Source organism: Humulus lupulus, chromosome 9 (assembly GCF_963169125.1).
Source record: "Humulus lupulus chromosome 9, drHumLupu1.1, whole genome shotgun sequence".
In the NCBI taxonomy this organism is placed as follows: domain Eukaryota; kingdom Viridiplantae; phylum Streptophyta; class Magnoliopsida; order Rosales; family Cannabaceae; genus Humulus; species Humulus lupulus.
Genome location: NC_084801.1, coordinates 155,073,624 through 155,145,712, shown reverse-complemented (window position 1 = coordinate 155,145,712; position 72,089 = coordinate 155,073,624). Strand labels below are relative to the sequence as shown.

Below are 72,089 nucleotides of genomic sequence, written 5' to 3'. Positions count from 1 at the left end.
TATACGTGGATAGGATGGGACTAAGTGTTCCCTATATTTTAATGTATTGTTATGTGATTGTAAAACACCATGTGCGTATGTTGGGACTAAGAGTTCCCTATAATGGTATGAATGTCATAAGGTGGTATTATGCCACGGGGACATGTGGTAACGACCTAAGGGTACCGAAATCCACACTTGCGCATATGGCGCGGCTCGGACACTGGTATCCGAGGACAACTTATTATGCACTGAGCTCGGTTTAAGTGGGCCGGAGTCAGTGGGTTAAACAGAGGGTGCGGCCTAAGTCATCGGCCCTGAATATTATGTAATAAGAGTGCAATATGTGATTGATTGTATCTTGAATCTGAATGTATGTACTGAATATCTGTTGTGGATTATTGTCTATGACTTAATGAGTATCTGGATCTGGATTATTGGTTATTGACCAGTGTGTTGTCTTGAATGGACTGAGTAATGCTTTGTGGTTATTAGATTATGCTCTGTGAACTGTTTAGCTGTGAATACTGTTATGTTATGATATTATGTTTTCTTGCTGGGCTTCAGCTCACGGGTGCTACATGGTGCAGGTAAGGCAAGGTTGCCATGGGTTGGAGAGCTCTGGGGGCAAGGTGTACATTGTCAGCTGCTCGGCCACCACGGTCAAGGATTTGTATAGGAACGGGAACCTAAAACGTATATTTTGCCATTAGAGTGGCTTGGTCATTTATTTGTAATTAAGAGTTTTGTATTTACGTTATTTAAACCCTAATTTGGGATCCCATGTAACAAACATCCGTTTTAGTAAAGTTTAACCATTTATAAATCAAAATTCTTTTTAACCTAATCTTTTGTGTCATTAGATACACAATTCCAACTAAATGACTTGATTAGCAAGTCTTGCACTATTTCAAACACACAGTGTAACGGTCTTGGTTATCCAGGGCGTTACATCTGGTCTAACATGGCACATCTCTGGTCTAGCATGACACTTCTCTGGTCTAACATGACACATCTCTGGTCTAACATGGCACATCTTTAGTCTAGCAAAACACTTCTCTAGTCTAACATGACACATCTCTGGTCTAACATGGCACAACTCTGGTCTAGCAAAACACTTCTCTGTTCTAACATGACACATCTCTGGTCTAACATGGCACATCTCTGGTCTAGCAAAACACTTGACTGGTCAGTCAAAAATCTTCACCGGTCGGACATAAATTCTATCAGATCGGTCAGATCACTTTATCACAACTCTGAAGAGCCAACACATTTATTGACTATTAATGTGCCATTTACTGACCATGCATTGCCACTTGTCACTTCTGATTGCCACGTCATCGAACTGAAATTTTGGGGATAACATTTGCCCCCCAAGTTTATTATATGATTTACTCGTATGATAAACTTTTTTTCTAGAAAAATGTTTTTGAGGTCATCCAAAAGCTTCCATTTGGTCAGTAACTTTCACTTTTGTAGTAAACCCACGATCAAACGTTTCCTTTAGCCCATCAAACTTGTTTCTTTTACCATTCCTAATCGATCAAATTTCTTTTGTCCCTTGGAAGCCTTGTGCCTCGGAAACCAAAAAGCTTCTTCGCAATGCTACTCCTCGAACATACCCCAGTCGCTTGAACACTTGCCACTATCTACTTGGACGCATGCCACCATCCACTCGGACGTAGCCCCAGCTGCTCGGACATGCAGCCAACATCCGCTCAGACGCAGCCCCAGCTGTTCGGACACGCAGCCACTTTCCGCTCGGACGCAGCTTCTCGGATGCCCAGCCAGCAACTCCTCGGACATGCACCCCAACACTCGGACGCACGCAGGCCTGCTCGGACACACTCAGCATCTGCTCGACCACCACCGAACCGATTGGACACGCACCAAATCCGCACCAGCCTTCGGATGCCCAACCATCTGCTCGGACATGCCAACCTCTCGGATGCGCACCTGCAGTAGCTCATCGAGCACCTCTTATTACCTAGCTCCTCGTATGCAGCACCATCTCCTAGCCGATCGACCACGCACCAAATCCGCTCGAACACCTCTTATTGCCTGGCTCCTCGGATGCATGCCATCTACTCGGATACCACAACCTAACCGCTCGGATGCATGCCCTTATGTCCTCGAGTTTGCACAAAATCTTTATGGTTCATGCAATTATACTTTACTTTTCTTTATTAACTTGAAACATTCTAAGTATTTTTAGACTTAAAAAGTTATAAGTTTTTTGCGAATAGTAAAGTCACTCTGATGTATGCCTTATATTTTCGCATGAGTACTTAGTTTTCTAACTTAGAAATTCTAGACATTTCATAAGTCCATACTAAGTATACTTTCTCATACTCTTATTGCTCTAACATTTTATGAGCATAACATTTATTGTGACACAAATATTTGCTTCTAACTTAAAATTTTGAAAAATTCCAAGTTACTTAAGCTTTGTCAAACAAGTTAGCTTAATGGCCTTTTTTGACTTCAAAATTTTACAATTCAGCCTAAAAAAAAATATGTTTACTCGTACTCTTATTGTCTGTGTTAAATTATATTCCAGCATACCCCATGTGCCCCCCAATCGATCGAGGGTTGAAAGATCCTGGGTCACTTGCTACTTGACTGAATCTGTTCGAGCAGTTTATTGCTCGTGAAACACATAGAATATATTGAAAATATTTGAGCAGTTGAACACTGCCTGAACGTATCAACCAATTGAACACTGTTTGATTTTACTGACCAGTTGAACACTATTCGAATAATTAACACACATGCACATTTGTAGCAAGAATCGACCACGCTGCGCGTAGTCTCTTTTATTACTCGTAAATTAAAAAGGACAAAACGTGTCTAATAACGAGTCTTAAACAACAAAAATTGTTCAAAAATAGATGACCGGTCAGCAAATAACCAGCTCATAAACCAAATTTAAATAACAAGTTAAACAACTTGAAATTAAACTACCACTCTGAAAGCGATATTTAGAAATAATATATTCACAGACGCTCGCCGTTCCAGTGGCTCCTGATCCTAACACTCCCGCTCATGTTGAAGTGTCTCGGCATACCTCTCCCTTGCTTTGTTGCTATCCTCAGCCAAGTGTGGACCTCCACATATAGTGTCTAAGGTAAAGTCCACAGGCCCGGGCTGCAAGGGTGGAGATCTTTGTCGTTTGAACCCAGGATTGTTGCTGCCTCCTTCTCCTTGGGGTGTCTCTGCCCGGTACTTCCTCAACTTGCCCGACCGGAGAAGAAATTCTATCTCGTCCTTGAGGTGATTGCATTCATTCGTGTCGTGACCATAATCTCCATGGAAACGACAAAACTTATTCATATCTCTCTTCCTCATCTAATGGGATCTGCCTTTTTCTGTATATACTGGCAGAACCGGTGCTTTATATTTTGCCGGTGGCTGAGCTGCTCTAATCCAGGCACAAAATGGGCTGCCACTTCGGTGGTCTATCGCATCCATCCCAGAAGGTCGTTTTGACAAACCTTGCACTGCAGCCATTAGCACGTCAATCTGGGCTTGGATGGCTGGTGCAACTGATGAAGTTCCAAGGTCTTGACCGCCTGGTCGGGCTTTACCATCTGGTGCACTGTCGTCAAGTATTTCTACTTGACTGGCAGGGCGGTTCAGATTTTTCCCTTCGACCGGGACGGTCTTCCTCTTGTCGGTGATAATGTCCCTTAGATCCTTCCGGGAAGCATGCTCTCCTGCCCGATCGAACACCGTACTCTTCAATTTTTTAGAGGGCTTACTACTCGGGACTTGCTCTCTCCCGCTACGCTGCTGGTCGGGGTGTAGTGGAGGCTTTTCGGTATGTACCGGGCAGTATTTTCCTCCTTGTGGGTTGTTGTCTTATTTATCCTTTAACTGGTTGGTGTGATGACTATCAACCTCATCACGACCATGCCCATCTCTGAATTGTGAAGTCCTCTTATCTTGAGGAGTCCTGTTCTGATCCTGCCTGGATGGAGTCCTTTTACTGCCCAATCGGTGACTCCCTGATCTAGACGTTTATGATCAGTGGCTCCTGGAGGGGGTTCTAGAGTTCTCCCTTTGCATCGAGGCAGTTTCGGATCGGTCCCCATCATCTTCTCGACCGGGGGGTTACTCCTGCTTCTGTCCAGTCCCCGAGAATTGGCTCTGTCAGTGGTCCTTCGACCAGCATTATTATTTCTAGCTCCTTGGGTGGCTGCTTGTGCCGCGTCTTGAGCATTGGCTTGGGCCAATTGGGTAGTCGCTTCTAGAGCGAGTGCTGCTTCACGATGTCTCCGGTCGACTTCCTCCTGTCGCTGTCTGAGCTCTTCGCTTCTGGCCTCCATATCGCGCCTTTGCTGCTCTAACGCAGCTCTCTGCTTGGCCATCTCTTCAGTGAAAGACTCCTGTCGAGCATTGAATTGCACCATCTCCTCTTGGAAAGCACCTATTGCTTCCTGGAGTTGTTCAATTTCTGGAGTGGTCTCCTCGAGAAAGACACTGGGCTCAGTCTCTGGGTTCTGCGGTCTAGGACCTTCTGATCTAGCAGGCTCTTTTGACGTGTTTGACTTTTTGGATGCCACACTGGTATTCTTGGGCGCCATCTTGATACGATAGTCGTGTGTTTCTTCTCTTTAGGCTCTCAATGAAAGCACCAAAATGTTGACCACGATTTTGGCCAACACCAAGTAGACGTCAAAACTACAATGAACCTTCAATAGAAAAAAACGACACAGATAATTTTATAGTGGTTCAGCCCCAATTTATTGGTAATAGCCTAATCCACTTGGAGTTGTGATAAATAATATACACTTAAGATCAGATGAACTTGAGCCAACTGAGTTTCTTAAGTGTAAGTAGAAAAATACATAGTTTCTCTCTCTAAACTCTCTTAGAAAATGCCCTAAGAATACCCCAAGTAATAGTCCTAAAGTCTCCAAAATAGAGAGTTTTTCTTAGTCTAAAAGATCATATCCCTAAAATGATGCCATGAGCCATTTATTTATTGGCTCATGGATCGTACATCAGATATTCCCTTTGACCGGGTCCTTTATGTTACTCTCACAATATTTAATTAATAATAACATTTAAAATACAACAATAAGCGACTTCTTTTGGGATAAACTGAGAGATTCCCGCGTAGGTACGACTAATTCCAGCCGAAGCCGTTACTGGAACTTCGCTTGCATAATGATGATCTGTCTAGTCAGCCAACTTCACTCCTTGAAGAAAGACCGGTCAGCCAAATACTTCACTGGTCGGTCATGCACTCCACCGGTCTGCCAAATACTTCACTGGTCGGCCATGCACTCCACCGGTTGGCCAAACACCTCACTGGTCGGCCATGCACTCCACCGGTCGGCCAAACACCTCACCGTTCGGCCATGCACTTCACTGGTCGGCCATGCACTCCACCGGTCGGCCAAACACCTCACTGGTCGGCCATGCACTCCACTAGTCGGCCAAACACCTCACTAGTCGGCCATGCACTCCACCGATCGGTCAAACTCCTCACCGGTCAGCCATGCACTCCACCGGTGGGCCAAACACCTCGCTGGTCTAACATGACACATCTCTGGTCTAACATGGCACATCTCTGGTCTATCATGACACTTCTCTGGTCTAACATGACACATCTCCGGTCTAACATGGCACATCTCTGGTCTAGCAAAACACTTCTCTGGTCTAACATGACACATCTCTGGTCTAACATGGCACATCTTTAGTCTAGGATAACACTTCTCTGGTCTAACATGACACATCTCTGGTCTAACATGACACATCTCTGGTCTAGCAAAACACTTGACTGGTCAGTCAAAAATCTTCACCGGTCGGACAGAAATTCTATCAGATCGGTCAGATTACTTTATCACAACTCCAAAGAGCCAACACATTTATTGACTATTAATGTGCCATTTACTGACCATGAATTGCCACTTGTCACTTCTGATTGCCACGTCATCGAACTGAAATTTTGGGGATAACATAGAATATACTGGCTTTTGGACTCAGTCCTCCTCCCGAACCAACACGGCGCTGGCCGCACTTTCCGTCACGGCTAAATAAAGAAAAAGGGGCTCTCCTGCCGTTGGTTTAGATAACACTGGTGGCTCGGCCAAATGTGTCTTCAGGTCGAGGAAAGCCTGCTCACACTCCTCCGTCCATTCAAACTTTTTGTTCCCCCGGAGCAGATTGTAGAATGGCAAACACTTGTTGGTGGATTTAGAAATAAACCGATTGAGGGCTGCCACTCTTCCTGTCAGACTCTGGAAATCTTTATGCGACCTGGGTGAAGGCATTTCTAGCAGCGTTCAGATTTTGTCGGGGTTCGTCTCTATCCCACTGGTGTTGACTATGAATCCCATAAATTTTCCCGACGCCACTCCCAAAGTAAATTTATGGGGGTTTAGCCTCATATATACTTCCTTAGAATCCCAAAACATTCCTTTAGATCGGAGATATGGGTATCGGCAGTCTTTAACTTGACCAGCATATCATCAACATACACTTCCATGTTTTTCCTGATCTGATCAGTGAACATTCTGTTGACCAATCTCTGGTAGGTTGCCCCATCGTTCTTCAGCCCGAAGGGCATGACTTTATAATAGTACACGTTGGTTGGAGTCATGAAGCTAGTGTGAACCTGGTCCGTGGGGTTCATAGCGATCTGGTTATATTCAGAGTATGCATCCATGAAGGACATGAGCTCGTGCCCCGCGGTGGCATCCACCAATCGGTCAATCCTTGGCAAGGGGAAACAATCCTTGGGATAGGCTTTGTTCAGATCGGAGAAATCGATGCAGGTCCACCATTTCCCATTTGGCTTTGGGACCAGGATAGGATTGGCGACCTAGATCGGATATTTAGCCTCGCAGATAAAACCGCACTTCAAAAGTCGAGCTACTTCTTCTTCCAGGGCTTCAGCTCGGGTCGTACCTAGATGCCTCTGTTTCTGGGATTTCGCAAGCATGCTTTTGTCCAAATTTAGTGTATGTATGATGACACTCGGGCTGATTCCTATCATGTCTTCGTGGGACCAAGCAAAAACATCTAGATTTTCTTGAAAAATGTTACCAGCTCCGCCTTTCTTTCGGCATCAAGATTTTTCCCAAGCTTAACGACCCTTGAAGCATCTTTAGGATCAATGTTTACTTCTTTGAGTTCTTCAATAGCCTGGAGCTCGGACCTATCTTCACCTATTCGGGGATCAATATCCTCACTCGGGATGGTTTCCCTGCAACTGACTTGCTGAGGTTCTTCCATCCCAGGATCAGCTCTGACTTCCTGGGATTCCTCGCCTCGATCCTGCACTGCCATCGTCTGCTGCCTAGGTTGTCATTTTCCCTTCATGGAAATGCTATAGCATTCCCTAGCAGTGAGCTGGTCGCCTCAGACAGTACATATTCTCATGGTTGAGGGGAATTTTATCACGAGGTGGTGGACGGAAGTTATGGCTTCGAATTCTATCAGTATGGGCCTACCCAAGATTGCATTGTATACGGTCGGAAAATATACGACCACAAACTCGAGCAGCTTAAAAACAGTTCGTGGTCCCTCACCCAGGGTTATCACCAACTCGATCGTTCCGATAGCTGCCGAACCTTTGCCGGAAAACCCATACAACATCATGGAAGTTGTCTTCAGCTTGGTCACAGACAATCCCATTTTCTCCAGTGTGGACCTGAATAACAGGTTCACAAAACTCCCATTATCAACCAGTGTCCGTCTAACTCTCCGATTGGCGAGCTGGACGGTTATGACCAGAGGGTCGTTATGCGGGAACTAGACATGACTAGCGTCTTCTTCAGTAAAACTGATTGGTTGTTTCTCCAATCATTGTTGTTTAGACAAACGCTGCTCTGGGACGAACTCAACTCCATTGTGAGACCTCAGCTCATTGACATACCTCTTCTGGGCATTTTTGCTCGTGCCTGCCAGATGAGGGCCTCCAGAGATGGTGGTTATCTCTCCTCCTATTATCGGAGGAGGGGTGTCCTGATTCACCTGGGCTCTGGTCTAATTTGCGGGGGCTTCCGGAGCTGATTGAATGCTTTGCCCAACGAGCTGATTAGGAGTGATTTGACGCCATGCATATTGAGCCAGGGGCCTGGCCCTGATGAGCGTCTCGATCTCATCCTTCAAATGCCTGCAGTCGTCGGTGTTGTGACCAATGTCATTGTGGAATCGACAAAATTTTGAAGGGTCTCTCTTCGCCCTTTGATTTTTTAGAGGCTCCGGCTTTCTCCATAGAAGGTGGGCAAAATTTTCCAAGAAGATGCGCTCTCTGGTATCCGTGAGGTCGGCGTAAGTCGCGTATATTGGTTTGAACTTCTCCACGGGCTTATTTTTCTTTGAACCATTCTGGCCGCCTTCGCCATTTCCTTCCTCTTACTTCCTCCCCCTTGGTTATTCTGGGTAATGATTTGAGCCGTAGCTGCGACGTCCGTTACCTCTCCAACGGGCTGGGCAGAGACTTGGCTGGTTCCTGCGACCGAAGCTCGCGCCTCTTCCAGGTTGATCCACCTTTGAGCCCTGTTCAGGAACTTGTCCACTGTGTTGACGCCCTTTCTCTGGATCTCTTTCCACAGGTCACCTCCGACAAGGATTCCTGTTCTCATCGCCATAAGCCTAGAGCTTTCATCCGCGTCTCTAGCTCGCGCAGCGATGTTGGCGAACCTACTCAAGTAAGCTTTCAGAGGCTCTCTGGGCTTCTGCTTTATGTTTTCCAGGGAGTTTGCCTTTATTCGAGCTACTTAAGAAGCCTAGAACGCCCTCTTGAATTCAGCGGAGAAGCTCTTCCATGAGCTGATAGAATGCTTTTTGTATTGCTTGAACCATTGCCTAGTCGATCTGACCAGAGTCGAAGGGAATACTAAGCACCTTAACTCGGGTCTAATGTTATGGGCCATCATTAGGGTATTGAACATCCCCAAGTGGTCGGACGGGTCTCCATCTCCGTTGAATTTTGATAAATGGGGCATCCTGAAACCCGGCGGGCATGGTGTTGCTGCGATGTTGAGGGAGAAAAGCTCGAGCTCGTCCCCTAAGTCATACTCGTCTTTTTCCTTTTCTGATAGGAGTCTTTTCATCAGTTCCTCCATCTGGGCCAGCCTCTCGAGGGTTGGGTCCTTGGTTCCCTGGGGCTATTCAACAGTTCCCACTCGACCGTACGCATTTGATGGGTTATTGTCCCTCCAAGTTCGAGCTTGGTTTGGTGGGGCATTCCCGTCATCACGTACTTCAGAAGGACTCCCCTCGTGGCGAGTGTCGCTGACTCCATCACGAGCCGGATTGGTTCTTTGTGAGTTTAGACGATCTCGTAGATCGGTATGTGGATCAACCCGAGGGTTTGAGCTGAACTCAGTTGATTCCTCAAATCTGTGTTGGTCCTACCACTTCGACGATCCGCCGTCCAATAGCTTCCATTAGAGAATCTCAAAGCTTGCGGTCGAGGATGAGGATTTGGGGCATTCCTGCGTGCTCGCCGGACATGAGCAGGGGCAGTGGGAGGAGGATTCCTCCTGCTGTTTCCGTAGGCAGGAACGTCTCGAGCAGAACGAGGCGGGGACGGGTGCCTTATCGGCGACGGAGGATACTTGATTGGTGAGGCGATCCTCGTCCCATCAAGCTGGACCAAGTTAGCTTGCGGTCGCTCTGCTCCATCATTTATGTTTCTCTGTGCCTGGCGATCTGATCGCGGTATAGGGAAGTCGGTTGGGACATGTCATCTTTACGAGTTCGTCCTTGACCGTCTGTGTGGGTTGCCATGGGCATTTAATGGTGGCGCTGAACTCGGAGTTGAGGTTCTGACCAACCTGCTGGCTCGTTGATGATCCCTGAGAAAGCCACCAAATGGGGTTTCTTGGTGATTGGGCGACGCGGGAGTAGAACTTGGAGTTGAGGTTCTAACCGATCGACTTGGCCTGGGTCGACTATCCTGGCGAGACTTACGAGTCCCGCCTTGCCTCTTTCTGACGTTAACGTCAGTTGTAAGAGGGGATAGCAGAACCATCCCAGGATTGGTGTTGGGGTCATCACGTGAATATACATCCTTTTTTGTGACCTGTCTTCTACAAATGATGAATGTTATAGTATATTAAGGTAAGGTCTAATCATTAGGTAAAAATGATCATGGACCGCCGACATAATTGGACATGTGATGTCTGATCACACACGTTAATATTATGTGTCCGAATTGATGATCATCATTATCATCATCTTTTAAAATTCAATAAATCAAAAACTATTTTTGACATACTAATTTTATTTTCTCACTCAAATAAAATAATTAATTTAATTTATATATATAAATTTTGAAAATTATATATTTAACTAATAAATATATTTTCAAAAATTAATAATTAATTCTAAATTAATTATTTAACCTCAATTATCATATAATTGTATACTTGACCCATTGAATAAATTTTTTCTCAAATTCCCAAATTACAGTTATGTATCAACTCTTACAATGATATGGTAATGATAGAGCCACCCTGGGGACTTATGGACCTACAATATCAAGCTCCAATAAATATTAGATTATTAATCAAAAGCTCTTTGATTAAATAATCATATTTATTAATCTCGTGATTACTCCACTATAAATATAAGATTGAACAATTGATAATTATAGACATATATTTACTGAATACTTTATTAAAGAATAGAGTGTTCATTGATATAATCATTACATACAACATTAATCCTCTATTAATGGTTCATAATTAAAAGGGAATAAAATTATCGTTTTACCCTTTTAGTTATATCTTATTCCTAGAGTACCATTGACTTTACTAGTGAAGGTTGTGTCACAACAAGTTTGCAATGTGAGTGCTCATAACCTTTTTAGTTCCAAAAGTTAACCCAATAGGGAACCATTATTCAATATATAAGAAGGTATAGACTCCATATCTGTTAAAATATGTCCATAGCCATATACATCATTGAGTCCCCAAAACAATTGTTCTTAGCTTGATCATTCTGACAAACCTTAACGTATGAATCAAATGATCAAAGGACATATATAGGAGTTAATAGCAACCTCGGGATTAAGATCATCGTGTATATGATCATCATTTGATGTGCTTGATTAATACTACGCAATGGTGTTTAATCAAGTATTAACAAATCACATCTGGTCCAATTCTATATATCACTATATATAAAGCACATTCACTAAAGTGTCCTACTACATTGGTGACCCAGATCTAGGTCACTTGTATTCACAATACTAGCGAACCGTACTAGCAGTAATTAATCTAAAGATTCCATAACTTTTTTTTACTGCGAATTGTTTTAAGTTTATTATCTTAATCTTGACCATCTCATACCAATATGAGATTAAGACCACATAAATAAACTTTGAAATTTTTTGATATTCACTTAATATTATCAATATAATATCGGACATAGTCTATATATATAATAATAATTCAATTCAATTATTTATTTATTTAAAATTTTTGTCAATTACAATTGCTTTAAGGACACTATTCCCAACAAGAAATAGATGGAGTTCTCCAGCATATATTGTTGAAGATATATCATGCCCCTCTTATGTTATCCTCACGTTATCTGGAGTGAGTTGTGGAGTAATAGAAGTTGGGAAGGTTTTTGAGAACAAGTTAGAGTTGAAGACGAAGGCCCACTTGTATGCAATGAAGCAGAACTTCGAGTTTGTGGTGAAGAAGTTAGGTACTAAAGTTTGCTTTATCACTTGCAAGGATCCTGATTGTGGGTAGAGATTTAGGGGGAAGAGAATGCCTAAATCTGATACATTCGAGATAACTCATTTCACCAATAAACACACTCACACACTTGAACTTCGACATAAAGGCCACCACCAAGTTGCACCTTGGGTAATTGGTCATTGCATAAAGACAAAATATCAGACTGGATCGAATGCATACATGGAAAACAACATAAGAGAAGACATTAAGAATGATTATGTGTAACGCTCTGGTTAGCCAAGACTGTTACACTGTGTGTTTAAAATGGTGCATAACTTTCTAAGAGAGTCACTTGGACTTAAATGTGTAATTAAATACTAAACCAATGTTAGGTATTAAAAATTTTGGTCAACAAAGTAATCTTTTTTCATTAAAAGTTTTTAGTTTATACATGAGATCCCAAAAAGTGGTTAAAAAGGCATAAAAGAAAAATAAAATACACAATAGCCGTCCTAGGCGGCAAAAAAAAGTTCAACCCTAGTTCCTCCCAAGCTATCCCGTCTGTGTCGATCGAGTAGGCTGCATATGTACACACCGCCCCTGAAGCTCTCCAACTCATGGCTGGTCCAGCTTACCCTTGCCCTTACCTGCACCACAAAGCACATGTGGGCCAAGGCTCAACAAGAAAACTTAAATCAACAGATTCAACAAGTAACAGAATATAAACAACAAGCTTAGCAGCAACAGTCTGCTCAAACAAACACATAATCCAATTTAGCAATCAATGAGTTAGACAAGTGCAATCGATACTTCTGAATATTTAGGTGATGTTCAAACCCGACTCTCTTAGGCCGAGTTTTCAGATCATATTTCCAACTCTGACTCTCTTAGGTCAAGCTGCGTTTTGCATGCATGATGTCAGCCCTAACGCCCTTAGGCCAGGCTCCTAGATTAGATATAATCAAATATATAGATTGCATAATACACAATCAAATGCATCATATACAAGCATGCATAATCGAATAATCACATTTATAACCATAGTCATATCAATTAATAGGGGTCTAAGCCCCGATTACAACCCGAGTGTAGTTTTCTTACCTCGAGTTCTGTGCGATAGACGATACGGCCTCAAGTATGATCCTGGTCCTGAGCGTTGCGGTAATCCAGTCACAACATAAACACACTCTTATTAGGGATTGAATCCAAATTCCGAGCCTCACCCTAGACCTAAATTCTTAAGATTAATATTCCCTCGAGCCCCCAAGTGGGCCACCAAATTAATTCCCAAACTCCCCGAGCTCTAATCCTAAAAATTACCAAAACCACATTTCGGGACACCTGGTGCTGTCCCGCTTGCAGAAAGTTTGGGCTTTCCTAGGTACTGGCGCGGTCGCGCCCCTAGAATCGATACCCCAATCCCAATCAAATCTCTGGTTTCTAGGGCATTAGCGCGGTCGTGCCACAACCTAGTGCGGTCACGCCACAACCTAGCGTAGTCCGCTAGGTTGCCATAAACCCAAAAATGCCCAGAAACTCAAAGTGTTCTTCCCCAATTAATCCCTGCGATTTCTACAACTTCCCAGCTCAAAGACCAAACTTAAAATCGATTCAACCAGAGTTCCAACACAATTTCGACCATAATTCTACCCCAAATCACTAGCAAAACCTATCCCACATTTCAGAATACTCAAAACTAAAACAATTAACAATTCATAATTCAAAAACATTCAACACTCCAAGAACATCATTGAAATTCTAAGAACATGGGTCTTACCTCTGAATTCCTTTAGAAAATTTGAATCCCTTAGCTTATACAATCATAGCAGCCTCCAATTCCCAGCCACAAGCATCCAAATCCCACCAAATATGACTTCTAGGCTTAGAATTCAAGAACCTCTTTTCAAAACCATCAAAAGAGAAAACCTTCTTTTTTTTATATAAATGAGATAACGTACAAAACAAAGCTAAGCCCCTCAACACTTAGCTTAATCAATCCAAAGGCCCCAAAAAACCAAAACGCCCTTGCCTTAAATGTCTCCTTTGAAGCCCTTTAAGGGCACATAGGTCATTTGACACCACTTTCTTGCTAAACCTCAATTGATACCCTAAGTTCTCAATTAATCCACTAATCTTCTAAATACAAGTATTTTCCTAAAAAATATCCCAAATAATTCCCAACATACGCAAAATTACCAAAATACCACTTGGCTCACCCCGAGCCGGATATAAATCTCTGTTGTTACTTTTCCGCTAAACTGCTCACTAGGATCGGCTCGGGCCACACATCTCAAATAAATCTACATAATACTATGGTCTTACTCATAAAGCATACATAATACAAATATACCCTCAACGACTCAAAAATGACGAAAATGCCATTTTAACATAATCGGGCCTATAAGCACATTTAATATACCTAACACATGGATAAGCTGTCATATCATGATATAACTCATATAATTTATCTAATCACACAAGTATAATCACAATTAACACATAAAAATCCGATTATCACTACAAGAAAAAACAGTATTCATAACACTTAAAGACTGCTAACCGGGAGTATTGATAACGCTTCTAAAAACGCTAACATAGCCCCTGTTATTAAAAGTCCTGTCTTTTCTATAACAGTATTCGAATGTTATATTCAATGTTATCTTAAACTATTCAATAACACATTTTTAGTTGCTATAATATTCAAATAATAACATTTAGTTAGAGTATTTAGTTATAAATTTGATGCTTAATCTTATATTTTTTGCATAACACTTTTCCACTGTTACATTTGATTATTTTGATAACGTTTTTAGTTTGTTATATTATATAAATCATAACGATCTGTTATGCTTATAATATATTTCTAAATCATAACATATTAAAAGTCTAGTAATAAAATTTTCTTACTTTAGTGTGGATAATATATTTTAAATTTTATTTTGATAAGTATACTAAAAGTATTTTTTTTAATTAAAAGATTTTCATTATTGTATTTTGATAAAAAAAAATCAAAATTAATCATAAAATGTGTTGACTGCGTTTTTAGCCAACGACGTGAGCACGTCAATAACGACAAGCCTTCAAGAGAAATCAAAACGACAACAAACGGTATAAACAAGAAAAGTAAAGAACACAGGAGATTTTTATAGTGGTTCAGCCCCGATTGTCGGTAATAGCCTAATCCACTTAGAGTTGTGATTTATAAATCTATACTCAAGATCAGATGGACTATGCCAACTGAGTTTCTTCAGTATAAATTGTGAAAATATAAGAATTCTCTCTAATTTCAGCACTTTCTCTCTCTAGAATAGACAGACCCAATTTTATCTCTCTAGAAAGAAGAAGTAGAAGAAGAATCCCTTCTCTCATCCCATAAGCTCTCTATTTATAGGCCTGGGATCCTCCACTGATATCCCCTTATAATAAGGATATTTTATTATATTTATTACATTTATATTACAAATAAACATTCAAAATTCAAAATGTAACAAACTCCCCACTTGTGGGAAGAATGAGAGATTCCCGCGTATGTTGTTGAAGTTGTGTCTGACTTAGTCTCCTCTAGCTAGTTGGTCCACCTCCTACTCACTACCCATGCAAGTGCTGGTTGAACATGCATGGTGGTAGGATATGCATGGTGGTAGGACATGTTTTTGGTGGGTTGAACGTGCATGGTGGTAGGAGATGCACTTCTCTCCTCTAACATGCACTCTCCTCTAGCATGCCATGTTCCTCCTTGAACCAATCTCCTTGGCTTCTCCTCGGACCAAGGTGGTCCGAGGCAGCCTCCTTGGCACCTCACCTTGGACAACATTGAGGCAACCTCACCTTGAACAACATTGAGGCAACCTCACCTTGGACAACATTGAGGCAACCTCACCTTGGACAACATTGAGGCAACCTCACCTTTAGCATCCCCCAAACATGTCCGATCGAACATTGTATAGGCTCTCCTTATCAAAATCTAAGTCTCATTCCTCTTGCATGAGACTCCTCCTCCTTAGCTACTTACCTTGGACACGTTCGAGCCAACACTTAGGAAACTTTGGGAGGCTTGCCTGCTACACACCTTTGGGGTCTCTTAGGACCACATCCTCCTTGGGGTCTCCTAAGACCATTTTCTCCTTGGGGTCTCCTAAGACCACTCCCTTGGGGTCTCCTAGGACCACATCCTCCTTGAGGTCTCCTAGGACCACTCCCCTTAACTCTCCTAGAATGCATTCTCCTTAGCCTCCTAGGATGCATTCTCCAATTTTTGGGTATAACAAAATGTAATTCTCAATAGATTGATAAACTATAAGTATTACATTAAACAATAACTAATTCAAACCATGAATGTGTCTACTTCATGAGATCTTAGTTCTAACTTACGTTTGAAAGCATAACATAATAAAGTTTTATAATCTTGAACATTTTTTACTTCAAAAATGAAAAACAGAAACATTACAAGATACACAAAAGTAAATCATGCATGAAACTTGCTCCATGGCATTACCATATAGAGGTAAACTAAGAGCCTCTCAGAGGCCGTCATACAAAACCCAAAAAGCTGAAGAAGGTTCATGTGAACTGCCAGCCTGATCATCTCAACTTCAGTTTGGAATTGAATCTCACCACCAATGGCATTACCATCTTTAAGCCTTTTAACTGCTACTATTGTACCATCTCTGAGACAGCCTTTGTAGACAGTTCCAAAACCACCTTTTCCAACAAAGTACTTGCTGCTGAAGTTGTTTTTTGCCATCTGAAGCTCTCTAAATTGAAATCTCCTCGGATTTCCAAGGCAAACCTCCTCATGATGTTGCTCTGAAATTTTTTAAAGCCTACAACTATTAATCTCTTCTTCTTCTGTTTCTTTTTTAATGATATTGCTTAAAAAATGAGTTAGGTTTACTAACCGTTGACGTCAAAGAAAATTTGTTGGTTGTGTCTGTACCTCCACCAAAGAAGGAAACCAAACCCAAGAATTAGTAGACAAATGCAGCCCAGGCTTGAAGCAAATTAGAGCAGTTGTAACATGTTATTTAATGATACTCTCTCATATAATCTATCTTAATAACAACAACAACAATTACAATATAGAAAATGACTTACTTGAAGGTCTTGGCAGGCAACCTTGGTACTAGACCACTTAGATTGTTGTATGACAGGTCCCTAGACCATTAAAAAAAATCCCAAAAAACCTTTTTATAAACTATTCAACTTGTGATGGAGCCTTGATAACAAGTAGTATTAAAATGCTAAAAGTTGAAAAGAATTACAGGAAGGAAAGTTGTGTCATGTTAGCCAAAGATGTAGGAATTGCTCCACTCAAAGTGTTATTGTCCAGTCACCTGATACAATTGGTAGACACAAATCCATTAGAAAGAAAATTTATATAAGCCTTTGTAGTGGAAACTGCAACCTATCACAAAATCTTAGAATGCATCTATGAAAGATTTTGACTTTACAGGTTGCATAGCCAAGAAAATATACTACTGAACCAAATAATATTGTGTAGGAACTAGAATTAAATACACAAGGTACTATAAGAGAAAAGACAAACATATGAAAATTCAGGAAAAGGATAGATAGACAATTGCAGAATGGAAAATCTCTTTACCAAGAGTAATAACCAAAGAGTGAGACTTTTTTTTCTTTCCCTTATTAATATGTTATTCTAGAACTGAGTATCTAAACTTATAAAGTATGTGTCTACCAATTGTAGGATATTTAAAAGCACTATGTATTATATTTAAATACAAAAAGTATCAAAATATTTAGTGTTATGCCCTGAATTCAGATAATCAAGAACAGACATAAATTGCATCTAACAAGATATGAAATTTAATCTTTCTCAAATTAAGAAACTGATCTCACTCAATCCCCGAGCAGTTCCAGAACGCTCAACATTACTATTTTCAGATTTATGATACCTAAAGAACTTTATCGATACATAAAGATTATAGGCATAAGATTAGACTCCTAAAGTAAATGCAATTCAAAACAGATTCACATGCATGAGTGAAAGTCCAGTTGCTGATCATGCACTTTGTCAAGATGAGAAGCCTGGGGAATTTTGGATCTTGTCCTATTCCATGTTAGCATTAGTTTGCCTCTACAAAGTGCTTAGGTTAAGAGTCAGTATGGCATTTCTTTTTAATAATTGAAAATTAAAATATTTAGATTAACACTAATCTATTCATAACACAAAATAAGAGACAAAGAAATTCCACCTAACCAAATACTTGTGTCTACTACACTACAAAAAACATGTCAACAATAGAGGTACACTAGATAAAGAAAGAACTCTTTACAACATAAAATCCATATCGTCAACAAAGCCAAGTAAACCTAGTTTGTTATATATAGATTCTATTCACTCCAAATAAATTTTTTTTTCTGATTTGAAGCCATACTCTTTATAAATCAAATAAATTTAAAGGAAAAAAAACAGAGAAAAAAGATTGGAAAGGAAAAATCAGAGAAAGAAAATAATACTTTTTCCAGCTCAACCTCAGTCACTAAATCTATCTGCTGAAATAGTTGGAATCCAATTAGCTTCAAAGCTCATAATCACCTCACATTTTAAAAACAAATGTCAGATTCAATGAATACACTCTAACTTGTTTTCTGATTTAAAAAAAAAAAAAAAAACTCTACCTTGTTCAAAAATAATACAATCAGCATAAGCAATTTGTTCTACAGCCTCGTTAACCACAAATCTTGGTTTTATTTCATTAAGGTGTTGCATTGCGTGCTTGGAATCAACCAAAGTAACAACTCCATCAAGTTTCACATGCTGTAAAACTAATTCATCGGTACAAAAAGTTTCTATAACAGGAGCAGGTTTAGCAAGTCCTACAAAGCAAATATCACAATGATAATCAAGCACCAAAACCAGTTTGAGATAAAGTTTGAATAAAGAATTATGAGTCATTTGACATTCCCAAATGGTAGAACCATTTGTGAAATTAAATGTAAAATTTACTAAACAAATCAATTTTCTCTTGTATGGCAAATACTTGGCGGGTGTTTTTACTGTGCAAATTTATTGGTTTCTTCTCAATACAATAAAATAATAAATGCAGTTTTCTAGAAATGCCAAACTGTTTGGTTTGTTTTGTGGTGAAACAGCTGACGCAAACAAACAACTCAATCACTATGATTTGAGCCTTAGATTTGCGATAAAAATCTTTCTAGAGACATCACCCAAATCACTTCAAGATACAAAAAAGGGATCATAAGAATATAGTATCATGAGTTATCTAATTAGCTATCATAAAATCATATTTAATTTCATTTATCTTATCTATATATAATATTCACATTTTGACAAACAGAGAATATAACCCACTTTCTTAACATTTCTTTATGTACATAGACAAAAAAAAAAGATGGCAAGCACCTATTATTTATCTTTGTATAATATGTACTATATATATACAAAAATTTGGTTATTCATCAATAATATGTAAATGGAAGTTTGACTTACCTGATTGTGAAATAGGGGATCGAAGAACCAGATCAGCAACAAGGGGAGAAACCAAGACTTATACCCACTGATAATACCCCAACACCAAAACAAAAATCAATACAAGTTTTACTTAACAAACTAAAACACTAAATATCAAAATCAAAGTTAAAAAAAATCAAAATGCCTTACCTCTTGAGCTACTCCGAGAGAGGCTTCAGTGAGGTGAGAATTTGAGAGAGGCGAGGGAAAAAGGAGAGCGTGAGAAAGAGAGGCCCTGTGAGTGTTTGAATTAGCTATCATACAACCTCTCATTTATCTACACTAGCGGCAATTTATTGTTTCAACAATTTACTAGTTGCTTCATTAACATAGATATGAATATAGTAGACAATTTTATAGAGAGAGCTATACAAAGAAAATGCCAAGTTTGAAGAATTTCTACCAAACTTAGCAACGAGCAGCTTCCATTTCATTTATCTAACTATCTATTTCGCTTGAATTAATTCACAAATGAGTGAGAAATACATATTTTTCCTGCTATGATAACCATTGACAACCATAAAATATGATTTATTGAAAATAATTAGCTTGGAAACAAGAAAATGAAGAAATACTCAAAGAAACAAAGAAGCGAAATATATAATTTCAAGACTAAATTAAAAGCATATACATATTTACAAATAACAAGTCAGCTTATTTGAGAAATATACTATTCTACAAACAACACAAGCTTTTAATTCCAAATGAAGACAATGATATATCATATCATCTATCATTTATCTAAACAATAGTTTTCTTAGTGTCAAAATCACCTTAGCATAAGAACTAATAAAATGATAACTTGGTCGTAATTCCTAGATGATAACTTATCATCTTATATAACCTTTTACTCTCATTTCATCTCACTATATTAATCATTGTTTCTCATAATGAAATAATTAAAAATCTAATAAAAAACAATATGTTTGAAATATATATATATATAAACATTCATATCCCCAACTCAAATTAATTAACCTTTTAGTTCTAAATTTCTTAGCATACTGCACCATCCAATTCTTTTCTCCAACTTCCACATGTTCAACTGCATCAACATTTTCTTCTTTTTCTGCATCTTTAATAATCTCTATACTGTTCTATTTCTCCACATATTCAAAATGTTAAAAATGAATCCAGAAACTAAAATAATTTTTTCAAACTGAGTCGTAAAAGCAAATTGATACCTGGGATCCTTTGCGCCATTTCTTCATTGGTATTTTTGGTGCCATTTTCGAATTGTATCATCAAGATTTTGACCACCTAAAAGTATATTATGAGAGCAGAGTTGTCTTCAGCAAACTTGAAGATAAAAGAGGATTAATCCAAGATGTCTTCCTAATTCCAAATTATAAAAGAGGAAGTACTACATTTGGATATAATCCAATAAAATGCAGGTGCACTAAACATAAAAATAACAGAAAGATTCAAACCAAAAAAAGCAAAATAAAATATGAAAGATATATAAAATTAATCTACAATTATAAAAATGTATATATGGTTTATTATTATTATCAAAACAGAAGTTTCAATACATAGTACAGAATATGCAAGGAAATTAATCAATCTCAGTGATCATGGTTTTTAAAGGAAATAGTGCAATGAATTAACCTTTGTATCTTCAACACAATATCATTTTCTGTATCTTTACAATTATGAAACGCCTCCTTCAGCTTCACTAAAGATTCAATCTCACTTCCAATAACATGGCAAAAAGCTATCAGGAACCACCTCCAATTTGAAATAGCATAAACTGTTGCAAAGAACAAAAAAAAAACAATGGTAGTATACTTTCTTTTATGTTTTCAAATGCTGATCTAGCTGGCGAAGTGCATCAGGATGATGATCACCTAAATAAAGTGAATCACCCCTGCAACAAAACAACCTAGAAAATATCATTGAATTTTATTATGCAGGGACAGACCTAATAAATAGTGTGGGACTGAAACTCCCCCTTTCCCTAAACTTTTATGTAGAACTGGAAATGAATATACGAAATTAAGCCATGATTAAAATATGTAAAGAACTGTCTTCCCTCACCAACATAATTGAATGTAGCTAGATTCACAGAATAACAACAAAATCTAAATAATAATTAAGATACAAAAAGAAGATAAAAGTACTTACCAGTTTCAGAATCCAGGTATGAACCAAATAAAGACATTGCTCCATCTCAAGTCCCCAAAATTCATAAATACCTTAATAACAGAGGCATTCCTGTATTGATAACAAATCTCAAGGAGAATACATACAGTACAGAGAACCAAACAGAAAATCAATTAAATAGTCACCTGAGCTATTCCCTAGTTGTCGACCAAGAAATAAATGCAACTTTGTCATCGACTCATCAAGTAGATATACCTTAAAATCAAACTGATTTTTTCTTCATAGCTAATCAGAGAGAGAGAACAAAGTTAATAAACAGAAACAAAATTAATAAAATAAAAAAAACATTTAAACATTTATATATAAATGTTGAGATGATAGTGTACCGACATTGGCGTCGTAGAGGCGTAGTTCGCGGGTACCGGCGTTCGCGTCGACATCATAGAGGTGGCAGCGTCATTTGGAGGGTGGATCGGTGAGAGAGGAGAGGAGAGAGAGCGAACCAGAAAACCCACCGCCGTTGTGTCCTTTGGAAGCTCGCACCGACGTCATGTGCTCTAGCGACTCGCGTGAGGCAGAGACAGACGAGACGAAACCAAAAAAGTGTAGAAATGTGGTTATGTAGACGAGAGTGAGTGGAGGAGAATAACGTGGTTGTGTAGAAGCTGAGTGTAAGAAAGAGAGGCAGAGGCTGAGAGAAATTTCATGTCTCTGTTATTTTCATTTGGCGCATAATTATATTTCATATGGTGCCAAGTAATTTTCATCCGTGTAATACGGTGGGATTCGTGTTTTTTTTTTTTAATTTTCTATTAACAACACTTCTAAATATGTGTTATTTTTTTAATGTAATATATACTAAAAATTGTTGTAGTGTATGCTCTCTTGGCACAGTAATCAAGGCACTAAGCCTTACAACTAACGAATATGGGACGTTACACTATGGCATTGAGTTGTCATATGGAAAAGCTTGGAGATGTCGAGAGGTGGCTCTGGAGTATGTCAGAGGGACACTGGAAGAATCCTACTAGAAGTTACCATCGTACATGTTCATGCTTCAACAGAAAAATCCCGAGACGTTGACAAATTTTGTCACTGAGAATGATCGGTTCAAATATTGTTTTTTCTCACTCGGAGTAAGTAGAAGAGGGTTTCGTACATGTCGTCTTGTGTTATGTATGGACATCACTTTTTTAAAGACAAAATACGGTGGGTAGTATGTGCAGTCGCTTTGGATGCAAATAATCATCTGTATCCAATTGCATTTGCTTTTGTGCATAGTGAGAATCATGATTCTTGGAAGTATTTCATGTCAAAGCTAAAGGAAGCGATTGGAGAAGTTAAGGACCTGGCGTTTGTATTTGACTGGCATGCATGTATTACACATGCCTTAGAAACTATTTTCCCCGATGCCTATCATTGTCCTCGTACCTCACTGGTCGATGTTTAGTGCGCTTACCTGTAACGAGAGAAATTAGTATACTATCTACTTCATTTAAAAGAAAATGTAATAACTCATGGATTAGTAGTGCCGGAGGTCATCTGCACTGACTGAGGAGGTGTGGCTTTTCCAACAGGAGGCTCGTAACATATGGGGAGGATGTCGTACTCTACGTCCTCTGCTGGAGTAGGTGCAGGAGTAGGTATACCACCAAGTGTTTCCAACTTCTCCAAAATAACTTCTTGATTCTTAAGGACGATACCTAGAGTGGCCTTAACCTCGCCCACTGAACTGGATAGTCTGGCCATTTCATCCAACACAACCTCATAAGCCCCAAGAGTAGGAGTGGGAGCGGGAGAAAAATTAGGTTATGCACTAGTATCAAGAGCAGTCTCCATCGGGGCATCCTCAGCAAAAATATGCCAGCCTCCATAGCTATCTCAGCCACTACAGCAGCCTCTGCCTCAGGATTGAAGGGTCTTCCTTCCTCAGGTGCAGGCTGGATCATATCTCATAGCATCACATACCTAGGAGCATCGCCCTCTGTCCTCTGATAAATAGTGCCAAAGAAGTGTCACTCGTCTGGCCGAGGCCTGTGGATAGAAATGCATGATAGCTGTAATGGAAACAAAACTAGAAAGTTAGAAACTCCTAAAGTTGATTGGTATAAGGAAAAACTTTTTGGATTTTTTAAATTTGAAATAACTTACACGTTTCCTCGCAAGTATATCGTTCACATATGAATGCTTCGAATGGCCTAAGCTCTCCCACTGTAGCATTCTAGGGAACTTGAATCACATGGCTTGGAATATTGCTTTTGTAAATCAAGAATAGTCTCGTATGCCCAATATTGCAAGGTTGTTGGATACCCCTTGAAGGTGTACTTTGCCTCCACCTGAACACCCTTAGAAGATTCCACCTCAGTGGTCTTCTTCGCCTTCTTACTAGGTATTGTAGCACCAATCGCTTTCATATCTCTAATGAATTGTTTCACAGTTGTATCGAATGAAAGAGATCCCCATGGATACTTTTCAAAATACTCTAAATCCTCGACCATCGACAATGAATCTCACCAAATAGCATTGTCGTTCTCAGCAGCCAATAGTATCCCCTCCACAGAATAAACCAAACCGAGCTTGTACAAATCATCATGTACATCGCGCATACCAAGAGCTCGTTCCAACATAATGAACCTAATGTTTTTCTCGGGTTCCACATTGAAATATGTATCGAGGCGGGAGGACGTTAGGTGAGGTTGAATGTCAGCGACAATTGGTGGACATGAGCAGCTCAGGCCAGTCATAATGGAAAACTCGTGCACCCCAACTTACATAAGTTTGGGCCCATCAAGAAGAGCATCTCATCGTCACGCGGAGACTTCACCTTCCGCAAAATCAGTGTGTGCATCAATGCCCCAGAGAACGAAAGGCAGGGGTGTGAAGAATGGTCCAAAAACAGACTCATTCACCCTCCCCAACAATCCATGCTCCTCAAACCTTTTCTTCAATTCAATTAACCTTTCAGAACCCCTATAGGTCATACGACCGACATAATGATCCTCTATGAGGATCTCAAGTGGTGGGATATGTTTGGGTGGCATCTGCAAAATATCCAAAAGAAGAGAAATAATTAGTTAAATTTATTAAAAAAAAAAAAAAAAACTCAGTCTGCTGTTGTCATTGAAATGTCATTGAATTACCATCGATTTGGCATCGAAGCAAAAAGAAAAAATCAACATATACAAGTATGCATCGAAACAACATTGAAATACCATCGATATGCTGTCGAAACTAATTTTACAAATCAACAAACAAACTATCGACATGGCATCAAAATTGCATCGATATACATTTAACAAATAACAACTAAACTAAGCCACCTTCAAATCAGCATCGAAAGAACATCGAAATTGCATCGATTATATACAAAATAAAATCAACAAACATTGTATCGATATGTCATCGAAATAGCATCGATTATGCATCGAATATCTTTCAAACATATAACATATAAAAGCCATCGACATCGCATCAACATAGCATCGAATTAGCATCGATGCATCACCATTTAAATGAATGGGATTGAACAACCATCGAAATGACATCGAAATAGCATCAAAATTATTAGATTTATCAAAAGAGCACTAAAACAAAGAAAGCATCGAAATACCATCGAACTAGAATTGAAATTGCATCGATGGAAATTTAATAAATAACAACTAATACTAAAAAAACTGTCAAAATATTATCGATATACAAAATGAAAACTGAAAACTATGCAAGCATCGAACTAGCATCGATATTTCATCGATACAACATCGATTTACTATCGCCTTTATTTAATGATCCATCAAAAATTCATCGATTGAGCATCGATAACACAACATCGATTATTCAAAAATAGACACATGCACTGGATGTCATCGAATTATCATTGATTAAGTATCGTAATGGCATCGAATGAACATCGACCGAGAAATTTTTTGCAGAATTTAAACTAAATCTTCCAAAACAATGCACATAGAATCAAACCTATTTCAAGCTATATTTTTGCAAAATAAAGTTTAAAATCCTACATTATGATTAAAATCAAACCAATTTCATCGATTTTATACATTACGATTCAAATTAAAAACAAAAAACAGAAAACGAGCTTACCATTGTTGTTGATGGAGAAGATGGTGGTGACGACATCGTATTGGTTGTGATGAGGAGAGTGAGAATGTGAGGGGTCTGCGAGAGAGAGAGAGAGAGAGAGAGAGAGAGAGAGTTTGGACTGAGAGAGATGGGGAGTGTTTGAATGTTAGGGATGTTTTCTAAAAAAAAAAAAATGAAAATATCATATATTTGGGATAGTAACTTATATTATCATTTTAAAAAAATTAACTATATTAAAGGGTATATACTCTGAAATTTCCTTTAACAAACCATTCCAATTCGGTTGTCAATTTTTTTTTTACCAAATTCAATTCAATTGGAATTGAATATCCTCGGAACAAACTTTGCAATAATCCTATTCCACATATATTTCTTACAAAACTATCCCTCTATCCACTGATCAAATTACCCCTTGAAAATAATTCAACACTAAAAGTTCCCATCATAAATCTACAAACTGATTTCGAATCACAATGGAAAGTCCACAATCAATAACTTCAAATCACATTTTGAAATTTTTTACCAAGTTGAAGAAATTATTAAAGTAATTGATAATGAGTAAGTAATATTATTACATTAAAACTTTAATAAAGTATTATTCTATATTGGAATAACTCTTATATAGTCATAAAAAACTTTAGTTCCAACTTGGGTCCAGTTATAAATAAGAATAAATTCTATATTGTAATAAGTTATAATATTTCTTGATCCCGCATTTAGAAAATATGCATCCACATAGTAATAATTGACTTAATATTAAATAATATGTATATATATATCTACTATCTCTTACATACTAAAAATTCATGATAAAATTAGTTATCAATTTAAACTTGCAAAATAACTTTGTACATTTTCAACATTATATAATATGTATATTGTAGTCATATCTTTTTGTCATTTTCGTTTATCAATGTTTTACATTGAATTCATGTTTTATCAATTATTATTTAATTTATATTTAAATGTGTATATTTCCAACATTTTATAAATATAATTCTATTAAATTATAACCTCCTCATGGTAATAAAATATGTTGGTCCCAACATTATTAGTATAGAGAGAGGTTTTATTGTATTTATAGTTTATGAGTATGTTATAACACAATTTGTATGTATTTTTTAAGCTATTTTTGGCTAAAATATATTTGTGTTGAGAAGACAATCTTTTGTTTAAAATTTACACTTCATAGTATTATAAAAGTTTGAACAAATACAAATAACAAAAACAATATCGACAAAATTTGATACATAATGATAATAACAAATACAATAGAATAGCAATAATATATGAATCATATACAATATACATAACATTAAAGTTGAAACAAAACATGCCGAGTAGAGAGACAAATTGAGAGAGGGATGAGAGTTTAAGACTTGAGTAGTGTGAAGCTTCAATGGTGGACTTGGAGTAGTGATGGTTTACAGAGAAGTGAGAGGGAAGAAATGAGGCTTGGATTGCATGAGGGTAGGCAGCTTTTATGAAATATAAAAGGGATGACAAGTTGTGTGAATGTAAAGTTGAGACAGGAATGGAGAATGGTGGAGGTTGTGGTGGGCACATGCGGCGGCGAATTGTATTACAGATGGGAGAATTATGAGATTGAGAGAGGGAGAAGAGTGAGGCTGCTGATGGTGTGAGTGAGGAGTGAGAGTGAGTGAGATAACTAGGTTTAGGTTAGAAAAAAAAAGGGAAATTTGTGGGAAAAATATTTATATAGTTTGATTTGTTGCACTTAAATGCTTATATAAAAATTTTTGTGGCAAAAATAGCTACAGTTACTCTTTTCGTGCACATGTTAGTCTCTAGGTCATTTAGTTCGTCAAGGGTACATATGGCGACATTCTGTTGGGTCAACTTAATTTTAATTTATTAAATATATTAAAAATCTTTAATATTTTTTAGAAACATTAAAAAAATTATTTTAAATAACCTAATTAATTTAAAATATTAAAAATCAATAAATAAAAACAAATAGCTTTTCTAAAAGATAAACCATTAAATTTTTACTATAGAGAAAAAAATTGATTTAACTATATCTTTAAAATAAAATAAAGTTCATTTTCAACCTCTCACCCACCCCTTCGCTGACTTCATCTCCCCAACCCCGTCTCCCCAGAACTGCAACCCCTTAGATCTGTAACACCCATCGACGCTCCATGGGATGACAGAACCTCGACCTCCTCTGATTCAACTGCAGAGGACGAAATGATATGTTCGATGTTGCTGTTCCTGGGATGACGAAAAAGACGCGATCTGTCTGCAAGTTGACGAAGAAGGCACGAGGTCGAGGACAGAGCTGTGCATCTGGTAGGATCTATGATTTTTTTTGTGATTTTGGGTTTGATTTTTTTAGCAATGATGCAAGGAGTTAACACTAATTTGTGTTTTTTTTTTGTTTGATTGTAGAATTTTTTGAATGTGATGAAAGGGTTGTGATTTGTATTTTTGTTGTGTTTAAGATTTTGAATCATAAATTTGAAATTGAACACTGTTAGATTTTGTGTGTTCTATAAGTTGGGTATAATTGGGTTTGAGTGTTCATGGGTTTCTCTGCATTTTTCCTCTACTGGTTAATGTTATCCATTTCTGAAACGACTCTTCTTGATCTTAATGGACCTATGGCAAATGCTTCTCAAGTTTAGAAAACTAGATTCATAGTACAACAACATTAGAGCACTCCCAATGGATTAGCTAAAATGTGTTATTCTTTATAATATAAAGTAAAAATGGTTAAGTAGTCTTCTAATAGATGATGTAAAATTATATTTTTTTACCTAAGTGAATAGTATTTCTCTATGTGGTGAAACACTATTCATCAAGCTATAAATATTTCATTATTTTTTTTATAAACTTTTGTATATACATGAGTATGATACTATTATATTTAATTATTTTATTTCTTAAAATGAATAAAATATTTTGAAAAATATAATATATAAATGATGTAGAGAAAAAATTGAGAAATAGATGTATGATATAATGTAACAGTTTGAGGTAAATTATAAAAATGTATGTTTTGGTGATATATTTTGTAATACATTTTCTCTATAATATTTAGCTAAAACTCATAAAAACATCTTCCATCAGCTCCTTTATACATATATTTATAATAGCTATGCACAAACTCCAATTAATACATATCTACATTTACATAACATTTACATATCCTTTATATAATATTTTAATATTATTATTTTTCTTTATAAGCTTTCTCTCTCCATTTAGTATATATTTATTATTTCTTTTTTATTTTTCAATTATTTTATTTTACTTTAAGTAATAAAATAGGTTTAAAGATATAATATTTAAATGATGTAGAGAAATATATAGAGAAGCTGATGTATGGTATAATGTAAAATTTAAAAGTAAAATATAAAAAAGTGTGTTTTGATGAAGTATTTTAAAAGATGAAGTAGAGCATCCATTGAAAGTGCTCTTAGGTGTCATTGTGTACACGAAAACTTCTAATGGTTCACACCTTGCTGGGTTGAAAGAAATCTAGTAAGTTTCAAACCAACAAGTTCGTGTAACCTCTTGAAAAGTATAAATGAGATTGTAGTTTGAGGACCTAATATTGTGAAAATTGATAAACCCTTGCAGAGTTTAAATATAGATGTAATGACCCACTAATCTAGACTAATTGGACCATTATCGAAACTATACATAAAACTTACATTTTTACGAAAATACCATAATTTATTGAGTAACTTGAAAATAAGAGTTATTTACAAATAAACAGAATACTAAGAAGGATTTTGGGATCCCATTGTCTTTAAAACAAAATAAGATTTAAAATAAAAGACATTACATAATAATGCGGAAAATACACATAAAAACCATAAAAACATAAAAGGAGACTATATCCTCGAATCGAATAACACTCGGCCCCTTGACTCCATTCATCATCGATACACATTCTCCAAGCGTCACGAATCTTACCGCCTCTAAACTTATTTTCCTGCACATAAACAGAAAGGAGTGAGCCTAATGCCCAGCAAGGAAAACCTAACACATAGTCATATACATAATTTCATAATAAAATATAAAGACATATCATAACACATAATTCACTTATTATAATGGCCATTATTACTTGGGGTCCCATAGACTAAACAAGCTTATGCCCATGAGATTAGTGGGGTCCTACCAGCTAAATAGGCTTATGCCCACAATCCTTTTGGGGTCTTGTTAGTCAAATAGGCATATGCCCAAGCCTACAACATACACATCAATAACATATAACATATGAAAACATAACACATAAAATAGCATAATCATAAACATGTAGATTCTAGCCTATTTTCCTTACCAAAGTTACCGAGATTATGGACTGAGTTGGGATTGTTGGAACACTCCTAAAACCATAAGAAAGAGTAAGTCTAAAGAAAGGAGATGAAATGAAAGAGATGGAAAGACTAAACCATAGAAAACATACTTACCGACTTATATGCTTAAAAGCTTGGATTCCCTAACCAAAATAAGAATAAGGTTAGGGGACTGAGTAGAAGGTTTTGAGAAAGGAAATAACATAAAAATACAGAAAAGAACTAGAGTTTTGGGTTTACCTCAAAGATTGCAAGATCAATCTAACATCCACCGAAATACTATAGCACTCACTTACTTCCCAAAGTGTTTGATAAGCTTATGATGTTTAAGCTTATAGTTTTTTCCCCAAACCAAGTGTTTACACTCTCACACTCACTTAACACTAGCAGCCTCTGAACTTAGAGCAAATGGTGAATAATGGCTGGGTACTAGGTCCTATTTATAGAGTTTGGGAATGAAAATATCTTGATTTTACTTGAATAAAAATAATGGCTTTTTAGGTGAAAATCATTTGAATAATCGTTCAGCAGAGGCTGAAGACTCGTTCAGAAGATGCTGGACTGTTGAAGGAGTTTGAATGGCTGAAGGGAAAAGAATTCAAATGTATTTGAATTCATGCTGGTGGAGGCGATATATCGCCCCCTATAGGCGATATATCGCCTGGACCTTTGTTCCCGAGGCGACCGTGCATCGATTCGTGTTTTCCGTATCTACGTGCTGCGACATATCGCCCCCTATAGCTGCGATATATCGGCATACGCAGAATATTTAAACACGAATTTACACATTTTTAGCTAAGTTTGAATGGATTAAACAGCCTTGACTAAGCCCTCAACGTGCTCAAAGCTGCTGACTGACCCTATACATTCAAACTTTTACCCTTATTTAATTTAATCCTCAAAAATACTTAATCCATAATTACCATTCAAAACATGTGCTTAAAATCCTATTGGTTGATGTCTAAACCTTATAATATAATAATATAATCCTTAATATCAGTCACATTAATCAAACCTTAGGTTATACTTAATATTCTTAAACTATAGGTTAAACTTAGAAAATCTATAAGTACTACTATGAGTGTCCAAATAACTCCCGGTCTGAACCAAAAATCCAAAGTAACAATGATAACACTAAACATACTATAATACTACTAAACAATTAGCTAAGTAAAGTTCTTGGACTCTACAATTCTCCCCTACTAAAAAGAATTCCGTCCTCGAAATTTACTTACCAAATAACTCCGGATACCGGCTCTGCATGTCCTCTTCCAACTCCCACGTTGCCTCGCGTTCAGAACTATTGCTCCATAGGACTTTAACTATAGGAAAGCTCTTGGACCGTAACTGCTTCATCCCCCTATCTAGGATGCTAACCGGTCGTTCCTCGTAACTTAAGTCCTTCTGGAGTGCTATGGTGTCGTACTTGAGGACGTGAGATGGGTCTGACACATACTTGCGTAACATCGAGATGTGGAAGACGTTGTGACTATCGGCTAGTGCTGGCGGTAGGGCTAGTCTATACGCAACTGGTCCCACTTTGTCCAATATCTCAAAAGGACCTAAGAATCGGGGACTGAGCTTGCCTTTCTTCCCGAACCGCTTGACACCCTTCATAGGAGATATCTTCAGGAAGACTTGATCTCCAACTTGGAACTCCACATCGCGTCTCTTGGTATCTGCATAGCTTTTCTGTCGGCTTTGAGCAGCAAGCATACGCTGTCTAATAAGCGTTACTGCTTCTTGAGCTTGCCTAACAGCTTCGGGCCCTAGAAGCTGCCTTTCTCCTACCTCGTCCCAGTGTAACGGTGATCGGCACCTTCTTCCATATAGCAACTCATAAGGTGCCATCTCGATCGTCGACTGGTAGCTATTGTTGTACGAGAACTCGATCAGCGGTAAGTACTTGTTCCACGATCCTCCGAAGTCAAGTACACATGCGCGTAGCATATCCTCTAAAATCTGAATCGTACGCTCTGACTGCCCATCTGTCTGAGGATGGAAAGCTGTACTAAGACTTAACTTAGTACCCATGGCTTGCTGTAAGCTTCTCCAAAATCTTGACATAAACACTGATCCTCTATCTGATACTATCGTCTTGGGGATTCCATGCAATCGTACAATCTCTTGGATGTAGATGTCTGCATATTGGTCTGCCGTATAAGAAGTCTTAACAGGCAGAAAATGAGCCGACTTGGTTAGTCTATCTATGACTATCCAAGCAGAATCATGCTGCTTATTTGTCTTTGGCAGACCCGTCACGAAGTCCATGGCTATATCGTCCCACTTCCACTCCGGTATGCTAAGCGGTTGCAATAATCCTGCAGGCCGCTGATGCTCCGCCTTCACTTGCTGGCATACCAGACACTTAGATACATACTCCGCTATGTCCTTCTTCATCCCTGGCCACCAATAGACTGCCTTGATGTCATGAGTCATCTTGGTAGACCCTGGATGAACTGAGTACGGAGTATTGTGCGCTTCTTCTAGGATCGTCTTCTTAATACTCTGATTGTCTGGCACGCATACTCGATCCTTATATCACAATAAACCTTGACTGGATATTGAGAAATCTGTAGTCTTGCCTTCTCTGACTGCATCCATGTGCGTTGCTAGTGAATCATCATGTCTCTTACCATTTCGTATGTCTTCTAGCAGATTCGATTGGATAGACAAGTTAGCCAGCTTGCCTACAACCACTTCTATTCCGGCACTGATAAGCTCTTGTTGCAGTGGCTTTTCTATTCCGGATAAGGCTGCTAAGTTCCCATAACTTTTTCGGCTAAGTGCATCGGCAACTACGTTTGCCTTCCCCGGGTGGTATAGGATTTCGCAGTCGTAATCCTTTACTAACTCTAACCACCTGCGTTGCCTCATGTTAAGCTCCTTCTGAGTAAAGAAGTATTTTAAACTTTTGTGGTCCGTATAAATCTCGCACCGTTCTCCGTAAAGATAATGGCGCCAGATTTTTAACGCAAAGACCACCGCTGCCAACTCCATATCGTGAGTTGGATAGCGTTGTTCATACTCCTTTAACTGACGTGACGCGTAGGCTATCATCTTGTCATTTTGCATCAGTACGCATCCCAATCCTAACTTTGATGCATCACAGTAGACAACGAACTTGTCGTTGGGTGTTGGGACACTAAGTACTGGTGTTGAGCAAAGCTTATCCTTAAGCAACTGGAAGCTTTCCTCACACTTATCATTCCAGTTAAACTTTTGTTGCTTCCGGGTCAGGTTGGTGAGTGGAGTGGCTATCTTAGAAAAGCCCTCTACAAACTTTCTATAGTAACCTGCTAGCCCTAAGAAGCTTCTTACTTCCGACGCGTTCTTTGGTCTAGGCCAATCTTTCACGGCCTCTACCTTCGATGGATCTACTGCAACTCCGTCTTTCGATATGATGTGCCCGAGGAACGCCACTTGTGAGAGCCAAAACTCGCATTTCTTGAACTTCGCGTAGAGTTGGTGCTCCTTCAATCGCGTCAAAATTATCCTCAAGTGTTCCTCGTGCTCCACTTCATCCTTGGAGTAAATTAAAATGTCGTCGATGAACACAACGACGAATTTATCCAAGTAGTCCTTGAAGACCCTATTCATTAAGTCCATAAACGCGGCTGGCGCGTTAGTAAGACCAAAAGACATTACCAAGAACTCGTAATGTCCATAACGAGTCCTAAAGGCTGTCTTAGGGATATCTCCTCCCTTTACCTTGAGCTGATGATACCTGGACCGTAGATCGATCTTAGAAAATACAGTTGCGCCTCGGAGTTGATCAAACAAATCATCAATCCGAGGTAGCGGGTATTTGTTCTTAATTGTTACTTTATTCAGTTCTCGGTAGTCTATGCACATGCGCATACTTCCGTCCTTCTTCTTCACGAATAGTACCGGAGCTCCCCATGGTGAATGGCTTGGCCTAATGAAACCCAAGTCTAGGAGTTCTTGTAGCTGTGTCTTTAACTCCTTGAGTTCCGTAGGTGCCATCCGGTATGGTGCCTTAGAGATAGGCTCGGTGCCGGGTACTAATTCTATCGTGAAGTCTATTTCTCTAGTTGGCGGCAATCCTGGCAAGTCATCGGGGAAAACTTCTGGAAATTCTTGTATAACTCGAACATCTCCAACTTTGAGTGATGTCTCCTTCTCCACATTCGTGATGTTGGCTAAGAATGCTTGGCATCCTTTCTCCATCATTCTCTGAGCTTTGAGAGATGACACTAACGGTGTGCGTAGTCCTGAAGCTTGTCCCATGAAGCACAGTTTCTGGCCGTCAGGAGTATCGAATGTCACCTTCTTGCGTCTGCAGTCGATCGTTGCGCCATGCCGTGCTAGCCAATCCATGCCTAGTATGACGTCGAAGTCTTTGATCACCAGCTCTATCAGGTCTCCTTCTAGTTCCTTGTCCTCAATCTTGATTGGTACGCCTCGTACAATTCGTGATGATAGAACTACTTTGCCCGAAGGCAACTCGGTTGCAAACCTAGTTCTAAATCTTTCACTAGGTTTGTCTAGTTTATCTATCATTCCTAACGAAATATACGAATGGGTGGCTCCCGAATCAAATAATACATGACATAATTTATTGAGGATGGAAACCTGACCTGTGACCACCTTGTTGCTAGCATCCGCCTCTCCTTGGGTTAAAGCAAAAACCCGAGCAGGAACCATCTTTTCGTCCTTCTTTCCTTCCGGCTTTTGCTGAGGACAATCTTTCTTGCGATGCCCCTCTTGACCACAATTGAAACACTCCTTGGTGTTGGCACGGCATTCTCCGGGGTGCTTCTTCTGACATTTGGCACAGGACGGGTATTCCACATAGCCCGACCTATTTCCCCCATTATTTGGTCGTGCCCTTTTATTGTTGTCGGCTTGCTTGTTGTCAGGATGCCTTCTCTTCTGTCCGTTACCGTTGTTGTTGAACTGACTGTTGCTGGACTGATTGTTGTTCCGACTGGCCTGAGGTTGGCTCTGCTGCCTAGGTTCCGGCTGCTGGCTTCTTCTTTGCTCACGTTGGCTTGCAACCTTTCTACTTCAATTGCCGTCTCAAGAACGTCGGCATATGAAGTGTTTCCCGGGTTTGCTAGTTTAACCCCCATCTCGATCTTCGGGCGAAGTCCTCTAACAAACTTGTTCACCCTTAGATAATCGGTCGGAACTAACTCTGCCGCGAACTTGGCTAAGCGATCAAACTGACGAGCATATTCCGCCACTGTTAAGTTCCCTTGCTTCAGATTGGTGAACTCCTCAACTCTCGTAGCAAGCACTGCTGAATTGTAGTACTTCTTGTGGAAGAGCTCCACAAATCGGGTCCATGTCATAGTGGCAGCATCGTGGGATTGTTGGACCAAATCCCACCATATCCTGGCATCTTTCTTGAGTAAAGATGAGACGCAGGATATGCGGTCAGCATTATTGAGGTTCATGTGGGCTAGGATCGGCTCCACATTCCTTAGCCATTCTTCTGCTTCAAAGGGGTCCGTAGTCCCTTCGAAGTTCGGAGCGTGCTGCTTGCGGAACCTTTCGTACACTGGCTCCATGTGCTGAACAGGATAAGGAGCGTAGTTCGTCATAGGCCATCCCCCATACAGACCAACTTGTTGGGGTGCTGGGGCCATTGGCTGTGGCTGCGGCTGCGGCTGTGGCGGAGGCTGAGGCTGAGATTGAGCCTGCTGGCGTTGTTGCTGCAGAAGTTCCTCGACTTGCTGTCGTAGTCTGGCAATCTCTGCAGTGTTGTCAGCTGGCTGTGCCGGTGCGTTGCGGCGAGCAGTAACACGTACTCTCCTTCGGCGAACGGTAGGGACCGCATTGGTCGCTGGAACATCGTTGGAAGCGTTCCCGTTGGTGCAAGCAGATCTTCGGAGAGACATCGTAGCAGAGTTCTAACAGTTAAAAGAAACATGTTAGAACTTTTTCCTAATAGGCTCTAAGGCAAAAACTTATTCTAAAACAAACATGTCTCGGACCTATTTATTATGACTTTTTATGAAAAATTATATAGGTTTTTATTTATTATTAGAGTGGGTTTCTATACTTAGAAAAACAAGTCATATTTATTTTCTAAGTGTGTTTCTAATCATCCTATATGACTTAATTCTCAGGCTCGAAACTTATCTTTGTTCCAAAGTTAACCATATTGAGGGAGGGCTGGGATCAGTAAAATCGTTCCCACTACTAAGGCCCCCTAACTCTCAACAAGGAAACCAGGTTCATTGATTCGTATCCACCCTCACCGAACTCAGTCATTATTCATTTTATTTAGTATTTATTATGATTGTGAAAAAAAAATTCAAACTCACACATGATATTCAAATAGCATGTTTATTTATTTGGAAAACAATTTCACTTATTACAATCATAACATAAAAGTAAATAAAACAAATAAAAACTACTAATCTAAAAATCGGGATCTTCTACATCCGATCCGTCATCTAACATATCATCATCTATAGCCTCATAGTCATCATTATCATGAGCATCAAAATGCCCTCTAGGAAGGTTTGTGAGAATCCTATTCTTTTGCTCCTTGGTGAATTGAAATTCAAATTTTGCGGTGAACCTAACTAAGAGGAAATAGTATCTCATTGCTAATGGTGACTCATCCTCATCATTCATTTCTTCCCATATTTCTTCTAAGGCTGCTATTACAGGATGGAAATCTTTAAACAACCTAATCACTAATACATATTGTTCTGTTGATCTTAGCATTATTTGTTTAGCCTCTTGAAGGCCACCTATTGCTTGGTGAAACAAAAGCAACCTTCGTGTAATCCTTTCTAAGGCTCCTACGGTGTTTCTTGGCTCCCTTATTCTTTTTAAGGCCTTAATGGCTCGGATATCTTGGTAGGTTAAAGCTCCATTCATTTTTAACTGAAACACAAACACTAAAGTTGTTAGCTATACACATACACAAAGTAACTTGTAACTTGTAACTTAAACACTTACTTGGCGGTTCGATTCGGAGCTTTGAGCATGTGTATCGAGGAGAACTTCATGCGAAGGAACCGTTTTCTCTGATACCAACTGTAATGACCCACTAATCTAGACTAATTGGACCATTATCGAAACTATACATAAAACTTACATTTTTACGAAAATACCATAATTTATTGAGTAACTTGAAAATAAGAGTTATTTACAAATAAACAGAATACTAAGAAGGATTTTGGGATCCCATTGTCTTTAAAACAAAATAAGATTTAAAATAAAAGACATTACATAATAATGCGGAAAATACACATAAAAACCATAAAAACATAAAAGGAGACTATATCCTCGAATCGAATAACACTCGGCCCCTTGACTCCATTCATCATCGATACACATTCTCCAAGCGTCACGAATCTTACCGCCTCTAAACTTATTTTCCTGCACATAAACAGAAAGGAGTGAGCCTAATGCCCAGCAAGGAAAACCTAACACATAGTCATATACATAATTTCATAATAAAATATAAAGACATATCATAACACATAATTCACTTATTATAATGGCCATTATTACTTGGGGTCCCATAGACTAAACAAGCTTATGCCCATGAGATTAGTGGGGTCCTACCAGCTAAATAGGCTTATGCCCACAATCCTTTTGGGGTCTTGTTAGTCAAATAGGCATATGCCCAAGCCTACAACATACACATCAATAACATATAACATATGAAAACATAACACATAAAATAGCATAATCATAAACATGTAGATTCTAGCCTATTTTCCTTACCAAAGTTACCGAGATTATGGACTGAGTTGGGATTGTTGGAACACTCCTAAAACCATAAGAAAGAGTAAGTCTAAAGAAAGGAGATGAAATGAAAGAGATGGAAAGACTAAACCATAGAAAACATACTTACCGACTTATATGCTTAAAAGCTTGGATTCCCTAACCAAAATAAGAATAAGGTTAGGGGACTGAGTAGAAGGTTTTGAGAAAGGAAATAACATAAAAATACAGAAAAGAACTAGAGTTTTGGGTTTACCTCAAAGATTGCAAGATCAATCTAACATCCACCGAAATACTATAGCACTCACTTACTTCCCAAAGTGTTTGATAAGCTTATGATGTTTAAGCTTATAGTTTTTTCCCCAAACCAAGTGTTTACACTCTCACACTCACTTAACACTAGCAGCCTCTGAACTTAGAGCAAATGGTGAATAATGGCTGGGTACTAGGTCCTATTTATAGAGTTTGGGAATGAAAATATCTTGATTTTACTTGAATAAAAATAATGGCTTTTTAGGTGAAAATCATTTGAATAATCGTTCAGCAGAGGCTGAAGACTCGTTCAGAAGATGCTGGACTGTTGAAGGAGTTTGAATGGCTGAAGGGAAAAGAATTCAAATGTATTTGAATTCATGCTGGTGGAGGCGATATATCACCCCCTATAGGCGATATATCGCCTGGACCTTTGTTCCCGAGGCGACCGTGCATCGATTCGTGTTTTCCGTATCTACGTGCTGCGACATATCGCCCCCTATAGCTGCGATATATCGGCATACGCAGAATATTTAAACACGAATTTACACATTTTTAGCTAAGTTTGAATGGATTAAACAGCCTTGACTAAGCCCTCAACGTGCTCAAAGCTGCTGACTGACCCTATACATTCAAACTTTTACCCTTATTTAATTTAATCCTCAAAAATACTTAATCCTTAATTACCATTCAAAACATGTGCTTAAAATCCTATTGGTTGATGTCTAAACCTTATAATATAATAATATAATCCTTAATATCAGTCACATTAATCAAACCTTAGGTTATACTTAATATTCTTAAACTATAGGTTAAACTTAGAAAATCTATAAGTACTACTATGAGTGTCCAAATAACTCCCGGTCTGAACCAAAAATCCAAAGTAACAATGATAACACTAAACATACTATAATACTACTAAACAATTAGCTAAGTAAAGTTCTTGGACTCTACAATAGAACATCTTAAAAATGAAAAAAAAATTGAACATCAGAAGGTTGAAGATGAAAAACTATGTTTTTTTTAAAAAAAATTTGATTTAGTTTTTCAATTTTTATTAGCTAAATTTTAGGTTTGGAACTTTGTTAGTTAATTTAAGATTTTACTTTTTTTTAATTGATTTATTTTTAATTTATTGATTTTTATTATTTTAAATTAATTATTTTTTTAAAAATAAATTTTTAATGATTTTCAATATATTTAATAAATAAAAATTAAGTTGACCCAATCGGCTATCACCACATGTATCCTTTGACATACCTAACAGTCCAATGACTAATTTTCCTTAATGGAGCGGGGAATCCTCATCTAAATGGGGAACGAAGCGGGGATGAAGATAATTTTCAATCCCCAAATGTTAAATGGGACGGGGACGGGGATGGGGATAGCACTCCCCGCTTCGACGAAGCATCGTTTAAATTTTTATATATTTTTGTAATATTTTATATGTATTTTATATCTTTCCTTATGTGTTATTGTAGTATAGTAGTAATTTTTTTTAATATTTTAAATTTTATTTAGGATAATGTTTAATATTTTTAAATAATAAATATTGTGAAATATTTTAATTTACTTATAATTTATGACTTTTATTTTAAAATTTATTTTTTTAAATAAATAGGTTCCCTGTAAGGATTCTCCACCCTAATAGGAGATTCCCCACCCCCGCCCCCAACGAGGAATAAGTGACAATGGGGCGGAGACGGGGATTATAAATATAAATGGGGATGGGGACGGGGACGGGGAACACTCCCTGCCAATTCCCCGTCCCATGTGCATCACTAAGCCTATACATCAAATTTCTTTCTAACCTTTTCTTTTTTTTACATATAAAACCAGTACTATGAAGATTTGTACAAGTGTTTTTTTTTTTTTTTTTTTTTGTGTATAATCAAACTTTCACTCAATCCTTCAAGCCATGCCATTCACAGGTCCCGAATACATCAAGGGGGACCCTTTCCATAAACTTAACTTTCAGAGTAAGAAAAAGAAAATAAATTGATCACACCAAACCTGTACCACCAAAAAAATAAAAAGAGGAGTACTAGATAGATGTGTGTCATGGTATACCAAGACACTCCAAAACTATACTCCAGCAATCTTTGATGTTAGAAGCATGAAAATTTTGTATAGGAGAGTGATGACGATTGCTATTACGATCTGATCACCGATGGAGATTGTCTTACCAATATTTCTTTGTAACACTTTATTTGAATTTGAAGAAAAGTAGTTGAGTTTTATGGAGAAAGAGTAATCTGGGGCTTCATAAATGCCAGCTGGTACAAAAATCATTTTCCCAATAACACGCTTGAAATCATCTTGGAGACTCCATTCCTACAATCACCACCAATAAACACTGCTTAGAGATACTGTTAAGACTTTTATTAACTTGAGTTAATTGTTGAATTAGTTATTGGCATTATTGGTTGATTAAGTTTAAAAGTTATAACCAAGAGTATCTCTGAGTGCCAAAAAAACTGGTGCAATGCTATATTTAGCACACCTTAGAGCATCTCCAATGGAGTGCCAAATTTGTGATGCATTGCTAAAATATAGCTTACTTTACAAAAAACTTGCTCTAATAGTGTACCAAAAGTTGTGTCAAATTTGACACATGCTAGAAGTTTGGCCAAATTCGACACACAATATAACATGGTGCATATTTTGCATCACCACAATGCTACACTATTTCATTTACTTTTATGTCATTTTTATTATTTTAGTATTGTTTTTATCTATTTGCATTAAATATTATTATTTTATTATTATCTTATACTATCAACAATAAAATATAAACAAAAATGATTACTTTTTTTGTATATTTTCAATAAATATCAAATTAACATTAATGAAATATTAAATTTTATAACAGTTTTTACAATTGTGCATTTGAGCATAATGCTAAAAATTGTGTTAAATATATAATATATTGATTTTTTGTGCCAAATATAACACACTATTTACATCTCACATTGAAGATGGTCTTACAAAAAATATGACCCCAATGATGTTCCAAAAAGTGTGTCAAATTTGGCACATGCTAAAAGTTGTGCCAAATTTGGCACATCAATAAATATTATTTTATTTATTTATCATATTACCACTAATTATTATAATTAATAACTAACTATATATCATTTTTAGTTATTTTAATGACAAATTTTTTGGAGTACAGAAATTAGTTTAATAAAAAATAATAAAATAATTAATTTTTGTATATTGTTAATAAATATTAAATGAATTATTGACTTTTTGTGTTAATTTGCATCTTGTGTTAAATATTGTATATTTTTGTGTTAAATATTAGGCCAAATATAACTTTATTTTATTTTATGTTAAATTTGACACAAAATTTACATCTTGTATTGAAGATGATCTAATTATCTAGATTCTAAAAAAAGTAGATCAGATAATCAATACTCCCATAAAACCTCATGTATGAGTCATTTTTGGGTACCTACGTAGAAATTGTTATAGTTTTCTAATCCCTAAATATTGTAAGATTAGGCAAACGACCTACTTCTAAGAAAATAAAACTAATAATATAGCTTCAACTTTGTGCTTTAATTCTCTTTGGGTTGAAGTCCTATTTAAGTTTTGATATTCGTAACTTTTCTGCGACTAAAACTAACTTTTAAACTAATGTCACCCAATAACATTGGTCAAAGGAGTTAATTGATGTGCCACGCTACTTTTTATGACACTTGGACTTATCAATGTTGGCGTCAGTTGCAAACCGATGCCAATTGACGCCTAATAATTTTGGCTTCAGCTATGAATTGACGTTGAGAATGTTTTTCTCTAATAGTGTTCTCTCCCTTTTGGTTCTAAGTTTCAAGGGTCATGAGAAGTTTGTACTGAGTAGTATGAGGTTCTTGCCATGGGCGTTTAGAGCTTGTATTGGGAGAATCTTGGCTAATGTTTTAAGAGAGTTTGAGTGAGTATGTTGATGGTTACTATAGTAGATTGGAGTAAGGTTTAAAGGCTCCTTCCACCTATTGTGTGTGAAATGGAATACAACAGACCTATTTTAGCCATCACAATCATTTAAAATAAGGTTACAAAGAAAAACCCAAGTTACCTGTAGTTGTTTCCCAATAGTGACAACTAGTGTCTCTGGACCTGCATCAAAATAGAGATGATCTGCTTCTGATTGAACATAAATTTGGCAATGCTCAATGAAAAGGTGGAGGATCAAACACAATTGGGTTCCATTCTCATTATTGTTTAAAGTTATTTGGGTTTGATCCATGGAGCTTTGTTGGTGATTGTGTCTGTACAAGTAGGTAACAGACTCTTTTCCGTCGAACATTATTTTCTCATCGTTTACTTGGTTTCTGCCATCCTCCAACAAAATTTGACAAACTTTCTCAGCAATCGCTTCAAGTTTACTCCCAATATTCTTCATGTTTTCGCTGCGAATAAAAAGATAGAAAAAGAACCAAATATTTATGCATGCAAAGCCATCTCAACAACAATTTTAGCATTTTGTTAGTAACATCTTACACCTTATTTGAATCATTGAATGCAATTTTTTTTAGTTAAAGATTTCTCAAACAACAACTCGAAGCTTTTTTACATTGTTGTTTAGAAAAAAATTTCTGAGCATATGCCCCAAACATCCAAATGACACTAACAAACAGACATTTGGCAAAATAGTGATTTTTTGTAAAATTCTTCCATGAATTCTTATAATCTTCCCGATAGACTCGTCACCCTTTTTGGAAGGCTATTTACAAAGAATTAGTATGTATCGTTTTTAAAGTAACATTAAAAAAAGGAAAAATAAAACCTATCTTGATCAGTTACTCTTGATAAAATGTATATTTAATTACTTGTCAAAAAATAATACATAAATAATTAGCTAACTAATAAACACATATCTATCCCATCTTACCTAAGTATTGTTGGTGATATGGGAGATATTAAAGTAACATGATTTTTCAATCAAGAAGCAATTTTATTTATATATCTCTTCTATATAATAAATGTGTAGATAACGAAAATTCTTGCTTTTAAGAGTTTTTTATTTTTTATTATTAACTTTAACGAAATATTCTTATATTTAACAGAATATTATTATATTTAACTGTACTTTGTAAATACTTAAACTTAAATAAAATAAAATTAAAAATGAAAAAAAATTAAAATAAAATATTTTTGAGATATTTTACAGTAATAATTATTTTAAAATAACAAATAATTAAACAAATTAAAATATGATATTTTTGAGATAGTTTAGCATGATAATTATTTAAAAATAATAAATAATTAAACAAATTAAAATATGATATTTTTGAGATATTTTACAATGATAATCATTTAAGAATAATAAAATCATATAATTTATAACTTAAATAAAATTTAATTAAATTTAAACTCACTTATTAGAAAATATCATATTAAACATATAATATAATCTACTGTCAATTAGCAACAAATTGTGTTTTTTAAAAAAAAATAGCAAAAAACTTAAATTTAAAATCCACCTATAATATTTAATATTACATTAAACATATAATATATAATCTCAACATATAATATATAATCTCTTGTTGTCACTCCCAAATTCAAAAATTAGAACTAATATAAACTTAAACAAAAATAAATAAATTATTTAATTAAAATAAGATATTTATTTGAAATTTATATAAATTTAATAAAAACAATTAATAAATTTTATAAATAAAACTCAACAAACGTATATATTGTACATTGCTTGTATCTTATATAAAATAATAAGCATTTTGGTTGATAAGGATATAAATTATAGACAATCTGATAAATAGATTTCTTCTTCTTTTTTTTTTTGACAAAAAATAGATTTGTTATTTGCTGATTACTTTTTGGAATAAGTTTTTTTAAGTCTTTATAATTTTATTTTGCAGAATAGAATACCAATGTTATTACAACCATTAATCTTACTTTATTGATCGTAAAACTTTTATTTTGAATAGTAGTTGTAAAAATATCATTTCCTTCCTAATGGTACTGTACTATTGTCCACTTCACCTATTTTGATAGAAAAAGTTTCATAACAAATTTTATTTTGAAATTTATAATTTTAACATTACTTTTCTAGAGTAATTGAGTTTTTCTTGATACAAAACTAGTATATACTTTTTCTGAATGTACTAGTTACTCGGTACATAATAAGAATTAAATTATTGACAATCATAATACTATTTCTAAGCAAATGGGCCACAGGCCCAGCCCAAAAGAAAAAATAGCAAAGGTTTCGGGTTTACCTTAGCACCCGATACTTCGGATCATCTGCCCAATTCAGAATAGACTGCGTTCGTTCAGTCGGAGAAGAAACCCACAACATCTCCTCTTTCCGATTCCCATTCCTTCTTCGCAACACATCACTACTACACTCTTCAGAATCCCATTCACCGCCTTGAATCAACAACCATTTCAACTCATCCACCGAAATCCCGTGACCGCTGATCCGAACCAACCCAAACTTCTTACCCGAATCCCGAATCCGATCGCCACAACCTCCGCGTCCGCCTCGGAGATCTACCACCTCAGGAGTGGGACGAGTACGATGGGTTGGGTCTACTGGGTAAGAAGGCGGTAAGGCGAGACCGGGGACGCGGAGGGAGTCGTGAAGAAAGCGGGCGAAGGGCTCGTTTGAGGCGGAGCGAGATCCTTTGCCGGTAGGGATGGGAGAGGGAGGTGGGGTGGGATTCGTGAGTAGTCTCCTGGTGCGCAGGTTAGCCATGGAGGCGCAGAGGAATGGAAAGGTATTGAAATGAGATTATGATAATAATAATAATAATAATAATAGTAGTATGTGGAAATGTGGGGATGGTGGTGGCGGGACATGTACAGGTCGGCATTGATCGAGGGCACGTCGAATATGCGTACAGCTTACGTTTTTGGCTTAGTTGCTTATTGAGAATTTTGTCTATCAAACCGGGCCATGCGTGGGTCTCTTCTTTCTTTCTTCCTTTCCTCCCCCAACTAATTTTTCTTAATATTATTATTATAACACTATTCTTATTACGTCAAATTTTTTCTCTAACATTCCACTATTCATATCATATATTTGAGAATATTGTTGCTGTACCAATTTTATAGTTACTGATAGTCAATATTAATTATTATATTAAATTATATAAATTTATATCAGGATGCACCGATAATAATCTTTATGTAGTGTTAGTTACTATCATTACTTTTTAGTATATTGTTATTTTACAAGATCAATACTACGTGAAATATCATATTATGTTTAGTTAACAATACTAAATTTGAAACTTGTTATTAGATTGCACCAATAATATTATACCAATTTTTCGTGGTGTTAGGACTTATAATGCCCCTGGGGAATTTTCTTCTCCTAATCAGCATTTATCGTTAGAAAAAATAAAGTATATGTGATTTGATTATGAATTTAGATAGATGTTATCTTTATTTTTTTCAATCACAAAGTCTACTTGAGAGTTTTAAAATTATATTATTTTCATGGAATAATTTTATACATGCATTAATGTAGGCAACATCAATTGATTATGCTTGGGTCTCTCTCTCTTTTTTCTTTTAAGAGACGTGGGTATGTTTTTATGTATCTTCATGTTGTTATGCATCACCATTTTATTACCACAATTTTATCTCCAATTCTTTTTTATTTTTATTATTTAACAGAAGAGTTTATATCCAATTCTAATAATTGATAACAAAACTCTCATTTACTTGAAAAAAGCATAATAGAATTGGATTGAGTAATTTTATCGTGCGATACGTGATTTGATATAAATAGAGGAATTTTTTTATAGGGGTTTCACTTTAAGCTCTACCGGTGGGACTCTTAGTGTTCTCGATCCATAAGCAACTTTTAACGCAATTTTTTTTATAATCGTGTATATTGTAACTATTTAGAACATCTTGTAAATTTTTAGAAAATTCCGAAAATATATAATATGAAATAATTTATTCTTATAAAAAAAATTATTCATTCCAATTCCTCATTTTATTTCCATATACATTATTATTATCTAGAAGTATTTGTAACTTTATATCTAGTTTATATTTTCATATTTCTGTATGGGTTTATGATTTATCCTATTTTATAGAGAAAAGTTGAGAACTACCAGTTTTTAGGAATAGTTAGTTGAATTTTACCTATTATTATCACGAGATTTTCCAAATTAGCCTTATTTGAGCACATTTTTCTAAGTGTTGTTGTATATATATTATGTGTTATATTATAGTTAAATTGGAAATGCATTCTAATTATAGTGTGTCCTATATATATATATATGTGACAACTATATTTATAGGAATGTATTCAATTTATGAAAAATTATTCTTTAAAATGTAAAAATCAAGGCTTAAAATGTAAACCATAAATCTTAAAATGTAAGCAACAATCATTTAAAATATAAACCTCAAGACATAAAATCTAAACCATGACCCTTTAAAAGTTTAACCTCAAGGCTTAAAATCTAAACCACAACTCTTTAAAATGTAAACCACAAAGCTTAAAATATAAATCACCACTCTTTAAAATTTAAACCATAAGGCTTAAAGTTAAACCACTAGACTTAAAATCTAAGCAACAACCATATAAAATACAAATCATAATCTTTTAAAATCTAATAAGCCACAATTCTTTAAAATTTAAACCACTAGTCTTTCAAATTTAAACCACCATAAGGCTTAAAATTTAAACTACAAGACTTAAAATTTAATTAACAACTCTTTAAAATTTAAACCACAAGGCTTGAATTTAAACTACAACTTTTTAAAATTTAAATCACGATACTTAAAAGTTAAACTACTTGGCTTAAAATCTAAACTACGACCATATAAAATATAAACCATGATCATTTAAAATCTAAATCACAACTCTTTAAAATTTAAACCACTAGTCTTTAAAATTTAAACTACGACTCTTTAAAATTTAAACCACAAGGCTTAAAAGTTATACTACTAGGCTGTAACGACCCAACTATTCTAGACTTTGGACCATTAATGACTACTATACTAATCTTAAGAAAACGTACATAAGAAATAACCATAACTTTATTTAAAAACTGTAAAGTAAATGTTAAATACATAAAAATTCATTTAGGATATGGGATCCCATTGTTTTGAAAACAAAACATAACTTAAATAAATTGGTTACAAAATTAAGTGCGGAAAAATAATACATAGAAATCATAACTAAAAGACTTAAAAACTTCATCCTCGAATCGAACGCGCAATCCACCGATTCCATCCTGCCTCAATACACATCCTCAAGCTGCCAAGAATCTTTCCGCCGCCATATACTATTTTCCTGCACATATAAACATAAAGGAATGAGCCTAATGCCCAGCAAGGAAAAACTACTAACCACATAAACATACACATAAAATCATATCATAACATATGCTAAAAACATATCATAACATATACTATATAAGACTATACTAATAATGGCCATTATGACATGTGATAAACCATCTACGTCCCCTGTCTAATATTTGAGGTAGGTTAGATCACATGGTAGGTTTATGATAACCCATCTACATCCCCTGTCTAATATCTGAGGTAGGGTAAATCATAACCATGAAACATAAGAAAACATAACATAACATACTATAGCATAACTTATCATAACATATCAACATAACATATAAGCATATAAAACTATCCTATTTTCCTTACCAAAATACCGGGATATGAGAATAGTTTTGGGACTTTGGAACACTCCTAAAAACCAAACCATAAATGGAAGGGTGAGTATACTAAAGAGAATGAGATGAAAAGAATGGGAGAACTATACCATTAAGAATATACTTACCAAAAACCTTATGTTCAAGAACTTAGATTTCCTATCCAAGAATAAATAATAAAGTTAGAGGCTGAGTAGAAAACTATAAGAACTTGAAGAAAATAATACCAAATGAACTAGAGTTTTGGAATACCTTGAATGCTTTATGACCAATCTAAACCTTGAACCTAAATGTGTTATAAACCTTACTTCCCAAGTGCTTGGTAAGCTTAAAAAATGATTAAGCTTATAATCCCTAACCCAAGTGTTTACACTCTCACAATAACCTAGCAACTTGCAGCCTCTGAACTTAACTTGATGAATGAATGAAAAATGCTTGGTGCTAAGTCCTATTTATAGAGTTCTAGGAATAAAAATCTTCTAATTATAATCCAAATTTAAATTTAAATTTAAATTTAAAATAGAATCCTAAGGAATAAAAATCTTCTCCAAATTTAAATTCAAATTTAAAATAGAATCCTAAGGAATAAAAATCTTCTAATTTTCTAAATCCCGTAACTCTAAACTAACCTACAGTAAAATCAACATATCTGAAGCTGTAGGAATCCGATTTAGAATATCTTTATACCGTTAGAAAGCTAATTAAATTATCCACAACTTTTTAAAAATACTATTTTTCGAAATTCATAACATAACTGGGTCAAAAAATAGGTCGGAAGTTACAGTACCCTAAAGTTACGAAAAATCTATTTAATTATCTAAATCACAAATAAATAAAATATCTAAATCACAAATAAATAAAATTGTGAGTCTAAAATATTTGAATATCTAAATAAATATCATGCTCCTAACAGATTTTGATGAAGACTAAGTCTTATATTTCCCTTATTTTATCATTTAAATAATAATTCCTTAATAACAATGCATATGACAAGTGTCATATTCTTATTGGCTCTATCTAAACCTTATGTTATAATAATCATCATATTAATAACCAGCAATATTAATCAAACCTTATGTTATAATTAATATTCTTAAACTATAGGTTAAACTTATAAAATCCATAACTATTGCTAGGAGTTTCCAACTAAGTCCTGGCTTGAACCAAAATCCACAGTAACGAACATACTATAACTAATACTAGCTATTACTACTACTACTACTATTATCTAACTAGCTAAGTAAATTCTGGGACTCTACATAGGCTTAAAATATAAACTACGACCATATGAAATATAAACCATGATCATTTAAAATCTAAATCACGATCTTTTAAAATTTAAACCACTAGTCTTTAAAATTTAAACCATGACTCTTTAAAATTTAAATCACAAGGCTTAAAATTTTAAAACACAAAGCTTAAAATTCAAACCATGACTTTTTAAAATTTAAACCACAATACTTAAAACTTAAACCACTAGGCTTAAAATCTAAACCACGATCGTATAAAATATAAACAATGATCCTTAGAAATCTAAACCACGATTCTTTAAAATTTAAATCACTAGTCTTTAAAATTTAAAATACAAGACTTAAAATTTAAACCACAAGACATAAAATTTAAACTACGACTCTTTAAAATTTCAAAAAGGCTTAAAATTTAAACTACGTCTTTTTAAAATTTAAACCACAAGGCATAAAATTTAAACAAAAATTCTTTAAAATTTAAACCACAAGGCTTAAAAGTTAAATCACGCAATTAAAATCTAAATCGCAATCATATAAAATATAAACCATAATCCTTTAAAATCTAAACCATGGATGCTTAAAATTTAAACCCCTAGTCTTTAAAATTTAAACTACAAGGTTTAAAATTTAAACCACAAGACTTAAAATTTAAATCACGATTCTTTAAAATTTAAACCACACGGCTTAAAATTTAAACCACAAACCTTAAAAGTTAAACCACGCAATTAAAATCTAAACCGCGACCATATAAAATATATACTATGATCATATAAAATATAAACCATGATCTTTTAAAATCTAAACCACGACTCCTTAAAATTTAAATTACCAGTCTTTAAAATTTAAACTACAAGACTTAAAAGTTAAACCACAACTTTTTAAAATTTAAATCACAAGACTTAAAATTTAAATTACGATTCTTTAAAATTTAAATCACAAGACTTAAAAGTTATACTATTAGGCTTAACAAAATAAAATGTATAGATTTTTAGCTATTAATTTAACTATGTATTGTTGTGTTTTTTTGTTATTAAATATTATTTAAAGCTATTAACTAACAGTAAAAAGAGTTGGATATGATGGTTATGTGGCTTCTTATACTATCTTTAATGGGCACGTGTTCGACTTTTGGCAACTACAATTGATACAAATTTTTTATAGCATGTCTGGACACCTTGTGTAGAGAAGGGTATAATAGGAACATTCATTATAAATTTGGGTATAAAAGTAAGAGAACTAAAAAATGGATAAAAATTAAAATGGTTATCTAAAAGTGGGCACCTAGTCTAATTTCTTCTATTTTATATCTTTGAATTTCAACTAATGACACTTGGGACTAAGGGTGGGCATGATAATTGGATTGGATTTAAAAAAAATTAGATTATAATTAGATTGGATTAATTATTGGATGACGCTATAAAAATTCAATTAAAACCGATCAAATTCAATTACATAAAATATATATTAAAAAATATTTATATTAAACTATTATTGGTTGTCTACTTGTTTCCCTGCACCCTACTACACTTGATTAGATGATTAAATCACTACTACAAAAAATGTTTTTTAGAGCTCGCTTTGCGAGTCCTCTATTTGAGAGCCTTAAAAAGTGCGAGTCCTAAAAAATTTTATTTTTAATTTTAAAAAAAATGAATTGGTAGCCAAAGCTCCCGCCGGAGCTCTGGCGACAGCGGCGGTGCCACCACCCTATGATGGTGGTTCGAGAAAGTAGTGATTGGCTTTCGAAGCCTCGGGGAATGTCGTGGTGGTGGTAGTTCTTCATGGAACGGAATGTAGTGGCCCGATTGGAGGTAAAAAGTTTTGGACACCATAGATTTTGACGAACACCAAAAATGAAATCTGGCGACTTCTAACCCGATCCTTGGTTGGGTTTTGCTCGCATGAAAGTGTTGAGTACGATGGTGGTGGTGGCTCGACTCACAACGACCTAAGATGGTCGGAATCTCGTTGGAAACTTTGGGAAAACCCAAAACTGAAGGCTCTGTTGTCTGTCTTAGGTGGCGCGTGAGGGCTCAAGCTCGTGGGGGTCGAAGCTTTGGTGGTCTCCGAAGCTCCCTGGTCGGCGCGTGTTGCTGGTGGCAGCGAGGAAGGCGGCAGTCGGGCTCGGCAAAGTTTCAGGCAAGAGAGAGGGAAGGAGAGAGAGGAGAGAGAAAGAAGAGGGGGGCTGAGTGTGGGTTTGTTTTTTTTATTTTAATTTAGTTATTTATAAAACTTTAATTTGTTTTTAGGACATGCATCGCGAGTACTAAAAGAAATTCTTTAAGGACTCTCAACGCGAGTCCTAAAAAGTCCAAGATATTGAAGAGAATTTGTGATTTTTAAAAATTCAAACTTTTAGGACACACATAAGTTTTTAAGACTCGCAATGAGTGTCCTAAAAAGGTTCTTTAACGACTCGCAGCGAGTGTCTTAAAATGTCCAGGAGGTGTTTGTTAAAAAAAAAATTCAAACTTTTGTAGGACACACATAGTTTTTAGGACTCACTCCGCGAGCCCTAAAAGAAATTCTTTAAGAACTCGCAACGCGTGTCCTAAAAAGTCTAGGAGCTGTTTTTAGGACCCGCATCTAGGTGAGTATCCTAAAAAAATATCCTAAAAGGGTATTTTTGTAGTAGTGAATCCTGAAAGAAACACATAACCTAATTGAACCTTAGTTTTTATGTGATTTTTTTTTTATTATTTTAAGTTAATAATAAAAATCAGGTTCTAAATCGAAATCCAATTAAAAAATATAAAAAATCAAATTACTAATTGGATTAGATTGGATTGGATTTTGAATCTTAATTTGATTGGATTGGATGGTGATTTTTAAAATACAATTACTAATTGGATTGGAATGGAATGGATTAAGAAAAAAAAAAATTGAATTGGATCGGATGCACACCCCTAATTCAAGTAACTAGTGAATGTCACTCTAATTCAAATGGTTGAGTATGTGAGGGAGGGATTTTTTTTAATAAATAAAATCAAGCTAATAATTGTCAAATTTAATGTTAAGATTTTGATAATGATCTCGAAATATATTTATTTATTAAAGGGGAAATAGCGGCAAAAGTACCAAATGTTTTAAGAAACTAGTGATTTAGTACCCAATCTTTTTTTTTTGTGGGAATAGTACCCATTGTCCACTTCCATTGGTATCCGTCGGTACCCAACCCAATTCCGTCTTATTTTGTCCATGTGTACAATGGAGATTAATTTACCATTTAGTATTTTAAAAACCAAAATTTGAAATAAAAAAACATTTTATTTAAAAACAAACTAAAAATTAAAAACAAAACACAAATACATGAACGACTTTAGAAGAACAAACCCAAAAAACACCCAATTTCGAAAACAAAACCCAAATAAATCCCCAAACCCAGCCACCATTTGCAACAAAAACGAAGAACTGGTTTTGCATTTTCATTTTCGAAGAGAGGGAAGACGACGATTTGCTCATACGGAATGTCGTCGTTTCGGAAACCATACGAGCTAGTTCCATTTTACGGTAAGTGTTTTCTTGAGCTTACTCTTTATTTTTTGAATTAATAGGTTAAGTAAATAGGTTTATCGTGGCCTTTTCTTGTTTGTTGAAGTTTGTGGTAGGTTTAGTTGAAGAAAATGGGTATTAAATGTGTATGGTTGTTAATTGAATTGTTTAATGTGTTTTGTTCTATTTTCCATTGTACTTGTACTGTCAACCTTTGTACTTTTGCCAAATTTATCTAGTGAAAGTAAAAGGCTTGGATTGTAAAGTAGGGTGTTTTGGCTGACCCACATGAGAATGTTTGCATTGGATACTCAGTTTTTGTTTTGACATATTCAAATAAGATAGTTAATTGATGTGTATGTTTTTCTGCAAGGATCTGTGCCTCAAATTGGTAGTAGTGGTGATACCAATAAGGTCAATGATGAAGCTCCACATCCATTTAAGAGATGTTGTATTGAGGAGATTCCTAATGATGCCGAAGTGGAGGTAGATGTGAGGGTTTGGGCCAAATCAAATGATTGTGTGATGAGCAAAGAGGAGATGATGGAGTTGGAGGCAAATGAATTTTAAATGCCAACTGGTGAAGATGACTCAGAAGGCTCTGAAGAGTTCATTATACACATGCCATATGATTAGAATCAAGATGTTGAGGCTGATAATTGGAGTGAAGATTATGAGGGTGAGTATGAAAGTGACTCGAGTATAGAGATAGTTGATTTGGTAGATACTGACAGTGAGGAAGAGTAGGCCCAAAATTTCCCATCTGGTGTGGAAGACATGGCCCAAGTCCAACAACCAGAAAGCCACACTGGTCAGCCAAGTAATGAAGCCTAACAAGAAATTAATTTAGGCCATGTGGATGGTTTTAGGGAAGCCCAATCTGAACCAGCAAATAGGCAATGTGCTGGATTTTATGAACCTGAAACTAGGCAAAGTCAAGGGGTTGTACAGTCACAAACAGAAAATTCAATTGGCATTGGTGAAGGGCATGTTGAGACAGAAACTTCTTTTGGGCAAAGTGGAGGGCCTGATGAGACACAACCTATTGAGACAGAACCACAACCTAATCTAGACTTTATTGAAGAAGAGTATGCCCTAGATGAGGATGACGAGAGGCATTTTGGGGATAATGTTGCACACCCTAGCAGTTGGTGGAGTTCAGTGACTGATACCTGCAACCAAGAAGACATAGGAGGATCTGATAGTGAATATGAGTTTGATGATCTAAGGAGTATAAACAGTGATGAACAAGTAGGTGGAGTTAAGAGAGGAAAAAAAGAGTTCCATCTAAGGACTGACTGGAAGAATTTCAAGTTTACACTTGGGTTGGAGTTTGCTAGTAAGGAGCAACTTAGGGAGGCTCTGATTGAGCACTTCATAAGCACTGACAGGGAGTTCACTTATGTGACCAATAATTCTGTGAAGATAAGGGCAGTTTGTAAAGGGAAAGGTTGTGGCTGGACATTGTATTGTATGCTAGGGTGCAGACAAAAGACCGCACAACATTCATTGTCAATACATTGGTGGATGTGGATGTGCATAATTGTGGCATTGTATTTGACAACAAGAAAGTGATTGCTACTTGGTTGGCTAAGCATTTCATCGAAGACTTTAGAATGAACCCAAATATGACTTCCTTCAACTTCAACACCTTGACTGCAAAAACAAAGTTCTCGAACACATCCTCCTATGTATTCTACAACACTAGGAACAAGGCTAAAGAAATGCTGGAAGGTTTTGTGAAGGAGCAGTATAGAGTTTTTGATGATTATTACAAACAACTCCTACACCACAATCCTGGGAGCACAACCATTATCAAAATTAGCATTGTCAATGACAAAAGGTTGTTTGAGAGAGTTTATATCTGCCTCCAAGCTTGCAAGGAGGGATTCAAGGCTTGCAGACCACTTATTGGCTTGGATGGCTGTTTCCTAAAAGGGTACTGCAAATGTATGTTGCTGGCTGCTATGGGTATTGATGCAAATATGGCATCTGCGAGAAGGAAAATACGGACACATGGAGTTGGTTTTTAAAATTGTTGAAGGAGGATTTGGAGGTTATTGACACTAGGAGATATACACTGATTAGTGATAGACAAAAAGGGTTAGAAAATGCTTTAGGTTCCCTATTTGATGATGATGAGATAAGATTTTGTGTGAGACATTTACATGCCAACTTTAAAAAGGAGTTTCCAGGTCTTCTTCTAAAACAAAATTCGTGGGCTTGTGCAAAAGCCACAACACTAGAAGATTTCAAGAGGAGGATGGCTGAAATGAAGGAGGTGAATGAGAAGGCATATGATTGGTTAATGAAGAAGGCTCCAACTGAATGGAGCAAGCCACACTTTAGATTGCATGTCAAATGTAACATGCTCTTGAACAATCTGTGTGAGAGTTTCAACTCTGCCATATTGAATGCAAGGGACAAGCCCATTATAACTTTGTTGGAGAAAATTCGGTTCTGGTTGATGTCTAGATTATGTAAGAAAAGAGAAAGTGTGGCAAAGTGGTTGCAACCTGTGGGGAAGAAAATTCTAGATATCAAAGAGAAGAACAAGCAAGTGTCCAAGCATTATTCATGTATTAGAGTAGATGCAAACATGTTTTAGGTTACTTATCTTGGTAGTGAGAGCTTCTCATGTAACCTATCTACTCGGACATGCACTTGTAGAGCTTTTGAATTGAGTGGGGTACCATGTGGGCATGCATTGTCCTGTATATGGGGTTCCAACCTGAATGTTTATGATTTTCTAATTGATGCATACAAAAAAGAAGACTTTCAAGCACAATATGCTGCCATTATTGGACTAATGCCAAGTCCTGATAAGTGGCCAGATCTTGGTTGGAATCCAATTTACCCTCCAACTGAATCAAACTTTCCTGGAAGACCAAAGAAGACAAGGAAAAAGACACCTGATGAAGATGACACCAATGCAACAAAAAAAAGAAGGTTTGGTCAACCAAACCATTGCAACAATTGTAAACAAACAGGCCATTCAAGAGTCACTTGTAAGAATCCAGCAGTGACACATGTATTCAATCTTTAGTTATTTTTAGTTAGTTTGCTTTTCAATTATGATTTTATAAATGTTTTAGTTAATTTGCTTTTCATTTATTAATTGCACCCTATTGTTGCCAAGAAAATGGACAGACCACCTCTAAATAATCCACATCCTGACACTCAAAAAAGGCAGAAGAGGAGAGCCAAAAAGAATGCAAGAGATGCAGCAGCAGCAGCAACAACAACAACAACTTCATCATCTCAGCCACCACCCTCTCAACAAGCCATTGCATCTCAAATGCAACACACACCTAGGAGAAGTGGAAGACCCCGTGGAAGATAACCAGCAGCTGCAACTTCCTCATCCCAGCCACCACCCTCTCAGCAAGCCAATGCATCTCAAGAACAAAACACACAGAGGAGAAGAGGAAGATAGAGTGGACCAGCAACAACATTTTCCTCATCTCAACCAACACCATCTTAGAATCTAAGTTATAGTGTGTTTGTCATCTTTTGTTGTTAAGACTGTTTTGGGTCATTTATGATCTTTGTTTTCATGCATCTTTGGCCTAATTTTGTGTACAAATGTATAAGGTGTGGACCTTGTGATTTGGCCAAGTATTTTGTGTAGCCTGTTTGTTTAGCAAACTGATATGGCTTTTTTGTCTACTAATTATAACTTGCATCTGTCTATCAATTTGAGTGCCAATTATATTTTGTATATGCCATATTGGGTGCCAATTATGACCTTGCATCTTGTATGAATTTTCCACATGATACCATGTAGTCAAAATTATTATTTGCAACTGTGAAATTAAGCATAATGAACTTAAACTAACATGACCAGAATATAACCAAAACAAGCACAATTGTCAAAATGCATTCATTCATTTTAGACTTGATGCATTACAGATACAATGAAACTAGCACTTTGACAACTGAAACAAACACCATTTCATTATATCAAGTAATTTTTTTTTAACCAAAATCACACAATATCTAATATTTCAAACACCAGACTAGTGCAATTACAGATACAATGATAACCAACTTTCCCCAACTTATATCAATCCAATCTTCCTTAAGGAGGTGACCACAAGACCTGCAAGCATGACCTTCACCCATAATTGGCTTGTTCCCACGGTTTAGACTTTATGTTTCAGTCTCCAAGAGATCTAGCGTTCCAAGTTTCTCCCTCAATTCTTTTTCTCCAGTTTGGAATGACAACCCTTACAATTTAAGCTATTTCTAGATCCACCCACCGGAAAAAATCGCAATCCCCTTCTGACTGACATAAAACAAGAAGAAAACCTAGATACAAAAAAAACCAATACAAATTTATCCACACTTACTTTCATTAACCAACAAGTTCAAAATCTTCTCCCAGGATTTGCTTCAATCCAAGAGGTTCTTACTACACTTTCCAAGCCACAATCACACTGTTGTCATTGTCGCAATCAACTCCCATCCCTACATCTTCGGGTCATTGCTTTTGATCCACTAGAAAAATGAGAACTTTCACCCTCCATTTTCCTCCACTGCTACTTGTCTTCTTCAGTCGTTCATGTATTTGTGTTTTGTTTTTAATTTTTAGTTTATTTTTATTTTGTTTCTAAATAAAACATTTTTTTTATTTCAAATTTTGGTTTTTAAAATACTAAATGGTGAATTAATCTCCATTGTACTCGTGGACAAAATAAGGCGAAATTGGGCTGGGTACTGACAGATACCAACGAAAGTGGACAATGGGTACTATTCCCACAAAAAAAAGATTGGGTACTAAATCACTAATTCTTAAAACATTGGGTACTTTTACCGCTATTTCCCCTTTATTAAATAAGTATTTACATTTAAAAATTTTAAAAATTAATACATAAATTAATTAGGACAAATATTTTCTCTATTTTTACAAACACTATGTTATAGAATTTTTTTAAAATATAAATTAATATCTTGTATTTACTTAAATTTTAAAATTACATATAATACAAGGGAAATTTGTGTTTTTATGCTTAATGAGGGGTTCTAAGTAAAAAAATGTCAATTATTTTGACAAAACTCAAAATACCCCTCTCATAATTTTTCTCATCCACTTCCTCTTCTCTCTTCTCTCTCCCTCCCTCAACCCATTCCTCTCAACTCTCTTTCTAGAAAAAAATCCATGGGTAAGATAAAATATAAGAGAACTCAATCTAATGGCAAGTATTCCTCACTTATGACACTAAAATATTGCATTTCGAACAGATCTGGGCATTTTTTTGAGTTTTTTTTGCGATTCTTTTTTTAGATTTGAAACTTTGAAATCTGTAGAAAATCGACGTGGTTAGATGGTGCTCGATGCCAACTCGACGGGGCCTTCAAAATCAAGATTTTCATGAAAAAATCGATGTTGCTCGATGCGATTCTTGCATGATACGTAATTTTTTACCCGGGTGTCTATTTGGGGTGATTTTTTTTTATTTTTTATTTTGAGTATTTTTTTTCAAGATCTACACATTTGGGAAATGTAAATCTTGAAAAAAAATGCAAAATGCAAAACATACCTTATGTTCAAGATATGTTTTGGTATGTTTTCAAGTTCTAAACTTTGAAAATGTGTATGTGAATATCTAAAACGTGTAGATCTCAAAAAAAATACCCAAAATAAAAAAAAATCAACCCAAACAAACATCTGAGTGAAAAATTATGTCTCTTACAAAAATTGCATCGAACCACCATCGAGCAACCATCGAACCACCATCGAGCAACGTCGATTTTTTCATGAAAATCTTGATTTTAAAGGCCCCATTGAGTTGGCATCGAACACTATCGAGTTGGACATGATTTTTGAGTTATTTTTCAGATCTGAAACTCTGAAATTTGTAGAAAATTGACTTTTCTCAATTGTTGCTCAATGGTGGTTCGATGCAATTATTGTAAGAGACATAATTTTTCACTTGGATGTCCGTTTGGGGTGATTTGTATTTTGATTTTGGGTATTTTTTTTGAGATCTACATTTTAGATGTTCATACACATTTTCAAAGTTTAAAACTTGAAAACATACCAAAACATATCTTAAACATGAGGTATGTTTTGCATTTTGTATTTTTTTTTCAAGATTTACATTTTCCAAATATGTATATACACATCTTAAACATGTAGATCTTGAAAAAAATACCTAAAATAAAAAAAAGTCACCCCAAACAGACATCTGAGTGAAAAATTACGTATCTTGCAAGAATCGCATCCAGCACCATCGAACAACATCAATTTTTTCATGAAAATCTTAATTTTGAAAGCCCCATCGAGCTGGCATTGAGCACCATCGAACCACATCAATTTTCTGCAGATTTCAAAGTTTCAGATCTGAAAAAAAAAATTGTAAAAAAAACCCTAAAAATCATGTCCAGATATATTCGAAATGCAATATTTTAGTGTCCTAAGTGATGAATACTTGCTATTACATTGGGTTGTCTTATAATTTACCTTATCCATGAATTTTTTTTTCTAGAGATAGAGAGTTGAGAGGAATGGGTTGAGGGAGAGAGATGGAAGGGAAGTGGATGAGAAAAATTATAAGAGGGGTATTTTGGATATTGTAAAAAAAATTGGCAGACTTATATTATTATAATTAATATTTAATATTTAATATTTTATATAATGCACATATTATCAAAATTATTAAATTTGAGATCTAATAATAAATGGGATCCATCGCCCTCCATAAACATATGTAAAAGTGTCTGTAGAAGTGCGTAAAGAGAAAACTATAATATTGAAAAGGACTACATAAAAATTTGTCAAAAGGTACACTTATAATTCGAAAGAAAAATATGAAATTAGACTTTATTGCTCCTTTTTTTATTCCAATACTAAAGTTGACTTTATAACACACATACACAAGTAAATAAAATATATATACTTCATCATAATAAAATTTAATTTTTCTTATAAAAATTTAATCTTGAATTTTGTGACCAAATTTTTATAAACATATTTAAAGAAACAAAAGGTTTAAGTTTTTGTAAAAAAAGTTAGAATGAAACTAAGAAACTACACATATGAATCTAGTTTAAAATTACATATATATTTATGGAAGACTTCTCAATGATTATTACCCATAGATGGGTACTAATAATTATGGTGATGTGACAATATGGTGACTTAGTATAGAAAGTCACCAACATGTCATTTTGATTAATTTAGTTATTATTTTTTTTATCATAATTAATCTTTATATAGAAATTTTAATCTTTATATAGAAATTGACATAATTTTAATTAGCCAATATGTAAGTCCATATTGCTTTTTTAATCTCTGTGATGTGTGATCAAATGTAATACTAATATTGAGACCATTATATCATGTTTATATAAATTTGAGAGACTATTATCCATTAAAAACATTCATGATTTTGAAAGATTAATTTGATTAATTAATTTTTTACTTTTTAAAACAAGTCACAAACATGATAAGGTTCCTAGTGGACAGCTACAATACACCTATCCCAGCCATACTTGAGATCTCATCCAAGGATCATCCATACGACCCTGCTCATGATTCAGTTCTTTCTCGAGTCAAGTTCCTCTTTTCTGCTGAATCTGTGGCCTCAGATAGACGTTGAGAACTGCCAATATTTTCTTAGTGAGATGGCAAAACAACATAGCAGCCAACCCTCAAGCTGATAGAGTTTATTATCTACTTTGGCTCTTGTGCTTAATATTCAGGCTGATAAATTTTGAATAACTAGTTTCTTTTTTGTGGAAATTCATTGAAGACGACCTCTTCTCTCTATTCCAATCTATGAGAAAATGTCTGATAATATCTATAAAGAATTATGAACAAAAATCTGAAGTGGATATCAAATGGGGATGGACCCAAGGAGCTTACTCCTTTCATCATTATAGCATAGATGATTACTGTGTGCTTAATATTCTTCAATGCTAATTTGGGTTTTTGTTCTATGCCTAACAAAACATATATTTGGTTTATGAGAATTCAAAAAGTTAATATTTTAATAAGATACTTAATATAACTTTTTCTCTTTATATTCCGAATATGATTTTTTTTTATTAAAATACAATTAAAAAATATATATAGATTTCTACTAATATAAAAATGTTTTGAAAAAAGTCAAAAAGTTATTGTTGCTTTTTTTTTTTACATTATTTTTATATAATATTAATATCTTTGAAATTGATTTATTATTTTAATAAATATATTTTTCTCATTTTGAATTTTGAATATAAATACACAAATGAGTGATTGAATATTTGAAATTTAAATGCTAATCATAGCCAAATTTTGTAATTAGTAATCTTATTAAATAGAAAATGTAACTTTTAATCTACCAATGAATTTTATTACGAGACAAATAAAAATGACATATATTGTGCATTAAAGTTTATTAGGTGATAGTTTATTTCAAATAAACATTTATGTAAATTTTAGTATTTAATGTTTTATTATAGAAAAAACCTATTATTAAAAATATATTGAATTTTTTAATAAAAACATAAAATAACAAAAAGATGTTTTAACAAATACTATATTTATATACGATATGTTAATGAATAATTTTTTTAAAATGTATATTACAAGCTTTTAAATATATCAATCACCATTGTTATATTTGGAAACAAATAAAATAATATTTTTCCATTAACTACTGAAAGGTATTGAATAAACTAATAAAATTATAATTTTCATTAATTAAAATTTTGAAATAATAAATATATACACACTAATGTTAAAATTATTAATTATATATAGAAACTAAAATATGTTGCAAAACTGTAACTGTTGCAAAACTATATTCTTTTTAGTGGCATTTGAAAAAATGTAACTAAAAATAATTAAATATCATTTTCAAATATTACAAAATTTTTAATAATAATGAATTACATACTTGTTTTTTATATTAAATTTTTTTTAGTGACATTCTATAAAAATGTTACTAAATGATATTTCAGAAAATAAATTCCTTTTTAATGTATATTTGTAGACATTTTGATATAATAAAATTTTATAAATACTTTCTAATAACAATTTAACATTACAATATTAGTTTATGTATACAAAACATCTACGTAATACACAAAACAAATAAAACATATGTGATTCTATTTACAAAAGTTTGCTAAAACAAAATACATAATTGTAGTATAGAGCTTTCCTTCTTCTTCTTCAGTTCCTTTCAATTTCTTCAAAAAAAATTCTTCTAAGCTCTTAATTTTCTTTTGCAATTTGCATAGTCAAAATGCTTGCACTGGTAATTCAGACACCTCCCAAATCTCACAAAATGATACCTAGATATGCTCCCTCCATCAAGCCATTTCTTGCTAACGATGCTATCTCTGCATCACTAAATTGAAATAATGCCTGCAAATCCAATAAAAATGAGGATGATAGTGAAGATTAAAATCGTACACTCAAAGAAATTTCAATATCAATATTCAATATCTTCGACATATCATAAGAAAATAACCCAGAAAAAAAAGATAAAATGAAAATAATGAAAATAAGGATGATAGTGAAGATTAAAGTATGACAAAAGTATATGAGAGCATTACCGCACAATGAAAAATATGGGAGGTGCGCGACACTGGCCTTTGAAGTCTTGACCCTAAGGTGTCCTATGGTGGTGGCAGTGACTTTCATATCTATCTATAGAGCGAGATCGGAGCCGAGAATCCCAGAAACGCCGGCGACATTCAAAGTCAATCTTTTTTAAAACCCAAAAAATAAATAACCAGTTTTTCTTTTTGAAAACTAGAATGTAGCAGTTATAACATTCTTGAGTTATTTTTTTATTAATATATAATGCTTATTTATAATACAAATTTCCTTATAATGTTTAGATATGCTTTTTTTAATTCTTTAATTTAATAATTATATGACCGACATGTCATCAGGTCACTCTTATAAAAATTTAAAAAAATCACAATTTATTTTTAGAAATTTTAATTAAAAACTATAAATATAAACCATTGATCTTAATCCAATGGTTAATATCAAAGTAACCATCTATGGGTAGTAACCATTAAGAGTGCACCCATATATTTATATACTAGGTTTAAGTTTTGGTTAGTTTTATTAATAAAATTTATTAATTATTTTTATTAAATGTTTATGATTGTCATATACATTTTAAATAAATAAATAATAATATTATATATATAAAAATTGACATAAACATATTAACAGAAAAATTAAACCAAAACATTGTCTATGCTTTTTTTTATTTAAATATATATTTATATGATAATCTTTCAGTACACAAACTACCTTTATTTAAGATACAAAATTGTAATGACATCATTCAAATCACACTATAATAATTGGAGAAAACTTATTGATTCTTGATAAAATAGAATATAATTCTAATTTCTTATATAGTTACATAGTCATAGTATTTGAACACACGTGACATCTATATATAATGTATTCATAATGTTTGTTGTTATTTAATATGAATATATATATTTATATAAATAAGTTAGAATAAGTAATAAAAAATAACATGTTTTCTTTATAAATATAAATGATAACTTTTTAATAAAAATTAAGATTATGTATTATATATTATTACAATAATGATATTTTATAACATTTAAATTTATATTAATATAATTATTAAATATCTGGTCTTATATTATATATTATTATAATAATGATATTTTATAATATTTGAATTTAAATTAATATAATTACTAAATATTTATTCTACCGAAATTTTATAAAAATTAGGATTATATAATATATATTACTATAATAATATTTTATAACATTTGAATTTATATTAATATAATTATTAAATATCTAATCGTGTATTATATTTCACTAATAATGATATTTTATAACATTGAATTTATATTAATATAATTATTAAATATCTAGTCTTGTATATAATATTATTATAACAATGTTATTTTATAATATTTGAATTTATATTAATATTGTTGAATGCCTTTTTCACTATCAACTAAATTAGAGAGTATAAATAAATTAATACAAAATAGCACAAGGGTTTTATGTGGTTCAGGCTATAAAAGAACCCTAGTCCACGAGCCTATAGTATTTAGTGAGCTTGAAGATTGTTTTACTAAGCTTCAATAGTGATTATCAGGCAGCATATATTTTGCACTGAGTTACAGAGTTTCTCTCTCTAAAAATTCTAACCTTTTACAAGGAGATACCCCAACCCTATTTATAGAGGCTGGGGTCATTAATGTTAATCGTCTATCATTAATACAATTTCCCCAATCCTGGGGTATTAATCTTGAGTTAATATAAAAAGGGGTACACTAAATAAAGACTACGGCCTAGGTGGATTGCACGGGGTCCATTGCAGAAAGCCACGCACCAACTTTATGGGGAACATATCTATGACTGTCAGGGTGCGACGCATGTTTGCCCATGTCAGGCGGCGTTGTGGGAAATGCCGATTTTCGAGTGTACGAACTCGACACCATTAATCGAGACTCACCAAAAGTTGTCAGACGATCTTCTAGTGGTCCATGCTCGCGGTGACTGACACCTGGCAGCCACTCCGGGTCCGAGGAACAGAACCCTAGACTAGAGAGATGGGCGAGTAAGGAGAGCCTCCTAGGATGTGGTCTCATATAGAGACATCCTCGTCTCGAGAACATACCTCAGAACGTGGCCTCGGTTGGAGACATCCATGACCGGGAGATTGGCTCGGGGCATTCTTAGGACGTGGCTTCACCTGGAGACATCCTCGCCTCGAGGACAGACCTCGCGACATACCCTTGCCTGGAGACACCAACGTCTCAGTCGGATTGGGTTGCCTGGAAGAGTTCACACTCTGAGAACCTCACGACTTTCCTTGTCACCAATTACTCCTAATTGCCACGTGTTTGATGGTGAAAACACAGACAACTAATATTATTAACAAATATTTATTTTGATTTAGTTTTAAAGGTATATTCTGTTAAATATTTGTAATATTTTGTTAAAATTAACAAAAAAAATCATTAAAACAAAGAAATTTAAATAAATACACATTTTTTATTTAGAGACTTTTGTCAATGTTTTCACCAGGTGACACATGGTAGTCTTCGAGAGTAGTTAGGTTCTCCGAGAGGGTTTAATAATCTCTATTGAGCTCATTGTCTTTTTGAAAAACAGGCTACCTCCCATCTTCGGGAGGCTCCTCGGGGGAAGGTTGTCCTCCTGCAGGCCACGCCCCGAGAATCTTGGATATGTTAGCTTGAGGTTCCCCCATGGGAGTCCTCTAGATTTGTGAGAAGACCTCTTGGAGTCTATGGGGCAGTGCTAGGTGTCGCGCACAAAGATCCTAGCCCACAAGTAATTGTCTGACAAAGCTGTTGTCCTACAGATGGTGGTGTCAATCCCGTTTAGGCAACAAACAACATGTCCCAATGCGCCGCTTGGTATGGGAAAACGTGCAACCACTCTCTGAAATTTTCAGGAGCGTGTCTCCCTAGAAGATGGCAGCTTGCAACTTTGTAAATGGGTCCCATGTGATACACACGGGCCCACCACTACCTTTATCACAAAAATGTGTATTAATTAGCTTTTACTCTCAATTACTTGGGAATATGGGAATCAATGGCTCTTAGCCTCTATAAATAGGGCTAGGGCATCCATTGTAAGGGGATCCCCAACCTTTGTATTCAGAGCATTGCAAAAACACTGCATGAAACTCCATAGAACCTTACCCAACCATGCTTCATAAATCCTAATACAATAGCCTTATGGACTAGGTTAATTAATAACCTGAACCACGTAAAATCTCTTATTCTTTACTACATGTCTTTGAAGTTCTATTTTATTAAGTTGATAGCAAAAAAGGCAGTCAACATTTTGGTGTTTTCATTGAGAGCGTGAAGAAAGCTTCAAAGATTCAGTCATGGTTATCACAAGAAGAAATACTCCAGACGTCGTAGCTACTCCCACTAGAGCTGAGGGAGGAGAACCTAGCTGACCACCTCCGCCAAAATACTTGGAGGTGGACCAAGAGGATTACGACGAAAACGCCATCTAGGACAACAAACTCTCAAAGAACTCCACTTCCCTTGATTCAATTATTACATTAGACTCCAAGTCTAATAGCCTATAGGCCTTTCTATTTGAGGCATAGCCTACAAACACACATTTGATGGCCCTTGGACCTAACTTGGTCCATTTAGGCTTCGTGCTCTTGCAATAAGCAAGGCACCCCCACACTTTGAGATATCATAGGTTGGGTCTCTTTCCCTTCCATATCTCATAAGGTGAAATTTAATTCTTCTTTAGAGGAATCTGGTTTAGAATATAACAAGCGGTAAGCAAGACTTCTCCCCATAAAACAAACTCAAATTCGCATGTAATAGCATAACATTAATCATTTCAACATAGGTTCAATTTTTTATTTCCGCTATACCATTTTGTTGGGGAGTATAAGGGCTGTTCATTCATGTATTATACCATGCATCTCACAAAATACATTAAATTCATTGGAAAAGTATTCACCGCCCTTATCACTTTTAATCACTTTAATTTTCTTTTCCAATTGATTTTCAACTTCGACATTATAGATTTTAAACATGCTAAAGGCATCATCCTTAATTTTAAGCAAGTATACATATGTGAATCTAGAACAATCATCAATAAAGATAATAAAATACCTATGTTCTCCTCTAGTAATTATTCCATTCAATTCACACAAATCACTATGTATCAAATCTAACAAATTAGTTTTCCTTTCAACACTAGGAAAATGTTTCTTTACCATGTTAGATTTAACACATAATTCACATTTGTCATGCTCAACATCATTGCATACAATTAAACCACATTTAATAACTCTTTTAATTGTACTAAATCCTATATGAGCAAGTCTATTATGCCACAAAGTAATAGAATCAAAACCAAGCACATAAGAGGAACATGACCATGCATCATTATCAAAACCATTATTCTTGGTACAAAATTTAATCATCCCATCACAAGTACAACCCTTTCCCACAAAATAGTTTCCCTTGAATAAATTAGATTACCAGTTTCAAAGACCGCTTTGATGCCCGGTTTACTCAAAAAATGTCCACTCACAAAGATTCCTACTCATATCCGGAACATACAACACATTGGTCAAAAGAACCTTCTTTCTGAATGTGAAGTAAAGATCAACATTCCCCTTGCCCAACACCTTGGACCCTTGCTCATTCCCCATTTGGATCTCATGCCCATCCTTTGACTCCTCAAAAGTCTTAAAGACCTCTCTATCATAGGTTACATGAATGTGGCACAAGTGCCATACCACCAGCTTTGCACCTTTCCTTGGATGGTATTCACCTCACTTAAAGTGGCAACCAACTCCTCTTGAGTTGTGTTAAATTTAGATCCATTGTTATGGGGCTTTCAATACTTACATTCTCTAGCCAAGTGACCAATTTTGCCACAAACAAAACAAGGGCCTCTCACACCCTTAATTGCCCTTCATTCTTTCTTGGAGCTAGATGAGTATCTTTCTTTGATTGGGATTTCTTGTGAGTCTTCCCTTTGGTTTGAGAGGGTTTCTCTATGAAATTAGCCTTGGATGCCCCCTCATCGGGCTCTTCCATATTCTTGTCTCTAGAGCGAGACTCATCTTCAATCCTTAGGTGCTTTAAGATCCTTCCAAGGATATCTCTTCATTCCTATGGAGAATCTTCTTCCTATAACTTCTCCAAGATGGAGGTAATTTAGCTATAATCCCTCCCACAATGAAGGGTTTTTACAATGTTATTATCTTGAGGGTGGACAACTTATTCATAATAACTTGAAGCTCATGAATTTGGGAAAGTAAGGGTTTAACATCAAAGAATTTCAATTCCATGTATTGAGTGATGAGAAATTTCCTTGTACCTTATTCGTCGGTATCGTATTTCTTCTCAAGAGCTTCCCATATCTCCTTAGTCGATGTTGTAATTGTGTAGAGATCATAGAGACGATATGACAATGCATTGAGGATGTGGCCTCTACAAATGAGTTCATATTCTTCCATTTTCTTCCTTTCTTTGATCACTTCTTGAGAGTCATTGCCCTTTGGAGCCTCCAAGATCTTCCAATCTTTGTCAAGGATGTAGTGGAATTTCAAAGTTTTGAGATGAAACTTTATCTTGTCTTGCCATCTAACAAAGTTAGAACCATCAAATCTATCTAGTCTAACTAGATCTTGAGACATGAAATTTAGGGTTGAGATTGAGGAGCTTTCTTCCATGATTTTATCTAGCACAAAAACCTTTAGAAACACAAGAACTTTAACACAAAAAAAAAAGGTTTAGAGATAGATGTTTTTTATTGTTGGATTAGGCTTCACAAACATTTGTTTGTATTATAACTCAAAGACAAAATCATACAAGTAAATCAATCTCTTAAAATAGTTAAACACAAATTACATAAACACAATTGATAAAGTTTAGAGTAGATCTTTCTTGAAGAACAAAACCCTAGGGACATAAGATCACAAGCTATGATTTTATGTGAAACACAAACGTGACAAGGCTTGACACAAATGAAGAGTTGTTGTCCAAAAATATCTATTCCTAGCCTTCCTTTGAAGATGCTTGAAACTACAACCAGTGGAATGAGATTGGAATTCACAAGCCTTGGATCTCTATGCAATTCAAGCTTTCTTGATGAAGATCTTGGAGAAAACTAGTAATCTTGGAGCTAGAGAGAGTGTTCTTCTTTAGTGAGAGAAAGAGGTGAGTGATCAAGTTACCAATTAACTCATTTGAACCCCTTAAATAGTATAGGATCATCATTAGACTAAACCAATGAGATTAGAGCATTTAAATTTAAGTTTTGGAGCTAAAACATGTAACCGTACGGACATCGTGGTATTCCTAGTTCTTTTACATTGATGATATCCTACTGATTGGGAATGACGTGGGAGCATTGACAAAAGTAAAGTAATGACTAGCAGAGCAATTCCAAATGAAAGATTTGTGAAATGCAAACTATGTTCTAGGCATAAAGATCCTTCGGGATCATCATAACAAAATTTTGGCTCTGTCTCAAGTTACTTATATAGATAAGGTACTAGAGAGATTCTGTATGCAAAATTCCAAGAAGGGGAATATGAGACAGTATCCCTACGCCTCTGCGGTAGGCAGTCTAATGTACGCCATGCTGTGTAAAAGACCTGACATTTGTTATGCAATAGGAATAGTAAGTCGTTGTCAATCCAATCATGGAATGAGTCATTGGATTGCAATAAAGAATATTCTCAAGTATCTTTGGAAAACTAGAAAATATATGCTTGTATATTCATGTGGTGATCTGAACTGTTGGTTTTTATTGATCAAATCAGAGATTATGCACAGCGGAACAACAATCAAATTGTTAGATTAATCCCATTAGATTTCTAGATCTACTTCTTCAAACTCATATATATATTGAATCAAGGACAAGAATAGAAAAATTACCTCAGGTCCTTCCTTGCTGCTATCTTTTCGTATGGCTGAATCCTTGAGATCTCACACCAAGATCTTCCAAAATGTTCTCAGGCACACAAAGAACGAGTGTGGGTTCACCATACAAATAATAGGCAATAACTATTTATCAAATGTTCTGAACACATGAGATCTGATAAAGTTTGGACCTAGGTTTTGTGAAGAACAATGACCTTTGTTTTTGTCACTGTTCTCTTTTCTCTGAGAGAATCCTAGATATTTTTCTATCCCTGAAAAATTACGTTCTGTGAAAATTGATATCCAATATTTAATAATATCCATTATATTAAAATATTTGTTATTTTAAACAAATTCAATATAATTGATCAGTTATCAGATTTTTGTTTAAATAATAATATTTTAATCATATTAAAATATCTCATTATTTATTTAATATTTAAATAACTAAAATTGTGGAATCAAGAGACTAAGTCCATCTCTTATGCGTGTAGCACAGTGCCTGTGTACTGTGCCACACGTGTACTACATGCCTGTGCAGACATGTGATTTTTCCCAATTTTTATTATTATTTAAATACCAAAAATCCCAAAAATAAATTAATTCAAAATTAATTATATTTTTGTTAAATCAAATAATTAATTAATTCTTAATTAATTAATTACACATAATTAAACAATAATTATGTTTGATACATAGAAAAATATTTTACTTATCACATAAGTCCTTTTTGCCCATTTTTTGTATTTGCCTTTGACAGTGATTGTTTGAGCCATTTCGGGGACGATGGACCTATAACATTAAGCTCCAATAAATTGAAACTAAATAATTAAACTCTTTAATTATAATAGTTAATTTATTAATTATGATATTACTCCACTATAAATTCAGAATTGCACTCGTTATGTTATAGATATACTTTTACAGAAATCTTTTTCTTAAGTCGTCCATTGATATAACCATCTTACAATAGTTCAACCCTCTAATTAATTAGTTCATAAATTAGAATGGGAGAATTACCATTTAACCTTTCTAATTTACTTCTTATTCCTTAAGTACCATTAATTCACTAGTGAATAATTAATCTATAATCTAATTATAGATTTGAGCTCAAAATCATTCAATTCCAGAATTAACCCTTAAGGGAACTAATATACGATCCGTTAGAAAAGATTAGATTCCGTATTGTTGATACATGTTCCCAGCCATCCATGATATTAAATCTCCAAAACAAAAGTCACTAGCCTTATTATTTGAAGAGACCTTAACGAATGAATCAAAAGATTTAATAAACATGAACAGGAGTTCATGAACACTCAGGATTAAGGTTGATCTATAAATGATCATCAGTTATGATATGAATTACAAGTCTTTATTGTTAAATGGATTTTGGATAAAGACTTTAATTCATATCGGTCCATGTCATATATAATCATATTTTATAAAGCACCTTTACCGAGATGTCTTACCACATCAATAATCCGAATCTAGATTATTTGTATCATTATGATACTCAGTAAACCGTACTTACAACTCCAATTAAAGAATTCCATAACTTTAATTTGTCATTGTTGACTATTTTTATTCATTCATGTGATCTTAATTCTCTCGTACTAATACAAGATCACATCCTCAATAATGAATATGGAATTTTTCTGATATTTACAAAATTATTCAAACAATAATTTAACAATCTAAATATGACAATAATAATAAACCATTGTATTTATATATTCACAGAAAAAACAAATGTCTTTACATGCTTTTAGGACACACTCCTAACATGAACCCCACTGAACTAATTTTCAATCAGATAGAGATAGTCGAAAATTGACTTTTGGATCAGTGTTCACACTTAGTGAAGGAGTTGTGGTCTGGCGTAGTATTAAACAAACTAGTATCGCAGATTCTACCATGGAAGTTAAGTACATAGCGGCTTGTGAAGCAGCGTAGAAGGCTGTGTGGAGAAAGAAGTTCTATTCAGATCTAGAAAATTTTCTGAGAATGAATAAGCCACTTGTCCTATATTGTGACAACATTGGCGCAGTTTATAACTCAAAGGAACCGATGAGTCACAAAAGGAGAAAATATATTGAAAGGAAATACGACTTGATCAAGGATATTGTTCACAAAGGAGATGTACCAGTTATGAAGATAGCTTTGGAACATAACCTTGCCGATCCTTTTACAAAGACTTTGTCTACGAAGTCTTTAAAAGATCATGTTAGCAATATGGGTTTGAGGGAGATGCCTCATTTACTTTAGGGCAAGTGGGAGATTGTTGTGATTAGTTCCCTTTAAAGCATATGTTTTGAACAATGTTTTATGAAATAAATAATTGAAATGAATTTTCGCATATATTGTTTGTTTGTTTGTTTATTATTATTATTATTATTATTATTATTATTATAATATTATATGAATATCAGAAAATTCTCAAATTCATTATTATGACTACAATCTTGTATTGGTATGAGAGGATTAAGATTGTAGGGAACAAATTTAAACAGTTAAAAATAAAACAAAGTTATATGGAATCTTTGGATTAAATACTATAAGTATAGTTCACTAGTATTATGAATACATGTAATCTAGATCTATATTACTGATGAAGTAGGATATCTTAGTGGAAGTACTTTGTATAAAGTGGTTATACATGAACATGACCCAATATGTTATTAATGCTTAATAATATCGTTTACTTTATAAGTATCAATTAAGCATATCAATAAGAAGATCATATACCAATTGATCTTAATCATGAAGTTATTATGAACTCATTTTTATGTCATATGAGTTCTTTGATTCACTCATTATGGTTTGTCCCAATGATGGGGCTGAAAACTTTTGGCTTGGGAGCTCATTGATGTAAATGGATGGGGACATAATATCCAGATATAGAATCTATACATTTCCAAGATGAATTGAATAATGGTTCTTTTAAGGTTTGACTTTTGGAACTGAAAGGTTATTGAGCTCAAATTCATAAATCACTTTATGAATTAACCTTCACTAATAAAGTTAATGGTACTTAAGGAAACAAGATATAATTAAAGAGGTTAAATGGTGATTAAGTCCTATTTTAATTATGAACCTTGAATAGAGGATCGAATTGTATGTAGTGATTAAATAGATGGACACTTTTCTATATATTTAAAAGTACTCAATAAATAAATGTCTATAATTATAAGAGTGCAATCTCATATTTTTGGTGGAATAATATCGAGATTAATAAATTAAGGTTATTTATTAAGGAGTTTTTAAGTAATAATCTAAATTTATTGGAGCTTGAAATTATAGGTTCATAGGTCCCCGAAATGGCTCTATCAACATTATTCAAGGTAAGAGTTTTTTTTGGTCAAGAAGAAAAAAACCTTCATTGAACAAACAGGCAAGTACAACCAAGGGCAATCCGCCCAAAAAAACCAGATTTCAACCAACAAAGCTACAACCTTACTCTACATACAAGAAAGCTTCCTTAAGAAAAGCTTGAGATGAGGAAGAGCCTTCCTACTATGAACACTGAATAATCTGTATTGGACTAAGGTAATTACATCTTTAGCTATACAGTTAGCTGTCAATGATAAACCATCATAAATGCATCTATTCCTATTTCTCCAAATTTGATATACCACAGCTGCTAGAACCATATT

General features: G+C 35.1%; 2 protein-coding genes across 3 annotated transcripts; both read right to left on the bottom strand.

Moving 5' to 3' along the window:
- Positions 1-16,777: 16,777 nt before the first annotated feature.
- LOC133802242 (uncharacterized) lies at positions 16,778-18,586 on the bottom strand. Its single transcript, XM_062240513.1, has 2 exons — positions 18,276-18,586; positions 16,778-16,966 (listed from the first exon to the last, which is right to left on the bottom strand). The coding sequence occupies exons 1-2, from the start codon at positions 18,550-18,552 to the stop codon at positions 16,944-16,946; spliced, it is 300 nt and encodes a 99-aa protein (XP_062096497.1). The 5' UTR covers positions 18,553-18,586; the 3' UTR covers positions 16,778-16,943.
- Positions 18,587-36,742: 18,156 nt separating this feature from the next.
- LOC133800709 (uncharacterized) lies at positions 36,743-44,645 on the bottom strand. Of its 2 annotated transcripts, XM_062238743.1 has the most exons (4): positions 43,877-44,645; positions 41,710-42,043; positions 39,815-39,962; positions 36,743-37,025 (listed from the first exon to the last, which is right to left on the bottom strand). In XM_062238743.1, the coding sequence occupies exons 1-4, from the start codon at positions 44,353-44,355 to the stop codon at positions 37,018-37,020; spliced, it is 969 nt and encodes a 322-aa protein (XP_062094727.1). In that variant the 5' UTR covers positions 44,356-44,645; the 3' UTR covers positions 36,743-37,017. The 2 variants fall into 2 exon arrangements, with proteins under 2 accessions (XP_062094727.1, XP_062094726.1); XM_062238742.1 differs by lacking the exon at positions 36,743-37,025 and having other exon boundaries at positions 39,471-39,962.
- Positions 44,646-72,089: the final 27,444 nt, after the last annotated feature.

What these genes read in the sequence shown, in the direction of transcription:
- LOC133800709 (XM_062238742.1), bottom strand. Translation starts at nt 44,355, where the DNA reads ATGGCTAACCTGCGCACCAGGAGACTACTCACGAATCCCACCCCACCT. An exon ending in CCGAAGTATCGGGTGCTAAG is followed by an intron (nt 42,044 to 43,876) that starts GTAAACCCGAAA and finishes TTTTATTCGCAG; the next exon opens with CGAAAACATGAAGAATATTG. An exon ending in CTATTGGGAAACAACTACAG is followed by an intron (nt 39,963 to 41,709) that starts GTAACTTGGGTT and finishes TGGTGATTGTAG; the next exon opens with GAATGGAGTCTCCAAGATGA.
- LOC133802242 (XM_062240513.1), bottom strand. Translation starts at nt 18,552, where the DNA reads ATGACTCATAATTCTTTATTCAAACTTTATCTCAAACTGGTTTTGGTG. An exon ending in TTGTATTATTTTTGAACAAG is followed by an intron (nt 16,967 to 18,275) that starts GTAGAGTTTTTT and finishes CAATTGTATCAG; the next exon opens with GTGACTGGACAATAACACTT.